The sequence below is a fragment of the Eublepharis macularius genome, chromosome 19, assembly GCF_028583425.1.
Source record: "Eublepharis macularius isolate TG4126 chromosome 19, MPM_Emac_v1.0, whole genome shotgun sequence".
NCBI lineage: Eukaryota > Metazoa > Chordata > Lepidosauria > Squamata > Eublepharidae > Eublepharis > Eublepharis macularius.
In genome coordinates, this window is record NC_072808.1 from 4,995,526 (window position 1) to 5,067,614 (window position 72,089).

Here is a 72,089-nt window from a genome sequence, read left to right on the forward strand (position 1 = left end):
CTGCTTTTAAAAAAAATCAAGTATGGAGTTGCTAGGCTGACTTTTAATTCACTGATGTGGTCTTATTTGTGGAAGAGCAAACCTATGTTTGCTCGTCTTACTTGTGTTGCTTGTTTGAAAGGTTGACCCCCTTTATGTCCTATGCAATTTGTGCCAGTGCTCTAGAGCATTTTTCAATGCTAGTACTTGGCTGCAAATATTTGTCTTGAGTGGTGGTAAACATGTGGAGGAAGACATGGCTATTGAAACATACCAGCAAACATCTTCTCACCTTTACCTAAATGTGGCGGCGTTGGTTTTTTTGCACAAGGCTCCCAGATTAATAACAAGTTAAATAGAGCTTTATGTTTAGCAGTGGCAAACCGTTGTATGAACTCGCCAAATGCCTGCATTGCAATAGCAGAATATGAGTCTAGTGGCCCCTTAGAGACCAACAAGATCTTCAGGGTACGAACTTTCGAGAGTCAGAACTCCCTTCTTATAAGTGCCACTGGACTCAAATCCTGTTCTACTGCAGACCAATACGGCTAATCACCTAAAACTACCCTAAAATAGTTTGCTCAAATTAGTTGCCTTGATAAGTCTCTCAAGCTTCTCAAGGAGCATACCACAATTCTAGATAGGTAGCCCTGTTAGCAAAATCAAACGGGAGACCCGCAGAATCTTTCAAAGAACAACTGATTCCAGCACTATCTTTTATGAGTCAGCTTGCTTGAATCCTGTGAAAACATTTTGTTAGCCTTCAAACAGGAGTTCAGACACCTTAAATGTCAGATTACGCTTTAGAATCTAAAAGTAGTTCTTGCCTTTGGCCTGCAGAAGCCTGGCTATGCTAGCTGCTGGGAAGCATTTTCTGACTAAGATGGGCTTGACCCTTACGGCCGGCCATGTGTATTTTGCCCAGATGGAATTTGGATCTGATGTATAAATAATTTGATATGGCTCCTGAATGGCAGTGTTGTTCAGAAGCATGGAACCTTGCTGTCTGTAAATCCCAGGGCCAAAATCTACAGATTCCTTTAGCAAGACCCGGGTGAGTGGAGCTTTTTACTGCAGAGTCCTACCCCTTTCTTAACTGCTGTCCAGACAACTAATAGCCACCTCATGCTTTTCTTCTGCAGCATTCCTCATTTCACATTGTCCTTGCCAAAAGTTCTGAAGTGTCGAGAAATAAGTGTTGCATGTGGGTTTTCTCCATGTTTTTGTCCAAGGCAAAGACTGAGTACCTGCGGCCTCATTGCTCATTTAGCAAATACAGAAACCACCTTTGTCTTGTAGGTTGCTGGTAAATTTAGATACATATTGAATAACAGAAAACAGATGCTTATCTGCACAATTACGGTGGTCCTTATTAGGGTAGTTCTCAACCGGTGTGATGCAGAGTGTTTGTAACAATGACCAAGAATGCATTCTTCCTCAAGCCATGTCTGCCAACTGTGAGCTGCTATCTCCTGCCAACCCCACCTCCCATGGATTATCCATCTGTGATTTTTTTTTGGTATACATTCAGTGTGTCTCCGAATCCCATGTTCCTCTTGCCCACCAACACACGTGCCTGCTTTACTGCTTTCCTACCTATGAAAGATGTTCCGCTAAAGCCACAGCAATAAAATTTATATCCAAGAGTACTACTGCAATTTTTATGACCTTAAAACGTACCATAAGTGATAAATGTAATAACAATGCTGGTAAACATAAATCTCTTTAGAAGAAGAGGGCTTTTTTTGTCTTTACCAGCATGGGACCCAAGTTCTTTGGTGGTGGGATGTAAGATACGAAATGTCGAGAACCTCTAGTAGGGAGTAGAGATGGGCACAAACCGGAAAACACATCAACCATGCGGTTCGTGGTTCATCACATTTCACGAACCACGAACTTTCATGAACCTGCCCTGGTTCGTGAACCGGTTCGTTTGGTTTGTGAAAACGTCACGTTCAGGTCAGCAAATTGTCACTTCCAGGCCAGCAGAAGGACACTTCCGGGTCAGCAGGAGGTCTGCAGGAAGTCCATCCCCTGTTGCCTAGGAAACTGATTGATCGGCGTCAGGCTGTCTGCAATGATGAACCAAAAAACAAACCAAATGAACCAGCCTATAGTTCGTGGTGGTTCGTCAGAAATGGGCTCTGATGAACCGCTGGTTCGTGAACCACGAACCAGCCTGGTTCGTCACAAACTTTGGTTCGTATTTTGGTTCTTGTCCATCTCTAGCAGGGAGCTATTCAAATACTTTTGCTACTCTCCCCGCATCCCACCACTTTCCCCTCTCCCCTAGCACACACAGTCCTGCTCTTTGGAGCTCTGAGCAAAGAATGTTTACAGGAAGAACATCCCAGTGTTCAATACAAAATGGTCTTTTAATTGAAATCTGCAGTGCCATGACTTAAATCTAGCAATGTTATTACCATACAGACATGATCTATCTTACAAGGATGGATGTTAAAACAAGTGTAGAGAATGCACAGATCCAAAGGGGTAGGAAGTATGGCTTCACCTAAGGGGCTGAGAACTTGCCTTCCACAGGAAGAATGACAAACTGAGCTGGGGGACGGTTGGGATGGGTCGTGGCTCACTGCACAGTGCAACCTTTTTGAAGGAGGCACGTTCTGTGAAAAGATGACCGCATGGAGAAGGTAATGGCTACAGCCAGCCAGAGGCCTGGAGCGAGACGTTGAAAGGCATGACGACGAGATCCAAATCAGCCCAAGCAGTTACAGGTCAGTATTAACAGGTGAGCTTCACCTGACCCACGCATCCTGGTTTTCAGCGAGGGAGGTGGGCTGCCCTCTTGGTCCCAATTTATGTCTTGAGCGCTATGCACAGCACAGAGATGTGGACTGACAGTTTGGATGGGCCAATGAGATGACCTACCTTTTAAAAAGTATTTTTGCTTTTTAAAGTATTGACTCGTTTTCTGGAGCCATAGAAAGCAGTACAAATAGAAAAGAGTCCAGTAGCACCTTAAAGACTAACCAACTTTACTGTAGCATAAGCTTTCGAGAATCACAGCTCTTCAGATGCATCTGAAGAAGAGAACTCTTGATTCTCGAAAGCTTATGCTACAGTAAAGTTGGTTAGTCTTAAAGGCGCTACTGGACTCTTCTGTTTTTGCTACAACAGACTAACACAGCTAACTCCTCTGGATCTAGAGAAAGCGGTATTGTACCACTGATCCATGTAGCCCAGTATTGACTCCCCGAATGGCAGCAGACCTCCAAACTCTTGGTTGTTACTTGAACGCCTTAAACTGTAAGTACAAGTGATTGAATCTAGGGATGTGCACATGAACAGCTTGTGTTCCACCTCTGCATTTCAGGGCTGAGTAGGCTGTCTTGGCTTGTATTAGCTTAATTACATGGGAGGGGTCTTTTTTTTTTTTTTTACCCTGGAGGAGTTTGAGAATTCTTCACCAGTTTCTAACATGGATTACAACTACACAAGACGCAGCGTGGAAGAAGGGTGGTGGTGTTTTTACGCATGGTCTTTTTGGTGCTGCTCTGTAGTCGATTGGGAACCCTGGTGCAGGGAATTTTTTTTTTAAATGGACGGCTCTCACAGCATTAAAAATTGAGAGACATAAAAACAATTGTATGGCTCTCAGATCCTGTGAAACAATTTTTCATGTGACAAGGTTTCTGAGTATGATTCGTAGTGTTTTATTCCAGCTAGAACTTGAATGCTTCATTGCTTGGGAGTTTAAGAATTGCCTTGCCTAGATCAAGCCAAAGGTCCATTTGATGGGGGCAGACTGGGGGGGGGGGAGTTCCCAAACAAGCCAGGCTAACTCACCCTTCGTGGTGCTGTTTTTTTAAATTCTCTCATGTATGCCCCACCTTTCTTCCAACGGGGACCCAAAGTGGCCGCCATCATTCTCCCCTCCATTTTATTCATGTTACAACATCCCTATGAGGTAGGTTAGGCTGAGAGCCTGCGACTAGCCCAAGGCCCCACCCAGCAAGCTTACATGTCAGAGGTGGGGGATTTGAACCTGAGAGATTTCCCAGATCCGAGTCCGACATGCTAACCACAATAGAAGACACAACGGAGGCCACCGAGTTCAAACTTGCCAGGGATGCTGACAACGTGTGTCCGCTCACCTGTTGCCTCTTCCTCCATTGTTGGTGTACTGTAACCACAGCTTAGAAAGCTGCTGTATCTATGTAGTCAGAAATACGTGCTGTCCCTTTAACAATTGGTACTCATGGGAATCGTAGTTTCCCCCTCCAGCATTAGGACAGCGGGACATTTGAGAAGTTTATTGTAGATCTTCCTGTTGGAGTGTTAGTTTTATGGCCCTCTTCCCCTCTTTGTTCTGTAAATTACTCCCTCGAGCAAGGATGAAACAGCCATCATGAATTCACCGCTTGTTTGCGACTAAATAGAGCAATAAAGATGTACCTAGCTTCTGATTGAACCATGTCTTGTTTACTGGCTCCAACTGTAAGTAAGGATCTCTTTAAAATCTGGGTTTAAAGAGACGGCGCGTTGAAGCTACCTGGGAGTCAGCCCCTCCTTTCAGCTGCTCCCAGAATACGGAGGCCACCGAGTTCAGCCTTGGCCAGTGATGCTGATAATGTGTGTCAGCTCACCTGTTGGCCTCACTGGACAAATATGATTTCAGTGGCTGGTCTCTGCTTGCTCCCAGTAGCCACTAGGAACTTTCCCCATAAGAGTCCAGTTCCCCCGCCCCTTGCATCTGATCCTGTATTCTGTCTTAACCCTGATTTGTCAACTTGTTCACATGTAGGTAGTCCTAAGCCCTGACCCTCTCCTACGTCTTATCATTATCTTGGAGACATGGTGCTACTTAGGGGGCAGTTTCTCCCCCTTTCTTTGTTCCAGACCATGTAATTACTCGCCAAGAGTACTTTAATATTTGTTCAATCGCTAATTCTATACCCTGAGAGACAATTGTTAAAAATAATTACACGGGTATAGGCATGAGGTATGCATATCAAAGGCACAAATCCTTTTGTTTCAAACTGTGGTTGTTTGATCGATGCTGTCAAGTTACTACAAAGCTTAGCAAGTATCCAAAAATGCACATTTTAAAATGGGTTTCCCTGATTTAGCCTTGAGTATGTTTGATAGTGGTCCCTAAAACAATAGCGAGGATCTTATTGCTTGCTTCCCTTCACCAAAATGTCTCCCCTAGACTCATGAAGAGTCTAAGTTGTCTAATCACCATGTTTGGACAGAGAGGCTTAAACGAAACACTGTCGTCTTTGCTTTGCCAAAACTGGAGCTTGAATGCTTTGGAGACTCCCTGTACGACTTTGTGGGCTTTTCGGGAGCGAAGATTAAGCTCAAGATTTAGGCTTTGCTAAAAGAAACCCCAAACTGGTCAAAGTTCTGGTCTTGGAGCCTTCAATTCTGCCCAAAGGACTACTGAACATAATACCCTGTCTTAATTATGCATATTTTAATAGCCAGAACTGGCCAGGAAGGAGGAGCAGGGAGTTAAGTAAGAGACTGGTTTTAATGGTTGGGTTTGGGGTTTTGGGGTGGTTTTTTTTTGCATTTTTAAAATCATTGTCACCTTGCCACAAGTTTTTCAGGATGTGGAGAGTCATACATTAAACAGTCTAAACACATGTAACTCTGAGGGACTTGGACGCGTTTTTGCCAAGTTTCCCATTGACACACAGGGGGTATGCCAATCGCCACTTTGAGTTCAGGAAGGAATTTTCCTCCATGCCAGACTGGCTGGGGAGCCTGGAGGTTTTTTGCTTTCCTTTGGGCATACAGCAGGGGTCACTGAGGGAGGTGAGAGGCGGGGAGGGGGGAGTAGCTGTGAATTTCCTGTGTTGCGCAGGGGGGTGGACTAGATGACCCTTGGGCTCCTCCAGCTCTGTGTTTCTATGTTTCTATATCCACCCCTTTTGCATTCCTGCAAAATCTTCCTTTCCTTGCTTAAAGGAGGTACAAGTCAGGCTGCCACCATCTCTGTGTGTCCTCTCTCTAGTCTGTGGCTGGTGCATCATTGCAGAATGCAGGCACGCTTCAGAGTGCCTCTCCATGCTAACCCTGTGGAAAATGCTAGCCGCTCAAGACTGGGTTGCTTCGGCTGGTGTACCTTCTGTAGAGCTGGCAGCTTTTATGCTCTTCCTACCTGCTGATGGAATTAATTGGAGGGGGGGGGGATTAACAGGATCCCTTGTCATTCGTGCTCAAACGGCCTGTAACTGAGTCCAGGCCTGGTTGGAGGAAGAGGGGAGACTCTGAAGCTGGAAGAAAGGCCGTGCCTGCCTTCAAAACTGCTATAGACATTCACTCCCTGCTTACACCATCTGCTGTGTGGATTACATGAACCACCTCAATGAGCTTATTAGCCTAGCTGGACCTTGGCTGCCTCCCTGATCATACAGGCTGCCAGGATAAAATGGGACTGGCCAGTTCTCTCCCCTCTTCCCCGGCTGCCTCCTCTTTTTTTTCTTTTCTTTAAAGCTCAGCAAATGTAAGTAACTCCACCTATTTCAGAATGTGAAAGCTTTTCTTGGCCTTCGGGAGAAGCAGAGACCCCAGAATTGCTTGTAATTTGTAATCACAAATGACGAGATCTTTGACTGATCGTGACATATCAATGCATGCAAAAAAAAGCATATATTCTGCCTCTTTGGAAAGATTGCATTTTACTGGAAAGGGTATGTCTGGTTCAGAAAGCATCAGGTTATTCTGAGAAGGCAGGTTTTTGGGTGCTTTGAGGGGCTCCCGCCCTCCCACCCCGAATTTTTTTGGAAGGAATAAGCACCACAGCCTCTCTGCCATGGGTCTGTGCAGTGCATATCACAGCGACAGGTTGGGGACACCACAGTTCCAGTAACAGGCCTCAAACCCTGGCAAAATGACTGGCGTAGAAAGATGAGAAGAACCCTGAATATCTGTGAAACATCCATCTCCACATTCACTAGTAACTTCAACCTACTCCATCCACCTGAAATGGAGGGAGGGGTGGAGTTCAGGCAGGAGTTTTGGTCAGACAGCCAGGCAGGCTGGAGGCCTATTCTAGTCCCAGATGAAGGCCCGTCTGCCCAAAAGATACTCTCTTGGCAGTACCTTTTCAAGGCTGTTCTGATAGAGAGCCGGCAAAAACCTTCTCAAGAGAGGTGGTGAAAGCATGTTGGAAGGCAAACCCCGGACCCACTGACAAGCACGCAGCTGGCACGAGGAGGGGGGGGGGCATACCTCATCCTGGCACGGGGCGCAGGAAGACATCTTAGCCAATTGCCATTCATGTTGGAAGTCGGGTTCCCAGGTGCCCACTGGTGATGGGCAAACTCCAAGAGGTTTGCCACCTTGCCCGCCAACCCGCTAGTGGTCAGCAGGAGATGGCAAGCTCACAGAGGTTGGCGGGGCACACCCCCAGATGATGCAGTGTACACCTATGTGTGGCACAGCAGCCCAATCTGGGCCCGAATTGGGCACTGTGGCTCGCAGCAGCACTCTTGCACTCCCCAGCGGCCTGATCCAGGCTGAATCGGGGCCGAATTGGCCCAGATTGGGCCTGAATCGGGGCCAAATCGGGCCACTGCAGAGCGCAGCAGCACTCTGGTGCTCTGCAACAGCCCAATCTGGGTGAATCAGCCCAATCCTGGCCCAAATCGGCCCCCTGTGGAACACAGGAGTGCTCCCAGGGTGGCACGTGCCCTGCGTGATGATGTCACTTCCTGGAAGTGACATCATCATGGAGGTTGGGAACGCGCGTGCAAGGAGACCACAATGGTAAACGCCAGACCTCTCACCTCTCGCCCAGGGGGTAGGGGGGCCTGGCAACTCTAGTTGGAAGTGGTTACCTTTCACAGTCCAAATGACTTCACCAGACCATGGGACCACAATTTAATTTGTCAGGTGATGAGGAGAAGGGATGCGCTAATCCCAAAACGTATGGCTCAGGCTCCTTCCTCCCTCCAGCCAAATTGCCTTATGCATCGGTGGGGGCTTTTCTGAGTCCTTTTTGACCCCATGCTGGCGCTTGACCTGCTGTACGATGCAATCCCAATCAGAACTTCTTGGAATGAAGTCCAGCTATGTGACTTACTCCAAGTGTGCATAGGATTGCAGCCTTAATGTTGCACATCTTAGAGATGGGGGGCGGGGGCGGGATTTATCAAACACAAAGAAGCAATGAAGTTAAAGGAACCAGCAACAAAACAGAATGTCTTTCTCCTAACCCGAGACCTTCACCTGAGAAACCAAGAGGAAAGGGGCTTTTCCTCATAAGTGTAAACTCAACAGACGTTCCTTTTCTCTTTTTAAGCATGACGGAAGTTTGCGAGAATCGGGGGGGGGGGTGTCGACGTCACGAACCTTGCTTCCTGCCCCTCGTGCTCACCCCCGCCCCCCGTTACACAGACCCTCCCTCCCCCGACAAGGACACACGTTAAGTGCAAATGTAAACATTCCTCGTTATAAATTAAAATATAAATAAATTAATTTAAAAAGTGCAGTGCACGCTGGTGCCAGCAGAAAGCAGAATGGAGTTGGGTTTTCCCGTCCCAAAGTCGGAACGGGTTGACACATCAAGGCTGTTGAGGGAAGTGAAGAAATGATACCCTTTCTGGGCTCTGAACGTAGATTCCCAGAACTGGAGTGCATGTGTGTGATGGGGAGGAAGGAGGTGTGTGGGTGGTGCGGGGGCGTTGTTGCACAGGCTTTGGTTGTTACTTGTGGAAAGGGCTATATTGGGAACGGGGGAAGAGGGAACGACTTCTTATCAAGCTGTGGGTTGGGGGAAGTTTCCGTGCTGACCGTGGCCCAAACATGCATTGAGTCCATCTCAGAGACAGTCTGGCGCCTGGGATGCGTGAGCCTTGCCGTAGAATCGAAAGCACCCTGCGGCTTCCCTTGGCAGTTGAAAGCACCACGTTCCAGCTCGAGTCTTCTCTGTGTCTCTCCGCCCCCTGGGCCCATCGGTGGCTCATCAGGCCAGGGTCGAGCGGGTTGGTCTCCTCCTGTATCCTGTAGTGTTCAGGATTCTCGAGGAAAGGGACATGTTCCTTCCCACGTATAGCCTTGGATCGGGTAAAAGCCCTTCTGCTGAGCTGCGGGGCAGGGTGCAGTCTTTTGTTCTACGTCTCCAGCGGCTCAAAGTGAAAACAGCGAGCCCTGATGGCGGGAAGTGACCCTTGACTCCCAACCAGTCCTAGGGAATGCAAAAGGAAGGAGGTGCGCTGGCTCTCCCTCCAGAGATTATGAGATATATAGATTTATATAGAGCTTTATAGATTATTTATATAAATATCTGGGGAGGAGGTGGCGGTTCAGGGAGGCAGAGAAGGGGCTGGGATCTGTACAACCGGGTGCGTGGGGCAGGGAAGGCTAAGCAGGTGGCATCACAAACTGGGCATGTCCGGCAATCTCTGCACCTCCCCGCTGCCGGAATGGTCCAATTCGGTACTGTCACAGTCCGAATCTTCGTAGGCAGCAGGATCCTATAAAGAGAAAGATCAACAAAGGAGTCAGGGATGGACAGAACTTTCCCATATACAAAATATTGTACCATGTTTATCGTAGCATACGCTTGCGAGAACCACAGCTCTCTTTGTCAGATGCATCCAGGAAGAGAGCTGCGGTTCTCGAAAGCTTATGCTACAATAAAGTTGGTTAGTCTTAAAGGTGCTACTGGACTCTTTACTGTTTTGCTACTACAGACTAACATGGCTAACTCCTCTGGATCTGTAACATGTTTTGCACAGAAATAGGGTTGGAAAGTAGAGTAGAGAAAATGGAACACATCATCTGTTGTGGATCTCTGGAAAGATGGTATATACATTTTCTAAATAAATATAGATGACACAAATTAAGCCAGTCTGCTCAAGTGATTCCAGCTGCTCTGGAAGGGCTAAGTTTTTATAGTGAAGCCAGAGGATTTAACTGACAACCTATTACATTTCAGCGCATGCGTATGCGCGGTCAAGTTGAAACCGACTTATAGCGACCCCAGCAAGGCAAGTGAGAAGCAGAGGTGGTTTGCTGTTGCCTTCCTCTGCAGAGTCTTCCTTGGTGGTCTCCCGTCCAAGTATTCGCCCTACTTATCTTCCAGTATCAGACAAGATCGGGCTATACCATGCTGCCTTCCTTCTCTTACATTTCAGTACTTTCTGGTTGTTTTTTGTAGCTCTTTGGATGTGACATAGAAATCACAACTCCTAGCTGTCGAGTGTGAAACCATCTCTGGACTAGTTAAATGGAATCACACTAGCAAGATTCCTCACGAATGTGGGCCCTATAAATTTTTCTGCCATCTCTCTCCTTTTCATTTAATTACCTTGCAATTGGTTTCTTACAGCATTCATTACACAATTGTCAGTTCTTGTTGAGCAGGAGAGAATGAGTTCTGTCTTTTGTAGACAGCCAAAGCCACTACTCATTTTTTTGAAAGTTGGTTTTATGATCATTATTTTGTAACCACGCTATTATAAGCAGAAGCAATAAAAAAAGGAGCAGTGATTTTTGGGAGGGCTCATTTCAAGGGGGAACGCACAGGAACACAGTTCCGGCCGTTCCCCAAAGAGGTCACATGTCAGGTGGCCCCACCCACCTGACTCTCAGCCATTTTGGGCAAATTTCAGCCTGGATTGGGGCCAGAACGGCCCAGATTGGGCCTCTGACGGGTGGTGGATCACTCTCCCACTCAGCAGCAGCCCAATCCTGACCATTTTGGGCCCCTTTTTGGCCATTTTTAGCCCCTTTTTGCCATTTTGTGCCCAATTTTGGCCCTGAATGGCCAGGATTGGGTCCAAAACTGCCAGGATAGGTGATGTCAGGGGGTGTGGCATATGCAAATCAGTTATGCTAATGACACACTTTCTGCATGGCAAGGGGCGTGACATATGCTAATGAGTTGCGCTAATGAGTTATGCTAATGAGTTCCTCCAGCTCTTTTTCTACTAAATGACCCCTGGATTTTGGCTGTTTATGAAGTGAAAAGTAGTTAATTAAGCTCCCCACCTACCCGAAGGAACAAAAATCAACAACTGATTTATGGATGGCATAAGAAACCCATCCAGTTGCAGAAAGAAGAGAAAGTAATTAATTAAAGTGACAGCAAACGCACAGAAGTGAAATTGCAGAGATACTGATAATCAGAACTTATTTTGGAGTAGGCATATAGTATAATTTTTAGGGGGGGGGCGGTATAGCATTCCATGAATTCTCAGCTTCCTCAGGACCTGTAGTTTTAAAAGAGCCGCTGGATCAGATCACTGTAGAGAGAGAAGGACTCACTCTTTTTGCAAAAGAAAGAGTTGGGAGGGAGGGGTGGAAAAGAAAGGAAGCTTTTGGCTAGCTCCCTTAACTCCTTACTTGCTGAACTACACAGTCTCCCCCACCCTCTTTATTTTAACATCTGGCAGCTTCCATCCAGAGGGAGCGGGGGGTGGGGCGGGGCGGGGAGAGACTGTGTAGTTCAGCTGCCAGATCTTAAAATAAAGAGGCACCTGCAGGGTCTCCTGAAGGTGCCACCCTGCACACAGGTCTTTCTCTGTGGTGGCCCCCTACCCTGTGGAACGGCCTGCCTGAGGAGGTCAGGAAAGCCCCCACTCTCCTAGCTTTCTGCAAACGATGCCAAACCGAATTATTCAAATACATACTGTCTGTTGTCTTACAGAAGCGCTCCCATGAGCTACTTGTGCTTCGTGTGGTCTAATGTCAGCCCTAGAATTGCTTCTGTTCTGTTTCAGCATTTCTTCAACTCTGTATTGGATTCTTACTAATGCCATGTCTATGTAAACTGGTGTTTATTTACTCTATGGCATTGTTTATGGAAATGTCCTTGAAACTGACTGTTCTAATCTCACACCGTGTAATCCACCTTGAGTCTCAGTGAGAAATGTGGAATAATAATAATAATAATAATAATAATAATAATAAACTGAAACCATAACAGTCATGGAAAATCGAGAAGTCTGGATAATTGATATTGCAATTCCTGGGGATGCCAGAGGCAAAGAAAAAGAACAAGAAAAAAATGATGAAATATAGAGATCGGGCAATAGAAACCACCCGACTATGGAAGAAGAATGCAACACTAGTCCCCATTGTCATCTGGGCACTTGGAACCATCTCGAAAAACTTTGCAATTCATATGGAAAAACTGCAGCTTTCTGACATAACACCTGCAGAACTGCAAAAGACGGCGCTACTTGGAACAGCGTACATATTACGCCGATATCTGGTTGATACTTAGGTCTCCGGCGGAAACTTGTATCAGCTTAGCAAGGCCAATCAATAATAACATGTGACCTCTGCTTATTTTTTATTGTGTTTTGGATAATTTGAATAGTAGTAGTAGTAGTAGTAGTAGTAATAATAATAATAATAATAAGGGTTGCCTTGGTGAGTAATTGGATGGGAGTCCTCCAAAGAAGACCAGGGCTGCAGAGGCAGGCAATGGCAAACCATCTCTGTTAGTCTCTTGCCTTGAAAACCCCAGCAGGGGTCGCCATAGGTCAGGTATGACTTGATGGCATTTTTCGCCACCAATATCAATCTATGCCGACTTTTCACACGCCCGGCATGTTCACCACCAGGAGGAATCCCGAGGCAAACACAGCAGGACCACAATGCCTGTGGTATTCAAGTCCCCCCGAGAGACTTACTTCCCCAGCATTCTGGTCAGCACTGAGCTGGTGTTTGACGAGCCGAATAGCTGCCTCTTTTTCGGACAGCCCGTCAGAGTGCCCCAGGATATCGTCATCGGAGCGTTCAGCGTCCAGGCGTTCGTCCGTGTTAGTGCTGGCCACATCGGGCGTGCCACCGCTGTGGGAGGCTGTCGTGCCCTCGCTGCCAGTACCCTCCTCGCCATCCCCGTCAGAGAAGTTCTCAGAGCTGAAGGTAGACAGCGACTGCCGCTTGCTCATTGCTTGAGGCCATCTGGGTACAGAAGGAAGAGAATGAGGCTTGCTGTCAGTATTGGGGGATTAACGGAGACCCTCATTCTATCTTTTGTGGCTATCCCTAGAGTGATACATTGTGCTATGCTCTTAGTTGGTGACATGACTTACAACAGAACTCAGAAATCTGGATTTCCTTCCGAAGAAGGGAAATTGAACTTCAGATCCAATCCACTACAAATAAGTAAATGAGTATCACTTGACTCTTCCACAGCACTGGATACAGTTAAAAGAAAGTATCTCTATAAAAAAGGATTCACATGATACAGCTAATAAAAGAGTAAAGACGGGTGGAATATGAATCATGGTCTGAGATGGACTGCAGAAAAGAGAAGTTTATTTCTTCATTCGTTTATACTCCATCTTTTCTCCCCAAATGTGGAGAAATCCTGTTTTACTTGGTTCAGTGTATTTTTTCAATGGCAGCTATCATTTAAATAAGTTTGGTCAGGTAGTTTTGCGCTGTGATCTTCAAATTCTGCAAACCTCATTAATTTTTTACACCTAAACAGGAGACAGCAAAGACCAAGAAAACTGATAGCTTATTCACTTTTCTAGATTTTCTTTTTTGTACCATGTCCTGATTTTAAACTGAAACTGCTTTCTTCTTTGTAAAGTGTAAATAACTCTAGCGATTATGAATTTAGTTCACCAAAGCAGATCACTTGGAGTGACCTTAAAAGAAAACTGGCACCAATTCCCAACCCCAGTGTGCTCGCACTCGCAACGAGCAGATACGTAACAATCTGCGCCGGAATATTCACCTTTGCCGGAGTGGCAGCTCAACCTCGCTGTCCACCTCTCCTTCCTCCTCCTCAGAGGACACCCCACGCTTCTGAGCCACAAAGGAGAAAAAAGGGAGTCACATTAGTAAAGCCTCAACAGAATTAGAATGAAAATAAATGGCAGAGCCCTAAAAAAAAGTGTTTAAAACAAGTTCTCCAAAGCTTGGTTTTTTCCTGCTCCAACATTTCTAGTTATTCGTGCAACTGAGTTTATTGGTCCTGATCCAAATCTATACATGTGCAGCAGCTGGGGGTGGTGGTGAATATACACAGCCCAAGTTTAAGAATTCTGAATGGCCATGATCAGTTCCAACATCAGTTCCCCGGCAATTAGAGTTACTAGCTAGGGCTACAATTACACAGCTCCAGCTGGTGGACGCTGGAGTTATTTACATGCTCAGTTCCCCAGTCCACTAGGTGTACATGCATGGAAGCCTGCTTTATTATCAGCATAACATCTTGCTAGATTGAGGAAAGTTGTGCAAGTATGAAATTTAGCAAACAGCTAGGCACCACTGCTACGTTAAAATTCATCTGCAAGCTTCAAGACATTCATTCCAGAGGTGTTAGTCCATTGTAGGACACATTAAACTGGAGTTCAGTGGAACCTTCAAGATGAACAAAATTTATGCCAGCATAAGGTGCTGTGTATCGGTGCTCACTTCATTAGATGCATCGAAGTATACATCCACTAGGCAAATGTCTAGTGGAAGGCTCTATCTGTTTCACCTAAGAGGCAAAGAGGAAATAAACAAACTCTCTGAGAAGATCTTTGCTGGCTCTGTAGAGAGGGGGAATTGACAAAGCCTTCCGATCTGTCTTTTAAAACTTGGCTTCCCGGCTACCGTTCTCTAAGTGGGCATTAAGTTGTCCTGAAGGGTGGTATATAAATCGAATGTTGTTGTTGTTGTTGTTGTTATTCTCAACTAAGAGAGAGGATACTAGACATTCTCTCCAAGACCCTGTTTCCCAGCCTACCTGACTCCGTGTGACAGCTGCCCGATACAACATGGCCGCTGGCGTGAGATGCTGAGATTGCTGTGTGGTCCCTGCCCGGCTACTCCTGCTGTGTTCTCGCTCGGCCTCCTCTCCTGGCTGCAGCCTCGCCTTTCCCGGTGGACCCACAGCACCCTGGCGGGAAGATGGCGACTCAGGGCTGCTGGAACAGGGCACAGAGGCAGTGTCCTCACTGGGGGTCTCGCTGCGGGGCTGCTCTGCTGGTGGCGATTCAGGGCCAGCTGCCCCTTTGCGGCCCTCAGCTCCCAGAGTTGTGGAGATGAGGTCGGGGCTGGAAGACGACATCTTGCGAAGCAGTAAGTCATGCTGAAGCCCCCTCAGGGCTGCACAAGGCTCCAGGCGCTTGGCTCCTGTGGGTTCGGCCAGTTCCCCACAACTCCCTCGGGTGCTAACTTTGCGGTAGCGGGACTTGGCCCGGCGACTGCGCCCAGGAGAGGGGGGCCCTTTCTGGCACACGGGGATGGCAAGCTGGGGCAATGTCGGGTCCATAATCACCTCAGTCTTCAGAATGTCGGGCCTGAAGGAGAGGCAACAAAAATAACTGTAATCAGAGCAGAGAATAGTATACTGGGAGCAGGGCTGGATTAAGGCACAGTGAGGCCCTAAACTATGTCAAGTTTAAGAGGCCCCACAGCATTACTCCCAAAATGTGCATTAATAAAAGGCAGGTTTTAAAAAAATATTGAGAGACCTGTCATAATCTGAGGCCCTCCATTGTAGCTTACTTAGCATGTGCCTAACAGTGAAATCCTAAACAGAGTTACACCAGTCTAAGCCCACTGAAATCGTTGGGCTTAGACTGGAGTAACTCTGCTTAGGAGAGCCAGTTTGGTGTAGTGGTTAAGAGCAGCAGGACTCTAATCTGGACAGCCAGGTTTGATTCCCCACTCCTCCGCTTGAAGCCAGCTGGGTGACCTTGGGTCCAAAGTTCCAAGAGTTTATTGTCTATAGCCATAGGCTGTCACAATTTACCAAACATCTACTAATAAACAGTTAAATCCGGTGACCTTGGGTCAATTACAGCTTCTAGGAGCTCTCTCAGCTCCACCCACCTCACAGAGTGATTGTTGTGGGGATAATAATAACACACTTTGTAAACCACTCTAAGTGGGCATTAAGTTGTCCTGATGGGTGGTATATAAATCAAATGTTGTTGCTGTTATTATTATTATTATTTCACTGTAAATCTGGTTCTGACTGGGAATTCCCAGCAAGACAGCTCTATATGTTCTCCTTCCTGTCTTTTCCTCCTAAAGGAGATGGTGTTTGGCAAAGGGGTAGTGCCAAAATCCGTGCCAGATCTTGTGTTGTGGTTCTTGTCTCTCTTCTTCTGCCGGAAACGTGCAAGATCTGAGTTGTGATATTTATTTATTTAGAAAAATTTCATGCTGCCTTTCCCGGGAACCTGCCCAAGGCATCTTACAGAATAAAACATCATAAAAACACAAAACATGAAAAGTTATAAATTAAAATCCAGCAATAGAAATCCAGTAGTAAAACCATAAAAGAAGAGATCACTAAGCAGCTTAAAATAATAGGTTTCAGACTAAAGGCACGCTTTAACATGGTGTTAAACTATCAGTTTCTTAATGAAAAGCCTGGGTGAACAGAAATGTTTTGGCCCGGAGCCTAAAAGAAGGCAAAGTAGGTGCCAGGCAAGCTTCAAGGGGAAGGGCATTGCATAAGTGAGGGGCCACTATTGAAAAAGCCCTGTCTCTGGTTGCCAACTGCCTCACCTCTGAAGACAGGGCACAGAGAACAGGGCATGTGAGCCAAGTCTCGAGGATCAGTCTATTCAAACTTGCGATTTCCGAGTTTGAATTTCTGCTCTGCCATGGAAGCTTGCTGGGTGACTTTAGGCCAGTCACATACTCTTACCCTAACCTACCTCACAGGTTTGTTGTGGAGGAGGGGAGAAGGAGGTAAGTTGCTTTGGGTCCCCCCAATAGGGAGAAAGGTGGGGTATAAATGAAGTAAATAAATACATAATGTGGGGAAAGCGGTTATCCTGTTCTAAAGCAGGAACCTGCATGCTTGTGTTTTTAAGAAAAGAGGAAAAATAATTTAGGAGTTTATTTATGGAACCTCCGATGCCCTGATTTTTCACCAGCATAGCTGCTGACACGCTTTTCAAGTATGTCTTTGCATACTTTGAGGGGTTGGAAACTTGATTCAGAGCTAAGCTACAAGAGACAAATTACACGAGGATGCTCACATGAAGGGAAGTCACAATGTTAGCTGGGAAGCTGAGTTTTAAAAGAGATCGGAAAGCTTTGTTAATGTCCCCTCTCTTACAGAGCCAAGGAAGATGGTTCCTCAGAGGGTTTGTTAATTTCCTCTTCGCCTCCTAGAAGGGGAGGTGAAACTGACAGAGCCTTCTGGAGGCGAAGAGGAAATTAACAAACCCTCTAAGCAGTGAGAGGGGAAATTGACAAAGCCTTCCGATCTGTCTTTTAAAACTCGGCTTCCCGGCTAACATTGCAACACCCTTCATGTGCTCCTCCTCGTGTAATTCGTCTCTTGTAGCTTAGCTCTCAGTGAAAGAAAAATGAAAGTGGAGGTTCTTAGAAAGGCAATTCAACACACATTAGTGCACAGAACCGTTCCCTGCAGTTCCATATGTTGCCTGCATTTAATCCTTCTTCTTGCCACAGCCCCCCCCCCGAACTCCTTTCTCACCTCTTGCTGTGCGGAGACAGCTTCTGGGGCACATTCCTCTTCTTGATCAGCTTCTCCATCGTGTTGCCGTGTAGGAGACTGCGCGATGGATGGTGCTTAAAGAGTCCTGGGTACTTCTTCTCCAGAGCCTGTTCTCGCCTGGGGGGGTGGATGGGAAGATTAAGAACATTTGAAGAAGGAGAGATGGAATATTCCTTGGGTTGCATTGGGTAGTACCCCATACAAATTCCTCTGGGAACTCAGTAGTTGGGTCTAACTGAATGCTGTGTTTGAGGTCAGAAAGGGCATTGCAGCCAGCGTGGTGTAGTGGTCTAAGTGCTGGACTAGAATCTGGGAGAGTCAGGTTCGAATCCCCACTCTGCCATGGAAGCTGGCTAGCTAGCCTAATGTACCTTATGGAGTTGTTGTGAAGATAAAATGGAGAAGTGGGAGAATAACATTCCAAGCCACTGTCTGTCTCCTTTGAGGAGAAAAGCATGATGTGTGTGTGTGTGTGTGTGTGTGTAAGGTGACAAAGAGAGGCAATCAGTACCCCACCCAGAAATCCCCAAGTGTCTTCCATTAACATCTAGAAAAAAATGCAAATTGTTTAAAGATGTAACCTTGTGGTTTTTGTTTTTAATTTTCTCCCTAAATAACAATAAGAGTAGTTTTGTTTCTTCATCTACAGGTCACGTTAAGGCCATTTAAGCAAGGTTTGTGAGGGTCCACTCCTTATGCAGTATGGGGAGTCCATAACATGGGGTGGGAGGGCACTGTTGCCACTTCTGTCTCTGCTCACACCAGAGAGGAGGGGATGAAGGAGAGTCTTGCCTGGTTTGTTGCTCCTATGGAGTAAGCACAGCAGTGGAGCAGAGCCAATGTTCCTCTCCCTTTAGCCCTTCCTTGTAAAAAAAAGGGGGGGATTTGCAAACAGAAGCAGCCCTTGCAATGGATCTCACCGGAGAAGTTCCTTCTCTTTAAGCTCCAGTTGCAACATGAGGGAGTTGAGCTCCATGTAGAGGTTGTTTGCTCTCTCCAACTTGCGCTCATAGTGCTCCCGGATGTCCAAAGCATGCCTGAGGACAGAGGAGGGAATGAAGAGACTGTCTGTCATCTGATCAAAGCAGGCCAGGAAATAACAAGGCACTGTCTTTTAATTCATCTCAGCCATGCCCGGGCCCCTGTTTCAGTTTCCAGGCAAGACCGCTGTCTTCACCCTTATTGCAGCACTCCTGTTAATTTATTTCATTTATAGTCCACCTTTCTCATGGAGACTCAAGGTGGAGTACACAATTAAAATTGGTGCCAGCGGAGCAGTATAATACAATCAACAGTGCAATAGAACGGGATTGCAGAACTGGAGAACAGTACACTAAAAATGGTACACTAGACAGTCAAAACAGAATCATACAGACAACAAACCATTAAACAAAAACAGTTTACTCAATAGTGCAACAGTATATTGTATTCAACTAGCAAACCAATGAAATCAACCTCAGATTTCACAGACGTTAGCTATGATCCTTATTAAAAAGGCCCTCCAGAAAAATTCTGTTTATACATTCTGCAGAAAAACAAAAGTATGGGGACCTTTCTGACATGTGCCAGTTAAATCTCAGTTCAGCCATGGATGAGCTGCGGTGTAACCCTAAACAGAATTACACCCTTCTATGCCCATTGACCTACATGGCCCCTACATGTGATGCTTGTTGGAATAAATCACTGTAGCCTAATTTGAATAGAAAGAGTGAAGAGTACTTGCAGATGGAAAGGGGGCTTGATACTTTGTATAGTGTCCATTTTGTTTATCTGTTGTGATTGAACTGGCCCCTCCCTGCTGTGAATGAACATTCCTTTTGTGTCAGCTAAAAAAAAGTCTGTTACTGTAACTGTCTCTCTTATGTACAAGTCATGAACAAGTTTGCTCTCATAGTTTTCTGTTTGCTTTACTATATATAGTTATTAAATGAAGTTCAATGTTATCTGAACAAACACATCTGCAGAATGACAGTCTCACTGGATTCAACTATTGACTCTGAGACACACACACACACACTGGCCATCTGTGTAGAGGCATAATGTGTAGATTTGGAGAAATCCAATACATTTAGGCTGTGTGTGAATGATTCATTCCCAGAACTGGAGAAGCCCCCACCACACATTTTCTCAGCAACCATGAGATCCAGAAGCTTGATTTTTTAAAAAAAGGCTGGGCAGCATCAGGATATTGTCACAATGGACACACAGAATATATGCAACTCTGTGTGTAAGCATTCATCCCAAACATTACGGAGGGAGGAACGAGCTGCTTGAAGGTTTTGTATCCTCCTTACCTGAGCTCCTCTCGCCGCCGGTGGATCAACTCCTCCTCCAAGCGGTGCAGACACGTCCCCTCCGACTTGATCTTTTCAAAATGCAGCTTCACTTCTTCCCGCCACTCAGCCTATGGAGGATAGCAGAGTGTCATGCGCTTTCTTCTCAGTCCTGAACCTTCACAATTATACCCCACCTGACACTGTTTTGTCAGCAAAACCATACAACGAATTTGACAATATTGTGAGTGTACTGAGAGAGCCAAAGTGGTAGAGGGTCTGACCTGAATCCAGTTCTCCACTCTACCATGGAAGTCAGTGGGATATCTTGGGCCAGCCACTCTTTCTCTGAGCCTGATCTACAACAGGGTCTTGTTAGGAACACAAAATGAGGGCTAACCATGCACGCTACCCAGAGCCCCTTGGAGGAAAGGTGAAAGAAAAAAAACGTGATAGATAGCATAGTTAAGGATTTCAGAGTGGTACCCAGACATCATTGGAAATTGCCTCTTGTTGTGCTATTGCAGCCATTTGCAACTGGCTCGGCTTATCTGCACAAAAATTCAAAAACGGAAGTACAATGTCCTGAGATGTAGGGATGCAGCCCAAGCTTGAAACAAACCTTGTTTCTCCAAAATGTACAAATGCAGGCACCTGGGTAAATTGGAGTTTGCTTACTCCCTACAAGCTATGCTTCTATGTCTGTATTAAACCACAGTTTAGAATCCTAATTTATGGGTAGTAATCAAACTCCAAATTGTCTGAATGTATTGATTTGTTTCCTTTATAATTCCACCTTCCTTGCAGAGACTTAAGGGTAACTGCAATTTGTTTTCAACCAGGAATCTTGAACGATGTTCTCTGCCGTGTGCTAGAGCATAGCTATAACCTCTGTTGGTGTGCAACCTTGGCTTAACTAGCTTGTTGCAACGTCTGAATTCAGCCAATATCTGTGGAGTCACATGAACATTTCCTTTCCCTACCATGGCACTACCCCTAATCTAGCACTGGTACCTTGACAACTGCAGAAATGTAATGGGAGGGCAAGCGAGCCTTGCTCCAGGAGAAACAGTGATTCACTTTGTTTTCCTAATTCCTAAATGCCGCTACTTCTGCCAGCCCTTAAACAAACCAATGGATTGATGAAATTGACTAAAATAGCTGGCAAAGTACTTTCTGGCCTAGTCAATTTCACTCTGCTGAGACCCGGTTATTGGCCGACCCATCAGTGCTTAGAGGCCACACTAGTCATTTTTGTTTTAGTTTTTAAGGGCTTAATTGGATCCGTATGTGGATATACCAATAAGCACCTGTCCTTTCATGCACTTCACGAACCATTTAAAAGTAAAAAACACTTAAATAAAAATTGCTCCGGGCATGAGATGTAAGTAGCCATCTGTATTAGGCCAATAGGTGCCTGTGAAAATCACACCAAAACAGTTTAATACAGCAATGCCCGATGTGCTTTAGGGGTAAAATTTGTTGTTTTCAGAGTACAGCTCAACGTTTGATGAATACATGCAAAACCAGTTTGGCTGGAGATCATGGCAGAATACAGAGATGTACAAATTCATACTATGGGCAATGACAGCTCTCCAATACCACCTCTCTGGGCATTTTCACACACAAATACTATTTATGTTAGTGATTAATCACACTTCATGCAGAAGAGAGGCATTTGTTATGCCAATGACCATTCTGACCAAAGTAGGGTTCCCATTTCACATTACAAGTTTGATGGAGGTAATTGCCTACTGTCTCTGAAATGCTAGCTAGCCTCTATCCACAATCTGAGGATTACGAAGCCCAAATTCTGTTACAGATCCATGCCAGCTCCTGACAGATAAAGCGAATGCAATCTGAAACTTGCATGCTCCAGTAAGAGAGCTGAAATCTGTTTTGGAAGATGTTAAATAGCTGTGGTGCCATCTGTAATTCATGTAATTGAGTGGGTGAACTGATTAGAGTATTTTTGGGAATGCACAAGATACAGCAACTTCGGTACATGTATGAGTTCCAAGATAGAAAAAAGGCTGGAGATATTGCTAATAAATATATTTTAAATGGTGGGGCTGAGAGTGTATTTCCTTATTTTTGAAGCTGTTTTTGATTCTGATTAGCCACTGTAGCTTTTCTTTATAAAGTTGAAAATTCTGTCCTATTTCCTTCACTATTCTGAAAAAGGCAATTATTTTGGCATTTTGTGATATTCAGATTTATTTGATCAGCTCATTTCTATATACTGATGTGAAAGTTGGACAGTGAAGAAAGCTGACAGGAAGAAAATGGATTCATTTGAAATGTGGTGCTGGAGGAGAGTTTTGCAGATACCTTGGACAGCCAAAAAGACAAATTAGTGGGTTCTAGATCAAATCAAGCCTGAATTCTCCCTAGAAGCTAAAATGACAAAACTGAGGCTGTTGTACTTTGGTCACATCATGAGAAGACAAGATTCTCTGGAAAAGTCAACAATGCTAGGAAAAGTGGATGGCAGTAGGAAAAGAGGAAGACCTAAAACGAGGTGGCTGGACTCAATAAAAGAAGCCACATCCTCCAGTTTGCAGGATCTGAGCAAGTCTGTTAATGATAGGCCGTTTTGGAGGTTTAGGGTCAACACAGGTCAGAGGAAACTTGATTGCACATACACACAAACATTAATCTATCAAGTATAAGGCAGAGAATTCATCAGCTACAGCATTTCATCTCTGAATAGTCCTAGAGTTTAGTTAGAAGACTTGCTGAAACCTGACTTGTAAACACAAGAGAACCTGAGCATGTCTTTTCTGTTTTGTACATACTTACTAAACAGACTAAGGCCTGGTTCACACATTTAAAAGAATGAGATGGTAGGCACCTGTGGTGGGAGAATATACCCCTTCAGATTGAAAGGAGTAGATTCAAGCATCAAATGTTTCTTCACATTAAAAAAAAACCCTACCATGCAAGCAGAAAACTAGCACAGCAGGGTCTAGCCTCTGTTTATGCAACAACACTCAATACATTATGCCGGTTTCTGCTTGCAGAGAGCTTTTGATATATTGGAGCATTTCAAAATGTGATCCTCCACTCGTAGTTCAAGTGGTATACTGCATTCTACCCCCTTTAGCAATGAAGTGGTATTTTCTTGCATGTCTGAATCAGGACTTAAAAGTGGGGGAGAAATGGAGACAGAAGCCCCGATTTAGGCTTTTATGAGAACACTGAGGATATCAGTTGTGAGGGCAGAAAAGGACACTGTGAGCGTACAAAGGTTGCCTAACGCAATTGGGGCGGGATCTGGGAGACTCGGGTTCTAATCTGTACTTGCCATGAATTTCACGGAGTGAACTTGGGTCAGTCACTCCCAGCCTCGCCTCCCTCACAGGGTTGTTCTGAGGATAAAATGGAGGAGAATGGTATACACTGCCTTCAGCTCCTTAGAGGAAAGGTAGGATAAAAGGGCTCGGTAGACAGATAGATAGCTATAGATACAGACAGACAGACAAACAGATATTGCGGAGCTGGGGGAAGCTGCAGCCCCAAAGAAGCCCACCTGGGATTTGAAGTAGGTCTCTTGAGGCGTCGAAAGCACATCCGCGGATGCAATGTCAAGGTGCAGTAGGATCTGTCGGAAGGATGGACGGTTCCGGGGTTTGCTATTCCTGACGAAGAAAGAAAAATGGTGGTGTTTTGGTGTTATGGACTCAGAAGAGAGCAAATGAGGCTTCCACACAAGTTCCCACAGAGTGCTCAGTTTTACGTGATGGCATTCAGAAAGTGTGGGAGACTAGATATTTTTTTTAAAAAAAACATGTGCATCTAAAAATGTTCTTCATAACAAGATGTACTCAGGAGTTCTGTATGATTTTTTTCACAGTTACATAAGCAGCGTTAGGGCAATTAAAATGCAAGCTGTGTCTATCGAGGGAAACAAAGAAATAGGAAGAGGAGAGGGCTGCAACTGGACAGATAAAGTCCAAGGTAACTTTTGAGAGAAGCCAATAACTAACTACCCATGACAAAGGCTTTCTACCAGATCCTGGCCACAGCATCCTACTAGAGATCTCTGCCATTCCTTTTGGAGCACTTCCCCCCCATCTCTACGGAGATCACATGCATCGAAACCCCTGAGCAGGCTCTGGATCATAGCTTCTTGGCATCCTTAAGCAATCCAAGGGCCAAAACAAGTGCTCAGTGTCCTCCAATATTTTTAAAAAGCTCAAAAAAAGCATCCCCGCACAAAAGCATCTTGTGGTCATCGAGGGAGAAAGGTTGATGTCTGAACCAGTTCCACAGCCTGTATAGCTCGATCCTCAACAGACTTACACCCTTCTAAGTACAGAAGAAGAAGCAGTATAAAAACGGAATAAATAAAATAAATAAATAAATGCGTGGTCTTAGAGGAAGGCGTAACTCTGCTTAGGACTGGAGTGTTAAATTTCTCGTGCCAAGAGGGGGGCAAGAGGGATTTTCTAACTGTGGGCCAAGCTACACATGACGAATGACACTTGAACGGCAAGTGTATTTCTCCCTGTTCACTTGCCCTCCACTCAATCCACTTGCCGTTCAAGTGTCATTCCTCACTTGTAGCTTGGCCCTAAGACTCACCAGCATTGTCTCAGCAGGATCTTGAAACCGTCGGGGCAACTGGTTGGCACCGGCAGATGGAGACTGTTACTGCCCACGCCCCAGATTATGGCTGAGGAATCCACGTCCTTGTAAGGGATCTCACCCGTCAGCAACTCCCAGAGAACAACTCCAAAGGACCTACAAGTGAGGAGCATAGATCCAGAGGAGTTAGCCGTGTTAGTCTGCAGTAGCCAAATAGTCAAGAGTCCAGTAGCACCTTTAAGACTAACCAACTTTACTGTAGCATCAGCTTTTGAGAATCACAGCTCTCTCCGTCAGATGCATCAGCTTTCGAGAACCACAGCTCTCTCCGTCAGATGCATCAGCTTTCGAGAACCACAGCTCTCTCCGTCAGATGCATCAGCTTTTGAGAACCACAGCTCTCTCCGTCAGATGCATCAGCTTTTGAGAACCACAGCTCTCTCCGTCAGATGCATCAGCTTTTGAGAACCACAGCTCTCTCCGTCAGATGCATCAGCTTTCGAGAACCACAGCTCTCTCCGTCAGATGCATCAGCTTTTGAGAACCACAGCTCTCTCCGTCAGATGCATCAGCTTTTGAGAACCACAGCTCTCTCCGTCAGATGCATCAGCTTTCAAGAACCACAGCTCTCTCCATCAGATGCATCAGCTTTCGAGAACCACAGCTCTCTTCGTCAGATGTTATTAGTGAAGGTGACATTACAAATGAGGCTGTTACTCTTTCTCTGGCAAAATATATAGGGGCAATAATTTAACGCCAGAGAAATGATATTAAGTAAGGTTCTTCCCCTTTTAATTTCTGCTTAAGGCAATAGCTGTATGAGCAGAGATAGATAGATAGATAGATAGATAGATAGATAGATAGATAGATAGATAGATAGATAGATAGATAGATAGATAGATAGATGGATGGATGGATGGATGGATGGATGGATGGATGGATGGATGGATGGATGGATGGATGGATGGATGGATGGATGGATGGATGGATGGAGGGGGAGGGGAGGGAGGGAGGAGGGGCCATGAAAAGTTATCTCCATCCTGCCTCTGCCCCTCTCTGCGCTCCTTTCTAGTACTTTCTCATCCTTTTCCTAAGGCAGGAGGGAATTTGGCAAGCCATGTTGGGATAGTTCTGCAAGTTTTGATGAGGTAGGGGAAAAAACTTCGCTTTCTGCCTAATTGTAAGAAAAACTCAATTCCCAGGGTTGTAAGATAGGTCAGAGTTGCCCAGAAATAGATGCTGGGGGTCTGGGACCAGATTCTTGGATACGTTGTTTTAACTGCCAAAAATAGTTCATAGGCAGATAGGTTGGGGTTGTCGTCCTGGGGATGGAAGGTTTCCCCCCCACGCTGTTTCCTGCATGGAAAATCCTTCCTCAACTGCTTTGAATTCTAGTAAGGGAGAAAAAGGCAGACAGAGCCACCAAGAGACACCACGGGCCCTAGAAATGACTCGCTCTGGTTCTCTTCATATCACATTTGGACCCCTCTTACATTCAGAAAATAAGCTCTCAGCACAGGTATGATCAGACCAGGTATGCTGCTGCTACTAGAACCATGTGTCACCTTGCTTGGCTCCCTAGGTCTCCATGGCAACCTGGGCCCCTGGAATTTTGTACCTACTCAGTAGCCTTGATGATTGGTACCTGTATCATACCTGTCTTTTTATTGGCCAGGAACCAGGGGCACGGTGGGCCAGGGTTGAGGTTAATCCCACCTATCCCAGCTTCATGCCTTCCGTCCATATTGTGGCTACTCTCATCCCCTGCAGGACGTGGACAAAATCGAGAGGGTGCAGAGGAGAGCGACGAGGATGATCAGGGGTCTGGAGACTGAGCCCTACGAGGAAAGGCTGAGGGCCTTGGGAATGTTTAGTTTGGAGAAGAGGAGGTTGAGGGGGGACATGATTGCTCTCTTTAAATGTTTGAAAGGCTGTCATTTGGAGGAGGGCAAGGAGCTGTTCCAGTTGGCAGCAGAGGATAGGACCCGAAACAATGGGCTTAAATTACACGCACAAAGGTACTGGCTGGATATTAGGAAGAACTTTTTCACCGTCAGAGTAGTTCAAAAGTGGAATCAGCTGCCTAGGGAGGTGGTGAGCTCCCCCTCACTGGCAGTTTTCAAGATGAGACTGGATGAATACTTGTCAGAGATGCTTTAGGCTGATCCTGCACTGGGCAGGGGGTTGGACTAGAAGGCCTCTATGGCCCCTTCCAGCTCTATGATTCTTTATGAAGCTAAGCTCAGTCTTGAGATCGAAGTTTATATCAACAAATGCCAATTGTCAGTGTGGGTATAAGAATTAATATTGCTTTTATATGCAATGGGGCAGGTCTTATGGAAAGTTTCCACTGATAAAGTGTGTGTGTGTGTGGGGGGGATTTCACCAATTCTCTCCTCCCCCTGCAGTCCTTCCCCTCATGCTGTTCCTGGGGGGGGGTGTCTCTGTCTCCCCCAGGAGCAACAGTGGGGTGCGTTGGGGCCTGTGGTAGGGAGAGGGAGAAAGTAAGGAAGTCCTACTCCATGGCCTGAAATTCCTTCATTCAGTATAAATTCACTGAGGGATTCAAGCCAAACTTTAGCTTGATCTGATTTTTTTATTTTAACAACGATGAAGTTTTGTCACACCCAAGCTGCTTAGATAATAACATCCTTGTGTCGACTCTTCCTTCTTGCTTCCCAGTTTTCTCAGTTTAATTGGGAGAGGTAAAGTCACCAAGTGGTGACATTTCCCTGTTATTTTTGTACGGCAAATCTCTCCCGCGATTGCTGCTGAAAGTAACACGATGCGGTATTTTTGTTTTTTACCAAAGCGGGGACAACTCTTGTTTTCTAAGGATAGCAGCAGCAGCTGCTGCTCTTGGTAATGAAGTGTCTATAATTTGTTAGGTGTTCAACCGAAATAAGAGTACAGCTCCTGCCCACAGGGATACGATCTAAATAAGACAGATATGAGGAGGAAGAGAGAACAGGCTGTCTACTGGGTGACTTAAAATATGAATAATAGAATAACATTAAGACGAGCAAGAGAGTGTAACAGACTATGGTGGTGCACTGCTAGGGTTTCTATCTAGCCTGGAGAAAAATGTCCTGTCCCTTTAAGAGAAATGTAAGAAAACAGGCAGCGGAATCTTTTCACAACATGGGGGTAAATAACATCTGTTAATGGGACAGGACATTTTTTCCGCTCCAGCCAGTTGGCAACCACCCTATGCACAGCCAATGTGTGCAGACGGGGGAATGATTTCATGCCTGTGAACCCCTCCCTCTCCCTCTACACATGTTCAACATAATGTTCCAAACAGCCTGTGCATCTTTCTGTATAAAAGGCAAGCCGTATTGGCGACGAGTCACTTTTTATCCTGGTGCGCCTGCACAGGAGCACCAGGCTAAAAATGGAGTTGTCACCAATGTGGCCACTGGAGGGCGCTGCTGTGGCAGGAAGGCCAGGCGAACTGTTCTGTCTCTCCAGAGGGCACCACCATGGAGGGAAGACCAGGTGAACCATCCCTCCAGAGGGTGCCGCTGCGGCGGGAAGCCCAGCATTCCTGCGCTCTGTTTTCTAGGGCCCTTTTTAAAAAACAGGCTCTGTGGCTAGTATAAAAAATATATGCCCACAGACTCTGTCTTCATGATTGGGAATCCTGTTCCCAAACAGCCTAGAGGGAAAAAATGACTATCCCTTTAATAGAAGCTTAATGGAATTAAACGGAGGGGCTGTAACTCAGTGGAAGCGCCTCTGCTTTGCATGCAAAAGGTCCCAGTTTCAATCACCTGCATCACCAGTCAAAAGGACCAGGCACTTTTTGCATCTGACGAAGAAAGGTGTGGTTCTCGAAAGCTTATGCAATCTGACGAAGAGAGCTGTGGTTCTCGAAAGCTTATGCTACAATAAAGTTGGTTAGTTTTAAAGGTGCTATTGGATTCTTTCCTATTTTGCAAGTACCAGGCAGTTGGTGAAGTGAAAGACTTCTGCCTGAGACCCTGGAGAGCAGCTGCCGGTCTGAGCAGAGAATACTGGCCTTGATGGACCAATTGTCTGATTCATGTGTGTGTCTGACTGTTATTTACCAGGTGATGTTGTTTAACCTTCATGGCATGAAAAGATTCAACTGCTCGGTTAAGAGCCTAGGGGTTATTACATACAAAGTTCTTCACAGCTTTGGTCCAGCTTACCTACGGGACCACCTCCCTCCCTATGTTCCTCCACGGCAGCTTCGCTCATCTGAACAGGGTCTCCTGCAGGTGCCAGGCTGCACAGGGGTGAAGTCAGCAGCAGCCCATACATGGGCTTTCTCTGTGGTGGCCCCTACCCTGTGGAATGACCTGCCTGAGGAAGTCAGAAGAGCCCCCACTCTCCTGGCTTTTTATAAACGATGCAAAACTGAACTATTCAAAAAGGCTTTTTACTCAAATGGGAGGGCTGCATTGTAGGGATGGGGTCTCAGGTGCTTCACTAACAAGTTGGGGATCATAGACTTCATCACTATTTTTGCCTTATATATTATCTGCTGCTTTAAATATGTACTCCTATGTACAACCAGTGCTCCATGTTGTCCAATGTTCATCCTACAACTGATTACGTTTTGCTCCAGTATTTTTTCTACTTTAGTCTTGGATCCTTGCGAACGCTATGTCTTTTAAACTAGTATCTGTTTACCTTATGGTATTGTATTGAAATGTACTTGATATTGATTGTATTAACCTCATACTGTGTAATCCGCCTGAGTCTCAGTGAGAAAGACGGACTATAAATGACGTAAACAAACAAACAAAGCTTCTGTTAAAGGGGCAGGACTTTTTTCCTTCATGCTGCAGGCAACCCCTAAGACTTATTCATGGACTCTATTTGTACAGGCAATTTCAGAAACACAGCATGTGCGCAGAGGGCAGGTGGGGCCAGTGGGTGTGAGCAGCGTGCTCCGATTTTCCTCTCTACGCACAATCTACGCTGCCGTAACCTGTACAGTCTGAAATTGAGAGATGAGTCTTTCACAGCCTCTGAAAAGTAGGAGCTCAACAAATCCCCGGTGGGAGAGAATCCCAAGCTCAAAGCAAGGGAGAGCAGGTCGCTTAAACGGTAGAATCGCATCAGCACAACAGAGAGTCTGAGAATATAGAGAAAGTGGAAGAAGACGAGAGAGAGACTGAGCAGTATGGCAAAAGTTGAAGCTTAACGTGCCAATGAGGAGGAGAGAGAGAAGGAGGAGAGACGGAGGAGCAAAAACTGATCAGACCCGCAAGCAAGATAAATCAGATGAGATCGAGAGAGAATCAAACGGAGCAAGGTGGAAAACAGGAAACAAAATACTGCAACGATCATTTCAGAGTGTAACTGTCTTATGCCAAGTAGGACTGAATGTTTTGAATGAGGTGCACCTAATTCTACCCTTCTATGGTCTTAGGAGGAAATTGAAATATTTCTCTTCAAGGTTCGTACCTGTATTCATTATTGGAAATGTTTTGTTTAACTCTCCCCCCCATGATTTTACTAACTTTCATTTTGATTTTATTGTCTCACTTTTTACATTTAATTTCTTTTTAAAATCGCAGTGAGGCAGGAACCAAATATCTTTGGATTCAACCACGGGGTTCCTCAAATGTGCGTGGGACAACGAGCCGTATCAGGCCTCTAGGGTCATCCCCGCCACTCACACCCTCCTTTCTGCCCACATCTTCTGGGCCATCCCCTCCTCACCAAATGTCAACTTTCTCAGAGACGGGCTCATTGCGAATGACTTCTGGTGCCATCCAAGCCACGGTGCCAGCGAAAGACATCTTGGTGCTCTTGTCACTAAGCTCTTTGGAGGTGCCGAAGTCGGAGATCTTCACCACGTCATCGTAAGTGATCAGCATGCTAGAGGGGAAAGGTGAGCAGAGAAAAAGCATGAAGGATGGGGACGCCAACACCCACTTGGAGATTTGGGGGTGGAGTCTGGAGAGGTTGGGAAGGGGAGGGACCACAGCAGGGTGTAATACCCTGCAGCCCACCCTCCAAAGCAGCCATTTCATCTAGGGGAACTGATTTCTTCAGTCTGGAAATTGGTCATAATTCCAGGAGATCTCCAGGCCTTACCTGGAGGTTGGTAACCCTAACCAGGGCAGGAGAAGGCATTAGAAGGGGATGTAATGCCCTTGTCAATCAGCAGGGGGAGCAGCTTCTAAAACGTGGTCTAAGCAACTTAATAAAATGTGCTGCCTTTTGAATATTTTTTTCCCCAAGGTGGTGGGGGGGGGGGAGGGAATGCTTTCTTCTCCAGGAGACAAATTCTTTAGTCCAATGAGAAAATGCCAATGTGTTTGAGGGTGGGTTATAAACTTTTTCAATGATTTGGAAAAAAATATCAATACTGGCACATTCTAGAGTACTTTCAGTGTATTAAGAATGGCTGGAGATTACAGCTTTCATTTTATCCACTGTTTTCATGCGAACACCGTATAGGCGCACTTATGTTCTGTGACAATCCCCTGATGAACAGTTAAATTACTCAAAACACCTTAGAAAGTCATCAGAATCAAGAATTTGGCCTGATCCACAAAGGCAAGAGAATGAGGTGGCCAGAACCCCAGGGTGGTAAAATCGACTGTACCACTTCAGAATGTAGGTAGAACATTACATTTCTGGAATCCTAAAAAAAAAATCCCCACAAATTAAAAAAAATACAGCATAGAGAGGGAATAATAAATATCCTCCTCCACAACACACTAGTAAAGAGTCCAGTGGCACCTTTAAGACTAACCAACTTTATTGTAGCATAAGCTTTCGAAAACCACAGCTCTCTTCGTCAGTTGCTGATGAAGAGAGCTGTGGCTCTCGAGAGCTTATGCTACAATGAAGTTGGTTAGTCTTAAAAGGTGCTACTGGATTCTTCACTATTTTGCAACTACAGACTAACACAGCTGACTCCTCTGGATTTAAAATGAGTGTCTTTTCCATGTCTTTCTGATTCACAACAGACGTATAGACTGCTGATTTTATACTGTTCCCTGTCAGCAGGGTGGGCAAGGGAGTAACCAAATTGTGACATTTTGAGAGTCCCTGTCCTATGGGAACTTCAAGAGATGTGTTGATTATTTTTCTTGGGGGAAAGGGATAACCCAACCCTATTGCAATCCTACATTGAGTTTCCTGCCCCAAATAAGCCTTGCCTAATGACCCCCACATTTCCCACCATATCTCCCCCCACCAAGCCCAGTTTCATTTCTTACTTGGGGGATTTGAGATCACGATGGATGATCTTATGTAGGTGCAAATAATTCATTCCACCGGCGATGCCCATGGACCAGTCGACCAAGAGCGAGGGAGTGACCTTGCGCCCGGCACGCAGCACCTCGTACAGTTGCCCCTGGGCACAGAATTCCATAATGATGCAATAACAGGGAGCCTGCGTGCACACACCCCTAAGATGAAGCAGAACACATGAGACACATTAGATGCCCACTGGAACACCATGCAATTAAAGCGGGCATGCTCAGACCTGAAGTACCAGCAAAAAAAAGAGAGAGTAAAGAGTGGTCTTTACAAAGTAGGTACAGCAGCAGTGACCACGTACTAGCCTTGCTAACAGTCACAATGTATTTACTAATACAATACATAAACTCAATACACAGTAAAATGCATGTACAATGGACTAGACGGGATCTAGACAACCCGTCGGATGACCAGACCTTTGTTTTTGGATTCCACACAGCAAGTATATACAACAAGGATTGAAGTTGTTTTATTGGACATTCTCACTCACTAATTGGACTTTTGCTATCCAGGACCTGTGGAATAGAAATATGCTGGCTTGTTACTATGCACTTGCACTTTAATAGTTATATGTGCAATGAATTTATGTAACAATTGGTAGCACCAGAACTTTATTATCTTGAGGTACCTGTATTTTAGCAATTGTATGAACGGTTTTCCACATGTGAAGTGTAGAATTAATTGTATCGTTAATCGTATTGATAATTGTTCATTGCACATGCATTTTACTGTGTATTGAGTTTATGTATTGTATTCGTAAATACATTGTAACTGTTAGCAAGGCTAGGACGTGGTCATTGCTGCTATACAGACCTGAAGTACCGGCCTAAAAATTTAGTAGCGACGCAGAAAAACCACTGCATAAGCTAGCGTGCTCTCACCAAGTTATCATAGGAGGTGTGTGCGGTCTTTAGTCTTGGAAAAGACAGAAGCTGAGAGGACTTACGGGAAGAGGACATGGGCTTACTGGTCGAGTCTTTGCTTGGCATGTACACGTTTCCTAGATTCAATCGCTGGCGTCTCCAGTTAAAAGGATCAAGTAGTAGGTGACATGAAAGAGTAGACAATACAGACCTTGAGAGACGAAAGATCTGGACAGTATATGGCAGCTTCTTGAGGCTAAATGGGAGCGCAGCCATGCGCTAGGGAATGAAGGCCTGAAAAATACGATGGCTGCTATGAAACAAAATGCTCTTGCTCAGTGGTGATGGAAACAAAGAGAAGAAAACGGCCATGTTAAATGGGCTCACATTCCAATAAATTATTCTTAAACAATCAATCAATAGGATGTGCTATAAAATTACAACATTTCTTTCTTTAGACCCATATATTCATCATTCTACACAAAGCAAATGATTGGAATAATGCAGCCTTTTCTATACATATATATAATGTTAACACTTCATAGTACCTTCATATATACCAATTATCACTTCATAGAACCTTCAGAGTCTTAGACCATAGAACCTTTTGGCACTAAACAATCGCTTAACAATACTCATTGTGTGTTACAAGGTTCTATGAAGTAGTAATTGGTATATATGAAGGTACTATGAAGTGTTAACATTATATATATGTATAGAAAAGGCTGCATTATTCCAATCATTTGCTTTGTGTAGAATGATGAATATATGGGTCTAAAGAAAGAAATGTAGTTTTATACATCCTACTGATTGATTGTTTAAGAATAATTTATTGGGACGTGAGCCCGTTTACACGGCGTTTTCACCTCCTTGTAACTTTAAACCGTGGTCCCTGTACACTTATTTCAGTGGTGAGATACACATTTGTTATATATTAACTTCATTACCTGCTTTTGGAAAGAAAAGGAGATGGGGAAGAAGATGGTTAAAGGAAGAAAGGCAAGGCTCCAAGTCTGAGGTGAAAAATACCTGCGCAAGATACTTCCTTTCTTATAAAAGTGGCATTCGATTGCCTATATACCACTGTGGCGAAGACGTGGGAGAAAGCAGCCCAACAGCCCCCTAGAAGGAAGAGAGGCGTGCTCTTCTCACCTTTGTGAATCTCCCAGGTTTCTCCACAAAGTTCACCCTGCCCCACACTCACTTGAAGGTGATGATGTTGGGGTGTTTCAGCTTCCTCAGATGTTTAATATCCGTCTCCTTGAGGTCTCGCACCTTCTTGACGGCTACTTCCTCTCCATGGAAGCGTCCCAGGAAGACGGCGCCTTGGGCTCCGCTCCCGACCCACTGCAGGTCCATGATCTCTTCGAAGGGCACCTCCCAAGGGTCTGCATTGGAAGGGAAAGGAAGCGGTGGTCAACAGCCACTTGGAGGGAAGGAAAAATGAAGTTCTGATAAGGGACAGGAAAAGCATCTCTTCCCTCAAGATATCAAGGCCTGAGACATATGTGTGTGTTCATGTGTAAGAGAATTAATCATACAGTTGGTTTTGAATAAAGGTATATTCTGTTGACCTAAGAAGACTCTCTGCATATTCCTGAGGGACTACACCTTACACATCCTGTGATACATTTTGCTTGTGTGGCCCTCCTCTTCCTCAAAGAATAACAACAACAACATTCAATTTATATACCGCCCTTCAGGACAACTTAATGCCCACTCAGAGTGGTTTACAAAGTTTGTTATTATTATCCCCACAACAATCAGCCTGTGAGGTGGGTGGAGCTGAGAGAGCTCGGAGAGAGCTGTGACTGACCCAAGGTCACCCAGCTGGCTTCAAGTGGAGGAGTGGGGAATCAAACCCGGCTCTCCAGATTAGAGTCCTGGGCTCTTAACCACTACACCAAACTGGCTCTTGGGGAGAAAAAGCAGGCTATTTGGGGAAGGAAGGGAGAGGTCTGTCCTCACCACGATCAACTCCTTCTGTGAATGTTCCCACTGGATCAAAGCCATAGTCAGAAAACTAGGTCAGGGAAGAGAGGTAACCAACTTTGTCTGAGGCAAGACCACTCACCTGTAATTCATTTTGAGCTGCTCCGGGTTTTATGCATGTTTATGCCCTTACTGTTTTGGAATGCTAGGTTTTAAATAACTTTTATGTTGTTATGTTATGTTTAATGTTTTCATTCTGTTTTGTAAGTCGCTTCAGGCAGGTTCCCTGGAGAAGCGGCATAGAAATTTTCCAAGTACCTAAATAATAACGACACAAGCGGGCAGTCCTGCTTCCCTCTGCTTTAGGGATATCTGGATTAGACTACTGCAATGTGCTCTTTGTGGGACTGCTCTTGAAGAGTGTTCAGAAGTGTGCTGGCCAGGTGTGTGGCTGCAAGGAGCAGAGGCCGGGAGTGGGGAATCCCCCTCTCAGACCGGGGGACTGGCAGCCCTTGCATCAGCAATCTTTAAGGACCACCTACTCCTATGTGCCCCTGCTTTCTGAGGCTAGACAGGTGGCCTTCTTGGTTGTGGTGCCAAAATTATGGAACTCCCTCCCCAGGGATATTCATCTATCCTCTTCTGTCCCTGTCTTCTACTGGCAGGTGAAAACCTTTTTGTTTTCTTTGGCATTCCCTCAAAGAGCCCACTTCCCTGCCTGCCTTATGTTTTATTTCCTGTTTAATGTGCTTTTAAGAAGTAGTTTGTTTTTGGTTTTAATTGTCTTTCTGAGTGGTTTTTATGACACGTTTTATGACGTTTTAACTGTTAGCTGCCTTGATGCTCTGATTAGGCAGAAAGGTTGTATACAAAAGGAAATACTTTTTTTACACAATGTGTGATTAAAATGTGGAATTCACTACCAAGCGATGTAGTGGTGGCCATAGCCGTAGAGAGCTTTAAAATGGCATTAGACAGATTCATGGAGGATTGCCTCCCTCCCTATGTTCCTCCACGGCAGGTTTGTTCATCTAAACAGAGTCTCTTGCAGGTGCCAGCCTGCACATGGGCGAAATCAACAGCAGCCCGTAGACTGGCTTTCTCTGTGGTGGCCCCTACCCTGTGGAACGGCCTGCCTGAGGAGGTCAGGAGAGCCCCCACTCTCCTAGCTTTCTGCAAATGATGCAAAACTGAATTATTAAAAAAGGCTTTTGTATTTTAGGGAGGGGCTCTTAGATGCTTCGCTAATGAGTTAAGGACCATAGACTTCACCACTATGTTGCCTTACATACTACCTGTTGTCTTAAATATGTGCTCCTATGAGCTACCTGTGCTTCTCGTGGTCTAATGTCAGCCCTAGAATTGCTTCTGTTCTGTTTCAGCATTTCTTCAACTCTGTATTGGATCATTCCTAATGCTATGTCTTTGTAAAATTGTGCTTATTTACTCTATGGCATTGTTTATGGAAATGTCTTTGATACTGACTGTACTAGTCTCACACTATGTAATCCACCCTGAGTCTCAGTGAGAAAGGCGGACTATAAATGACATAAACAAATAAAAATAAATAGAATGTTAGTGTCTAGTTGTGACATCAGCAGGCATTCAGCCAATCCCCGTCCCTGTCTCATTCCTATTTTGCTTAGCAACCAACACAAAGAGGCAAAGGCTGCCAAGTTCAAGAACACACAGAGCTACGCAGCCACGAGGAGATCTACAGAACTGTCTGGAAACATTTCCCCATAGGATTTCCTACAGAAGGACCAGATATTTTTGACCTGGAGACTTTGCACATCATAAACCAAAACTTTAATAGCTGGTGGGGGTAGATGCTGTTAAAGCATTCCCTCTTTCAGCAACTCAAGACGCGAGATCACATGTTAAGCGGAGCAACTCAGATTAAATAAGTAGCTATTTAAAACTGATAGAGGATCTAAAGGTCAGAAACAGCATTGTGAAGTGGGTTCAGGAAAAAAAACTGGCAACCAGCGCAGATCTGTAAGGACAGGTGTAATATCCTTTGGCTGGCACCCACTGAGACTCTAAGGGCCTGATTCCACGAGATGCTGGGAAAGCGATGATTAGATTTTCCCAGAGTTTTTAAAAATGGAAATAGCAGCTGTGCAGGAAGGGGAGGGGAGGTCTAATTATTTTCCCTCCATGGTTTTACAAGTGAAAACTAAAACACAAACAGACATAATCCAGGCTGTTCGTCCTAGAAAGAGAAGAAAAAGAAGAGGCATCTATCTTTGCCTGCCATTTTCCTTCCAGGGCTAATAACAACATGGCGCGGGGGGGGGGGGGGGATTGGTTATGCTTGGAGAATGGGGAAGGGGAAGGATTAAACCTCTTCTCCCCTCCTCATATGCCCCCTGGTCTAAATCAGGGCTCTGTGTGTCTTCTGTTTTCATTGCTGATAAACGCTGGGAAGGTCTAGGCTCATCTAGTTGGGACCTAATGGCCGTATCTAAAAACAACATCCACGTCACACCTTAGAGATGGAGAATGATGGCATCGATAACACATCTTTCCAGCCATGGTTGTAGCCGTGGCTGCTTTTACACATGTTGGATAATGCACTTCAGCGATGGTTTGCAACGGGACTTTCCTGTGAGCAACAGGAAAAGTCCACATGGAAATGATCACATTGAAAGTGCACTATCCAATGTGTGCAGAAGCAGCTTTGTCTGCATGGTGTAGGTAGGATGCTTACTTGACTTCAGTGATTTTTAGCATCCACTTCAATGGTTTTTAATATCTACAGAACTCAAAAGCTTGCATAATTAGCTTGCTTTCCGACTGACAAAAAGTTCTGGAGGTGACTCAGGGCCAAGCTACAAGTGACGAATGACACTTGAACGGCAAGTGTATTTCTCCCTGTTCACTTGCCCTCCACTCAATCCACTTGCCATTCAAGTGTCATTCGTCACTTGTAGCTTGGCCCTCAGGAAAGCTTAAAATAATAAACGAGTAAAACCAGGTACAATGACCAACACACTGACAACAACTTCAACTCTGTATTGGATCCTTGCTAATGCTATGTCTTTGAAAACTTGTATTTATTTACCCTATGGCATTGTTTATGGAAATGTCCTTGATATTGTATGGAAATGTCCTTGCTACGGATTGTACTAATCTCACACTGTATAATCCGCTTTGAGTCTCAGTGAGAAAGGTGGACTATAAATGAGATAAATAAATAAAAAAACAAAGGATCAGAGCATCTCAGGGCCAAGCTACACATGACGAATGACACTTGAACGGCAAGTGGATTGAGTGGAGGGCAAGTGAACAGGGAGAAATACACTTGCCCTTCAAGTGTCATTCGTCATGTGTAGCTTGGCCCACAGTATATCAGGAACCCAATCAGGGCCAGGTCCCTGTTCTTAAGGGTTCACCTAGTATACCAGATGATGCTGGTACTTCATTTATTTATATAATTTGTAGCTTGCCTTTCTTATCCACAGATCCAATGCAGCTTCCAAATAATATAATTAAAATCACCTCCTAAAAAAATTAACATTCTATACATGGAAATAAGTTTAAAATGACCGCAAGGTTAAAAACCCAGTTGCCAGACTCTTAAAAAGCCCCATGAAACCATTCTGCTTTACATAATTTCTAGAAGCGCAAAAAGGTGTGTGTGTGTATGGGGGAGTGTCCCCAGCATGCACAGGGAACCGTTCCACCATGCAGGTCCACCACAGGGGATACTCAGGAATTGCCAGGTAGCTGTCTTAACCTGCTAATGAGAAGCCCTTGGTCCAGAGAGCTTAGCTATCCCGCAGGAGTATACTAGGAAAGTCAGTGAATGGTATTCCTGGTTTCAGTTGCCGCCTGAAAATCAGTCACTTACTTCATTATTTGTTTGGAGATTTAGATTCTGCACTCTTAACAACATCAACAACAACAACAACAACAACAACATTCCATTTATATACCACCCTTCAGGACAACTTAATGCCACACTCCGAGCAGTTTACAAAAGAGTGTGTTATTATTATTCTCATGACAATCACCTTGTGATGTGGGTAGGAATGAGAGAGCTCTGAGAAAGCTGTGACTGACTCAAGGTCACCCAGCTGGCTTCAAGTGGAGGAGTGGGGAATCCAACCTGGTTCTCCAGATTAGAGTCACGCCGCTCTTAACCATTACACCAAACTGGCTTTTAAGGAATCCGAGGTGGGTTCCTTCTTTGTTATTATGCCCTTGGAGGTAGCAAGATGATAGTGCAAATAACTAAGAACACAAGACCTCTGCCAAGTACCTTCTCCTCCAGCCCATTTCCAATTTAACCCCAAAGTTGCTGTGGGGACCATTATTTGGCAACCTTCTGAGGCCATGGCTTGTTCCTACAACCATTGGATCCCTTTAATGCCCAACTGCCTTCCAATGTCATCTTGGGGACACCAGCTCTGTTTTAATTATATGGAGTTCTGGTGTAGTGGTTAGTGTAGTGGTTGCTCTAGGATCTGGAAGACCCAGGTTCAACCCTCCCTGCCATGAAACTAAATTTGTGACCTTGGGTCAGTCATACTCTCTCAGGGCCAAGCTACAAGTGACAAATGACACTTGAATGGCAAGTGTATTTCTCCCTGCTCACTTGCCCTCCACTCAATCCACTTGCCAGGCAAGTGTCTTTTGTCATGTGTAGCTTGGCCCTCAGGTTAACCTATACTGCAGGGTTATTTTGAGGTAGAAATGGGAGGGGATACCACAGCTTGGTGTAGTGGTTAAGAGCGGCAGGACTCTGATCTGGAGAACCGGGTTTGATTCCCCTCTCCTCCACTTGAAGCCAGCTGGGTGACCTTGGGTCAGTCACAGCTCTTTCAGAGCCCTCTGAGGGCCAAGCTACACATGACAAATGACACTTGAACGGCAAGTGCATTGAGTGGAGGGCAAGTGAACAGGGAGAAATACACTTGCTGTTCAAGTGTCATTCGTCATGTGTAGCTTGGCCCTCAGTCCCACCCACCTCACAGGGTGATTGTCGTGAGGATAATAACAACATACTTTGTGAACCACTCTCTGAGTGTGGCATTACATTGTCCTGAAGGGAGGTGTATATAAATCGAATGTTGTTGTTGTTATTATGCTGCTCTGAACTCCTTGGAGGGAGGGAAAGATAAAAAACGGATGGATGGGTAGATGGATCTCACCTTCTTGCTGTTGCTTGTGTTCGGTAGAATATGCTTTGCCAATCATGGTCCAAACAGGCTTGAGGCAACCAAACAGGCCTTCCAGAAAGCCACTCCCTGACTGGCAGTGGATCCGTACTTGATCGGCATGGTAACGGGTAGCCCGCACCTCAGAATTCCCAGCACCCGCTCCTGCACCAGCTCCGCCTCCCCCGCCACCGCCAGCTTCGTTCTCATGTAGCTGCAGCACGCTGTTGGCAAACTGGTCGTGTGTCTCCTCGCTGGGTGTGGGGCTATGCCCTCCGCCGCCCCCTCCGCCGCCATCAACGGGCAATACATCCCGCAGTACACACTGGGTAGGTGTCAGGTCCTTCTCAGGGGTACAGTCTGAGGCATCTGGGTCTAGTTTGCGGAGGGAGGTCTCTGTGAGGATAGTGTTGAAGCTGCCAAAGGATGGGGAAGGCGTGCGGGTTTCGTGCAGACACGCCATGATGATCTTTGGGTAATGTGCAACGAGTACCTGTGCGGAGGGCAACAAGAAGAAAAAGAAAACTTCAGAAATAGGATTACTAACAGTACGAGGCAGCCAGTGGGATCTACAGACCTAATTTTTAAAAAACATTTATTAAAATTTAACTTCTTATAAACAACAACATTAAAGATAACAATAAAATCAGCTGCTGCAAGGTACGATATTGACATTCCTATGTTATATGTTGAGTCAATAACTCAGTTAGGTTATCTGCGTGGATTCTTTCGATGTTACATGAGACTGAGAGCTTTATTTTGTTGTTGATTGCTCAGGAGGATAAGCTGTATCATGATGAACCAAACGACTGAATAAGTTGTTTGCATATGCCATTTGTTGTTCTGTGATGTCCGACTAAGGATGTATTCTTAGTGTTCATAGATTTGAAATACAGATCTAAATGTTGACATAATAACTACATAATCTCAAAAGGAAATTGAATCAAAGCATTCGTTATATTTCTAGACCATAATCTTGCCAGCGGCTGGCCCTTGCAGATATTCCTCACCTTGCCACTCAGCGCCCAGCCAATCGAGCATGGTGTAATAGAGAGCGAGTTGGACTAGGATCTGGGAGTCTCGGGTTTGAATCTCCACTTTACCATGAAAACTTGCTGTGTAATGGGCTGTGGCTCGGTGGAAGAGCCTCTGCTTTGTATGCAGAAGGTCCCAGGTTCGATCTCCGGCATCTCCAGTTAAAAGGAGTAGGTAGGAGGTGCTTGGAAAGACCTCTAGAGGAGAGCTTGGAGAGCCACTGCCAGTGTGAGTAGACAATAGCGACCTTGGTGGGCTGATGGTCTGTTTCAACTTCATGTGTGTTCGTATATGACTTCAGGGCAGTGACTCGCTCTCATTTTAACCTACCTCACAGGGTTATTGTTGTGAGGATAAAATGAAGGAGGGTAGAATGAGGTTGTAAACTGCTTTGGGTCTCTACTGGGAATAGAAGTGGGACATCATTAAATGTATATACACAGATGACTATTCCAGTGGTCACAGAACCTTCAGCCGGAGTCGGTCTGTTCATAAAATGTACAGTTCAGGCTGAGGCAGGCTCAATTTGCTTTGGGGCTGTGCAGGGAAGGGAGAGGAGGGTTAGCCCTTCAATACCCACTATTTAGGACCAGCTCCCCAACTCTGTTACCATCATTTTAAAGGAGAAAAGATGCATCATTTCAAAATGTGTGTTGCCTCTTGGAAATGCTGACAATAAAATGGAGAGTCAATACAATATTTGTTAATATGGTCAGGGACCTGCACAGAACATCCAAAACTGTTCCTTTGAATAAAAGGTATAAAACTACAGCACATAAAACATGATTTATACATAATTTACACATAACATTCTTTGGAAATAGATAATATTTGTTAAAAATCAGTCATAAGTCTTACTATTTCCTTACGAATCTTACACGCTGTAGCAAGAAATCTAGCATAGGGAGCAGTAATCAATGAGTTAACACTTAAAAGCCGTTTCCTGGTAAGTTCCAAGTCAGAACAGACTGAAAGCCTACCTAACAAAGGAGCAATAAACTTTGTTCGGATATCCGCATAGAATTTAGAGCGGAGCAAAACATGCTCATTTGTCTCCACCATGCCTTCTCCACTGGGGGAAACGGGGAGTCTGGTTTCAAAGGGCAAAATGAGAGGATGTTGAAGGGTTAAATCCTCTTTCCTTGTCCTGGATGGCCCAAGACAAACTGAGGCAGCATAAGCCAAAGGTGGAATCTTTGTCTTGACCATATGAGGACTCAATTATATGAAGGATGCATCTTATAGCAACCTCAGAAGGAAGCCATTTTCAGTGGAAAAGTGATAGTAAGGGGAAAGGAATGCTTTATTAATTCTCTATCCATTACTTTCCTACTGGGGCTTCATCTTAAAATGCTTCCTTCCATATATTTACAAGACCCTGGACCATTGGGAGAAGGAGATGCATCTGGGGTAGGGAAGTTGCAATAGAAATATAACCTACCCAATCCCAACTAACCACAGAAAACTCCCCTCTCCCGAAATTGCATTTTACTTCAAGATGTGTTCATCTATGGTCATAATAAATAATTTACTCAGTCGTTCGCTTCATGACCTGCTTTCACACGCACACTGGATAATGCACTTTCAATACAATTTCAAGGCACTTCAGTAATCATTTGCAAGTGGATTTTCCACAGGAATCCACTTGCAAACGATCGCTAGTGCACTGGAAGTGCATTATACAACATGTTTGAAAGCAGCCAATAACTAGTCCTTGGGGGTTTAAATAAATACATTTGCATATAGCATGTTGTTTGAGCCAATTATCACTCTTTTCTGTGTATCCCATTCCTATGCTACTATTGGATTCACTCATAATGAGTTTTTCACCTAATGGGAGGGGGAGGAGGGGTGAAAAAAGTGGCAGGGTGGGAAGTTTGAACTTTGCAAGCTACACTTTCCTTGCTGCTTGCGAGCAGCAAGAAAAGTGTTGCTTTAAGCTTCGGTTTAAACACCCGAATCCCGAATTGGCTTGCTGCTTCAGGATTCGGGTTATTTTGAATTTTTTTCCTGAAGTGGGAAACCCGAATCTTTTTCAGGTGCACACCCCTAGACTTGATCATAGAGACTATGGAAAATTCCTGGAGTGTCAGTAAAAGGAGACCATTTTCTCTCCTGCTCCTCAATTCCTCAGGGGAGGGAAATTGGAGATGGGAGTGGGTAAATCCTCCTTCCACTTGGGTAAATGAGAGGTGTACCCCGGAGGCCATTAAGTACAGAGTCCATAATTGCCAAACTGCACTATTGAATGGGTTTGCAGCCCAGTGTAGGATTCAACAGCAAACAGAAATAGGATAACAAAGCAATGACAATCTCATACAAATTAAAGATGGCCCAGCAGCTACGGAAACAACACAAGGTTCCTAAATTAGTTCCTCTGAAAGCCAGAACAACAAAAGTAAGTCTCTGAAAGGGACTTAAATATGGACAAATTAAAAAAGAAAATCTTACTCCCAAAAAAGAGATCAGGGGAAAGTAAAAGCAAGCCTGAGGGGGTAAGAAAAAAGCTCCCACAAAGGAATCTATCTGAGAGCTGGACAAATGGATTGATTAAGAAGATGGAACTCTTGGACTGGAACAAATGGGAAGCTTAGTGGAGAACCAAGAAGAAAATGCAAGATTTTTTAGAAAGGGTGCTAAGAAGCTTTAATGTAATATCTTGCATGAGAAGTCAACAAAGAATGTCTTAAAGTAGCAAGGAGATTATGTGATCAGAGCGGCATGCAAGAAAAAGAAGTTAAGCATTGTAGGTTGAAGAGAGGTGCAACAAAGAAAAGAGAACTTCCGACATTTCTCTTAGCCTCAGGGTGAGTCCCACTTTAAGAATACGATTGATTGAGATACGTACATTAAAAACCCCATTGAATGCTAGTCCAGCTGCCCTTCTCTCAGGTTTGAACCTAGTTATTTTAACAGTTTTCATTTTTTAAAAAAAAAATCTGAATTGGACTTTACATATTTAGCTACCTTGTAGGTTTTATTATGAGAGATAAAATATTTAAATAAGGAAAAATGCTCTGCCCGATTGTTATATTAAAAATAATAGTAACAACAAAAACAACAGCCATGTTTTAAAAAGTGCAACCGTAACGGAAGTTCACCTGGCATTGCACAAACTTGCTTAGCCTTAACGGAAAAAGGCGGGCGTGCTCCAGATATTGAACCGTGGCTGCAGTAGGGTTGCCAGCCTCCAGGCGGTAGCTGGAGATCTCCCAGAATTACAACTGACCTCCAGGCCACAAAGATCAGTTCCCCTGGAGAAAATGGCTGCTTTGAAGGGTGAACTCTCTGGCATTATACCCCAGTGAGGCCCCTCCCCTCCCCAAACCCCACCCTCTCCAGGCTCCACCCCCAAATCTCCAGGAATTTCTCAAGCTGGACTTGGCAACCCTAGGCTGCAGATGCATGCAGCCTTAAATATTATTGTGATATGATCAAAACCACAAAGTAAGAGCTTGGGAAGTTTTCCAAAAAGAGAAAGAGAGGATGACAGGCAGGGAGACGAGGATTCCAAGTGAATTGGAAGAGAAGAAAGGGATGAAGATAGAGGACAGCAGAGGGAGATTTTTTTTTAAAGGTCAGAGGACAGCAATCTTTTTTTATACCTTTTGCTTTTTATTTTCATATAATTGAACTTTATTTTGTTTGCATTATTCTATGCACTGCTTATCGCTTACTATTTATAACAACGTTAAATTGTGCACGTTTACTATCCTTACTGTTACTGTCATGCTGTCCATTCTCTATTGCTCCTTTTATTTTTTTAAATACTTTATTTTCAATAGTTTTTTAGGTTTATAACAAAAATGAGTACAACTTATAACAAGTAATATGATACAGGTACTTATTTAACACTTGCTTTATAACATTTCTACCAAATAGTAACTTTAATACAGACAGATAGGTTTAAAACTCTTGCAGTGATACTCTAAAAACAAAACGGTTCTGTTGGGTATTTTTTGTTAGGACTAAAGTCGTGGATAATCATGTGATCCAAAACTGGGAGCCAGTCTTCCCAAAAATCTGATTGTAACTCAGTTGTTTCAGCACATTGTAATTGGCATGTTATTTGGAACTGGAAGAGAAGAAAGGGATGAAAGTAGAGGACAGCAGAGGGAGATTTTTTTTTAAAGGTCAAAGGACAGCAATCTTTTAACTGAAACATCTGTGCACCAAGACTGCCTGATAAGGACCCACAGGGAGGTGTTTTTTGTTGGCAGTGGGACAACCTTTTGTGGGAGATCAAGGGCAGTCTTCTATGGTGCGTAGAGAACGCTCCATATCCAGACATGGCCTTCGACAGATTCAAAAACACCGTGTCCGTATTATACCTCAAGACTGTCATCGCCATTATTTTGAAATGAAAATCTCTTGCAGCAGAAAACCCAGATAAAATGTTCTTTGGTCTTTTGAAAAGAGCCACCAGCCTGTTGTAGAGCTAAAGGCCAACTAGGAACGGATTTATACCATCTTTTTAGCACCAGCGGTGCTATATAAAGAATTAGAAAAATAAAAACACAATAGCCCTGCAGGTACGTTATTTTCCTCTGCCTACATGTGTCATACAGAGATGCAAAGCTAGAAGATTGACCCCACAAGACTTTCTCTAAACAACAGGCCTGAACAGCTTTCATAAACGCTAAACGATTTTAATAATTATACTTATCATTTATACAGCACTTTCTCCCTCAGTGTTCAAATGGTTCATAAAGATTATCTCAGTAACCCTGACAGAAATCACCTTGGTATGCATTAAAGTAAGGCTAGCTGAATTTTTAAAATACATACATAAATACACCCTGTGGAAAGCAGACCAATTTTATTATCCATGAATTACAGAGTAGGGGGCAGAAGTAAAAGAATGGCTTGCTTATTTCAGGTTGAGCTGAGTATCTAACTAGGTCCCCAGTTTCTCAAACCCTGACATTCATGGGGTAGGGCCTACTAATATCATCTAAAAGGGGGTACTTCCACATATCTCTGATAATTGCACCACATGGCAGATACAAAATTTGGGTCCAGTAGCGCCTCCTTTTCAGGTTGGAGCTTGGAGTTCCCCTCAGAAGGACCTGGTAATTCTTCAGCACTTGCCTCTCCCTGGGCCTAGATGCCACTCCTGTGAGTTCACTGCAGGCACTGTAGAACTGAGCCTCCCCAGGCTCAAGCCCAGTGGCTGGGCATCACAGCAACAAGCCCCGCCAAGCCGCCCCGTGCACCACAGTGGCAAGCCAACTTTGGCACAGGCGCCATGACTGTGAGCCCAACCGAGCCTCTCTGGGCCCAGTGCCATGAATATAAGCCTCCTTGAGTTGGGGAGCAGCAGCTGCGAGTTCAGCCAAGCCACCCCAGGTGTCCCAGCGACAAGCCGCCCCTACGTTGTGTGCAGCAGCTGCAAGCCTATCTGGGCCTCCCTGGCCTGGATGCTGAAGAAGAGAGAACAGGGAGGGGAAGGTCTTTAGGATGGGGGAGGGGCAAAGATGAAGGGTATTTTGGAGGGGTTGCATAGAGGAAAGATGTTTGAAAGGGGGGAACAAAGGGGAAGGGTCTTTGCAAGGAAGGGAGGAAGAACTTTTGGGAAAGGGGGAGAAACAGAAAAAGGGAGCAAAGAAAGAATTATCAAAAAGAGTCCAGTAGCACCTTTAAGACTAACCAACTTTATTGTAGCATAAGCTTTCGAGAATCACAGTTCTCTTCGTCAGATGCATGGAGGGCAAGAAGAAACTGGTCAGATATAGAGGAGGAGAGGGGAGGGAGGAGGAGATGCAAACAGCTCCTTCTGATTTCCTTTACAGAAGCGAACTGATCTCCGTATCAGAAGCTACTGTTTGCATCTCCTCCTCCCTCCCCTCTCCTCCTCTATATCTGACCAGTTTCTTCTTGCCCTCCATGCATCTGACGAAGAGAACTGTGATTCTCGAAAGCTTATGCTACAATAAAGCTGGTTAGTCTTAAAGGTGCTACTGGATTTTGCTACTACAGGGAACATATCTTCCTTCAACCGCCCTGCCCCACCACCACAGTCATCCCCAGGTATGACCAACGTTGCCAGACCCAGTGCAGCTCCCGCCCCCCTCCGCAATGTCACCCCAGCGCCCTCTGCAACATTTTACTTCTGACCCCCACTAGTGTGATCTGGAATACGACGGGGTGGCCTTTTCCCTCCCTGATGGTTTCCTGATATTAACACTATAACTGTTTTGTCGCCAGCCATAACGGGACCAAAAAGCTGGTTTATTAAATTTCTCATGCAGTTAGTTCCCTGCCTTTCTATGGCCTAGGCTCTCTCCATGGTGCTGAACTGGTAAACCATCTGCCTCCTTTGTTACCGCAGTATTCCCTGTGGGTTTGCTGTGGGGCAGCTCCCCATATACTTTTTCTTCCTACTCACATCTTAAAGGAGCAAGCAGGAAATGTCCAAAGAGAATGCACGGGTTTGAAAGCACATATCCTCTTAAACATCCGCGGAAGGTCAGGAACATACACGTGTTTTGACCTGAAAAGGCACTTCAGACATTATGAAGCGTTTCAGGTGGGTAGTCGTGCTGGTCTACACTAGAAGAGCAAGGTTCGAGTCCAGTAGCACCTTAAGGACTAACAAGATTTCCAGGGTATCATCTTTTTTTAAAAAAATATTTTGTATTATTTTTCCACACATATATATACAGACATGAGACAGTTATCATTTTGCTTGTCGACATCTGTTGTCTATTTCTTTATCTCTTACATTTCATCTTGTTACATCTTTAATTGTGAGTTCTGTTATGTCATTATACAGTTAATCTTAGTATCATATTTATGTTTAAACATTGTAATTATTAGTCATCCATTTGTGGAAGGGATCTCATGGTACCGAGATGTCTTCTTCCATTTGCCCTTTCATTAACAATGTTAATTTATCCATTTCCACCGTCTCCATTACCTTTGTTATTAATTCTTCTTGCTGGGGGATTCTTTGTTGTTTCCAATAGGTTGCTAATAAGATTCTAGCCGCTGTTACCATATGGATTACCAAGTGTTCTTGCTCTCTCTTTATATCCGGCATACAGTTTAATAGAAAAATTTCTGGTTTCAAAGGAATTGATATCTGTAAGATACTTTGTAATAACTTATGCACCATTATCCAATATCTATGCACTTCTTTGCAGGACCACATGTGGAAAAATGTCCCTATACCTTCTTTACATTTCCAACACTTATTTGACATATTTTTAAACATTTTACCGGTCTAACTGGCGTTAGATACCATCTATGGAACATCTTATATAAATTCTCTTTAAACACAGCCGATTTAGTTATTTTAACATTTACTTTCCATATCTTATTCCACTGTGCTTGGTCAATATCATTACCTAAGTTCTGTATCCATAGTCTTTCACATTTCTCCACAAGGTGTCAGCTTTTGAGAGTCAAAGGTATATGACGCAGGGAGCTTTGACTCCCAAAAGCTCCACCCTTTTACCTTGTGTATGGTGGGCAGGGGAAGGGGGAAGGGTGCCCCATCTGGAATGCTGATATACATGTTTGCACTGAGATGTTATTTTATTGGTTTTATCTATTATAACTTATTTATGATTGTAACCCGCCCTGAGCCTGCTTGTGGGGAGGGCGGGCTAAAAATCTAATCAATCCATTAATCCATCCATCCATCCATCCATCCATCCATCCATCCATCCATCCATCCATCCATCCATCCATCCATCCATCCATCCATCCATCCATCCATCAATATACCCTGGAAATCTTGTTGGTCTTTAAAATGCTAGTGGACCTCGAATCTTGAGACATTACACATGCGTTGGTAATTTTTTCCTATATTTTTCTAAGCTTGTCTTTTAAGACACGAACAGGGAAAACTTATATTAGAAGGAGCCCTTATTTCCCTTTTTAGGTTTCAATCACTGCTCCCTTTTCTCCATGGTTGTGACAACAAGAAAAGAGGGAAAGCAGTAGGAAGACCTCCCTAAGTGAAGGAGAAGAACCGGCTACCTTTCTGTTCACTACGATGAAGAACCCTGTGCAGTCAACAAGTATGCAAACTTCTATACTGACAGGTGTTTGTCTAATAAAATGTTGCCTTTTCTTTTTTGCTTTTCAGGGAACTAGGAAAGAGGAAGTCTACACACCAGGAACCAACTCTCTGTTTTGTCTCGTTGCTGCATTGGTTCCTTCTGCCTGCCCCCTCCCTGTGCCTGGGACGCTGTTTGGGCTCAGCTGCCAGATAACAATGTATTCAAAGACATTCTTAAGGCTACGGGACTGTACAGTGTCACGAGGTGATGTGAGGGCATCGGCATAACCAGGGCTAGCCTAATGGTTTCCCTTGTTTTTCATTTTTATCTCTGTTTGGAAAGCTCCTTTCACCCATTGACATATAAAGCTTGTAATGAGAAATCTCGGCACGAAGAAGATCAGTCGGTCAGGTCCCCGGAAGGGTTAAATAGCAGCCTCAAGAAGGGAGGTGTGTTTCTGTGTGTCAGTATTTAACCTTCTCAGGTCTGGAGAAGATCCAGTAACGTCGAAGGCTTTCACAGCCCAGAAAACCCACAACAACCATAGATCCAGTAACCTTTGTGTTTGACACTCTTAAAGCTGGAGCTTCGAAGAGATAGGTTTATATAGCTACCCATGGCTTAAGACAGCTAAAAAACAGACAGCTTAGACAATAAACACAGACCATGGGAGACAGGCTAGGTCACTAAGACAGTAGTTATTTTTATCATTCTAATCCCAGCCCTGCCCATTTCTTTGCTTTCTTCAGGGTCCTAAACACAGAATATTCATTTTCAGTACAGGGAGGCAGAAGGTAGGGTGACATCATAAGATAGAACATTATTCCTCGTTAGTAGCTTCCTCTCACATTTGCAGCAAGAAAATAATGAACAATGGGGCAAAGTCTGTATTTTAAGAAAAATAATATATCTGCCAGATTAATAAACAGTTCTTTCCCTCTTTTAAATGCACCAAACTCGCAACAGTTGCTTCCCTTCACATTTTTGTCCCAACAAAATATGTTACCTTAACCTTAGCATATCTTTTGAAAACAAATAGAATTGATTCTCAGCTGTTTAGCCAGACTGTATGAATGCATTGATACATTATAGCTAAGGTTAATATGTTTTATTGGAACAAATACAAAGGAAAGTTTATGAGATGAACGGAGTTCTTATTAGAAAGAGAAATAGCTCATTGTCACCTTGACATACAGAGAATGCAGAATGGATTATTAATCTATTTTTGAAAGAAAATTCCTACACTGCATCAAGTACTTCTTTTCTTTAATAGGTCACTTGCAGTTGGTACAGTATGGAAGTTTTTAGGTCACACAGAACTCTTCAGTAGCTGGAAGGGATCTAGTATTTGCATTCTTTTCAACTGGAGTATAGGAACGAGCAGGGCTTATAAAACAGTTATTTTTGTGAGAGGGGTATATAAAAAGTGATCATTTTCTTGGATCAATATCTGTGGGCCCCCAAGTATGAAAATTTTTGAATTACACAGAAATGTTCATCACCTAAAGGTACGTAATTCCATGGTCTAGAGAGAATGACATTACTTACAAATGCTGTCATTTCTAATCAGTCCATGGGAACAGCTGCCTAACCACATTGAATTTAATTAAGTGAAAACACCTTTAATTGATTTCGATACGGGATGGGGAGAGAGTATCAACCGCATTAGCATTTAGGTTGCTTCCACGTGGAGGTTTTGCTACCATTTGGTGTCCAAAATGGAGCAAGTGTCTTTGGAGCAGCCACACCATGTCATTCCCCAATCTTCCACTTCCTAAATTTTCTCGTGCTTTGCTCTGATCTGTCCCAAACTTGGTGTGATAATGATGATATCTTGTGAAATATCACAGTCAAAACACGTTTGCATGTTGTGCAGATGAGAAGATGCACATTTTTGCAGGTCCCGCCCACCTGGGCGCCAATTTCCTTGCCTCAGATCCATGTGGCCACGACACTAGAGGGCTTTATCACGCTTGGAAAAAAACACTACAACAATATAAAAGTTATAGCTATAGTGATAGATAGATAGATAGATAGATGATAGATAGATAGATAGATAGATGATAGATAGATAGATAGATAGATAGATAGATAGATAGATAGATAGATAGATAGATAGATAGATAGATAGATAGATAGATAGATAGATAGATAGATAGATAGATAGATAGATAGATAGATAGATAGATAGATAGATAGATAGATAGATAGATAGATAGATAGATAGATAGATAGATAGATAGATAGATAGATAGATAGATAGATAGATAGATAGATAGATAGATAGATAGATAGATAGATAGATAGATAGATAGATAGATAGATAGATAGATAGATAGATAGATAGATAGATAGATAGATAGATAGATAGATAGATAGATAGATAGATAGATAGATAGATAGATAGATAGATAGATAGATAGATAGATAGATAGATAGATAGATAGATAGATAGATAGATAGATAGATAGATAGATAGATAGATAGATAGATAGATAGATAGATAGATAGATAGATAGATAGATAGATAGATAGATAGATAGATAGATAGATAGATAGATAGATAGATAGTGCCATCTAGTCACCTCCGACCTATGGTGACCCTAATCTCTTACCTTGAAAACCCTAGATTAGACAGACAGACAGACAAATAGATAGATGTGTTACGTGTGTGTTATGTGCCGTCAAGTCGCCTCCGACTTATGGTGACCCTAATCTCTTACCTTGAAAACCCTAGATAAATAGACAGACAGACAGAAAGACAGATAGATGCTATAGTGATATATAATTGATATATTGCTATAGTGTTATAATGCTATAGCAATTACCATTTTTTAAAAATAAAAGCCCTCTGGTGTTGTGAGGGGAATGGGGGCTGGGAGGAGCTGGGTGAACGCCTTTGCATTCACAGAGGCAATGAGGACTACACAGATAATCATTGCTGTGTGGAAGCAACCTTGTTTAACACTTTAGAATGTTTAAAGTGTTTCCCATACTTTATTTGGTTAGTCTTACAACAGCCCTGTAAGGCTGGCCAGTACTATTACCCCCATATAGTGGCTGTGGTGTAGCAATTGAGAGGATACTGGTTTTAACTTTACCTCTGTTATCGAAATAAATGGGATTCAAAAGTGCTGAATTCTGACACTATCCGTTGTTCAAACATGACTGCCAGCATGGAGCTTAGACTTTCTGTTGTGCTGCAATGTGCAGAACTCTCTTAGGACTCTTCCACTGCTTTTAAGTACAAGGCAAGAATCTCTCTCTCTCTCTCTAATATTCTTATACAGCACTTCATCTCCTTAGGGTCAGAGTGACTCATGGCTTTTAATGGATTTATCCTCACCGTCCTACGATCTTCAGCCACAGGGCCAGGGATGTTATCCTATCAGGGCGGAATGGAAGACCAGTTAGCCTCCATGCCCAAGGTCAGATGAGAAATCTGTGGCGAAGCCAGGTGAATGGCTCCAGGGGATAAGCTTTACATATCCTCTCCCTAGATCTCTGGCAGAGCCTCCAGCAATGGTGTGCGTATGCACACACATGAGAGTGTACTACCTCAATTCTGCTGAGAATGCACAAATCAGAGGGAGGCCCAATTCATATCTGTCCCTGGAGGGTGAGGAAAGCAAGTGTCATATCAGTCATAACAGAAAGCTCGAGTCCGTCCCAAGCTCCTGGCTATGCCAGTACGTCAAAATAGCAGTCCCTTGTAAACTAATCTTGGTACTCTCTTTGTGGAATGGGTTTTAGCACACGACCTCTCTTCTCGCTTACACACAGGCATATACACACCTGTTTGAAAGCATCTCAAACACGCCCTGCACACTGCCAATGAGGCTAGTGATTGGCTGGCAAGCTGAGAATATGCAAATTGGAAGTCCAATGCCCACGTGGGTCCCTCTTGTCTGCTGGTGTAGGGCCAAGCTACACATGACGAATGACACTTGAACGGCAAGTGGATTGAGTGGAGGGCAAGTGAACAGGGAGAAATACACTTGCCGTTCAAGTGTCATTCGTCATGTGTAGCTTGGCCCGTAGATGAAAGGGTATTACTACTTTGACTGTCTTTGGCCTGCCCACATTTCACAGTTCTCATCAAAGAAGCAAAAAAGGCAAGTGGACAAGGGTTTTTAAAGAATTCCAGATTTCATTTCTCCACAAGGCAATCAATGAGGGGCATGGGAGAAAAGATGCCTTTTCCCAGCCTAAGAAACCTCATTTGCCTGAGCGTAGACATAACCTCTTGTTTTTAAACAGCCACTTACTGGTGCCAATTTCAGTTTATCCCTCTTCCATCCCACTCTTTATGAGCGTCAACAGAACTGAGGGCATGGAGAAAGAATTCAGCTTGAGGTGGAAAGATGGGCACAGTTGTGGTTAGCAGGACATCAGCTACCATGAGAAAAACCAGAGAAGTGAAAGAGAGGAGATGGAAAGAGAGACAAACAGAACACAATCAAAAATAGTCCAGTAGCACCTTTAAGACTAACCAATTTTATTTTATTGTAGCATAAGCTTTCGAGAATCAAGTTCTCTTCATCAGATGCCTGAAGAGAACTTGATTCTCGAAAGCTTATGCTACAATAAAATAAAATTGGTTAGTCTTAAAGGTGCTACTGGACTATTTTTGATTTTGCTACTACAGACTAACACGGCTAACTCCTCTGAAACAGAACACAGTGGACAGAAAGATTTTTGCAGAGAAAGAGCAACAGATTGTAGGAAAGAAACTGCAGACAGATGGGTGCGTATCACTCTCACAGGAGCAGATGATATTCCAACACAGAGATAGAAAGAGAGTGGGTCTGAAGAATGGGTGGGGAGATATGGGCCACCAAGAGGGCTTTCTGCACCCAGTAACTCTGTTTGGCTAAGCAGAAAAAAAAATATCTGGCGATACACTCAAGAATCCCGAGGGCTTCTCAGAATTCTGGGGGCCTTTCTTGTCTGTGACTCTGGTGAAATACAGCATGGTAAGGGCTGCATTGAGGATGGGTGGTGATAACACAGGGCAGGACAGATGGATGGCTAGAAGGAGCAAGAGGAGGGATGGACAGAGAGAGCAAAGAGAAGGAATGATCAAACGGACCAAGGCAGAGGTCTCTGTTCCAGGTGCTCACTATGAGCTCCCTGTTTACCCACAAATCATCAGTACTTGCAGTAATAGGAGCCCTTGCTCATAGCCAAATAGTCCATAGACCTGTGGACTATCCTACATTGCTTCCACCATTGCTGGAAAGGCAGCGCCACATCTGACCAAATTCACCTCTCCAAAGTGCCAGAAAAGCCACATGATTTCCTCTGCCGACAGAGTCAATATCGCCTGTCAAGAGCATGTCCATATCCCATTATGGCTCAACAGATCCTCAGATAATGGTGATGCAGGGCATGTGTGCAAGAAGCTTATCACCCAGACGCCCATCTCTTCCATGCCGCGATCCTGGGCCCATTTGTCCACCCCCACAATTAATGCCTGGTTTCATTCGTTTAAATTCATAATGCACTCCATCCCAAATATGAGAGCAAGAGTTGAGTCCAGCGGTACCTTAAAGGCCAACAAAATTTCCAGATACAAATTTTCCCTTTGTCAGGCACAGTAGTTTTGACTCTCAAAAGTTTATACTTTGGAAATCTTGTTGGTCTTTAAGGGGCTACTGGACTCAACTCTTGCTCCTGTCCTGCAGGCCGACATAGCGAACCGCCTGAATGCATCCCAAATATGGATAACAAAACCTTTTAAAAACACACCAAAGGCATAAAGCAGCAATGAAAACCCTGCCCATGTAAGTCACATGCAAACATTTCCAAAAAGTATTCACACTCCAGCGAATCCCTCCACAAAGCGGGAATTATACATTTGTGGATCGGCTACAGAAAATGCTTTGCTACCTTTTTTCCATTTCATACATGATGCATGGAGAAGAGCCATAGCTTAAACTCAGCAGCGAAGTCCAGGCTTTGAATATGCAAGAACCTACTTTAATCCAGTATCAGAGCAAAGACGTATCCCTGCGGGAGACCTTGGAGAGCTACTGCCGGCCAGAATAGACTATACTAGGCTGGACACTCTAAGAATACAGTAACAACAACAACGACATTATATTTATATACCGCCCTTCAGGACAACTTAATGCCCACTCAGAGTGGTTTACAAAGAGTGCCATTATTATCCCCGCAACAAAACATGGGGCTGAGAGAGCTCTGAGAGAGCTGTGACTGACCCAAGATCACCCAGATGGTTTCAAGCGGAGTAGTTCTCTTTTTCCCCAGTCCAGCCATGTACACCAACCCCAGTAAATGTGGGCTTTCTACTATGTGGCTAGCTGTTTTTTTTCTCTCCTGTTGCTCCTTTATTGACACCTGGATCTGGTTCTGACTCATGTGGATTTCTGTGTAGTTTTTTTTTTTTTTAAAAAAGTTTATTTTCTCGGTATCTGGCAAATTAAAACATTTACTTGGTGGCCTTCTTTTAAAAGAAATGTCATGCCATTGTTTGAATTTTTTACTGTGGGGTAGGTGGGTGAGAGAAAAGGGCTTTGTGATTGTCAGAAGGGCCAGCCAATAAACACTGCACACAGACAGCTTCTCCTGAAAAACGGAAGCATCGTTGACTCCAAGGCCTGATTCATCTTGTAATTGCATAGCCCTGACCTGGATCTCATCAGATCTCAGAAGCTAAGCAGGGACGGCCTGGGTTAGTAATTGGATGGGAGACCTCCAATGAAGACCAGGCCTGCAGAAGCAGGCAATGGTGAACCACCTCCGTTAGTCTCTTGCTATGAAAACCCAACCAGGGGTTGCCATATGTCAACTCTGACTTGAGGGAACTTTCCGCCGCACCCCTGTGCATGTGGATCCACAGAGGGCTTGCCATTCAAGGTACACAAGTCTGCTTGTACTCTGGCCCATTTTGGACAAGGGAATTGTGTTGATGAGTCAAATCCTCGTGCCAAATCCCCAGCATGGTCTACTGCCAGGTCATGGCAGCTGCTCACCTGCACCCTCTTCTTCCTTTTAATTTGTGGGATGCCCTTAACAAGAGTCTGCAAATCCCTACCCTTGACAGTGTTCTCATGACCCTGCCTAAGAAGGTAAAAGCACACGCTTGACAAATTTAATCCCTTCTATGACCAATTTTAATAATTTCCAAGATGGTTCAGTGCATAGTTTATATTTATCACCAGGGCCACCTCAGAAGGGGCCGACTTGTCCAGAAGCCCTCACTCCCCCATCATGCACTTCTTCCCTAGGCAGTGCACGGCTGCTTCCACACACGTTGGATAATGCACTCCCAATGCGATTTAGCAATAGTTCGGAAATGGATTTTCCTGTGTGAAACAGGGAAATCCGCTTGCAAATGACTGCAAAAGTGCGTGAAAGCACATGTGAATTGGGCCCAGAACCTTGCCCCCACCCATCCCCCAGAGCCAGGTTACGCTACTCCCTGTCAGTTCCCATCAACCAATTACTAACCTTCTAAAACCAGAGGCAGTTTCCTGAAACAAGAGTTCAGATTCGCACCCCCCCCCCACTTAAGAGCAAGTAGAGACCAGTCCTCTAGTCTTGGGTTTTAATAGCAATAAGAGCCTGGGAATCTCTCTGTAACCCCTGTTGGGGAAAGCAAACCCAGGAAAAAGTGCCCCCAAGCCCATGTAGGTCTCTTCTGCAAAACCAGGCTCACCTGTAGCTTTCTCCAGTCAATCCAGCCCTCGGGTTATCCCCAGTTGTGGTCCTCTGCTGCCGCCGCTGTTAACCTCACTTGTAATCCTTGTGAGTCTCAGTCTCTGTTTAACTTTTGCCCTCTCTCTCCTCAGAAAAATCCCCTCCGAGTGCCCCCCCATGAGCTAACATGACAGAGCCATGTGGCTTTGTTTATTTCCCCTCCAGCATAATACCTGGCTGTGAGATTTCTCAGGGACACAACTTTGCGATGTGTCCCCCCCACCCCAAACCAGTCTCCCTAGGAAGATCTAGCTAACCCCTGCTATCTTCAGCAATCTGTCTTTAACACAATCTATTTGCCTATTCCTTGGATATCTAGCAATTGCCCATCCTCAGATATCTAGCAAGCCAATTATAACTTGCCCCCCCTATGAATATTTTACCCATTGAAACATTGTGGGACAAGTTTTCAGTAAACATGCCTGCAATCAGACAGCTTAACTACATAAGATGGTGAATCCCTCTCTCCGACAAGCATGCCATCTCTCTCCCCCTCTCTCTAGCTCTGCATCCTCACCAGGATTAACCCACAGTGCCACAGGGGTTCAACCCCTTTCCAAACACCTACCCACCCACACACCCCCTCCTGCCTGGCGGCTGCTCCTACCCATGTGCCAGTCGCCTGCTGCAGTCTGAGCTTCTCTCTCTGCCTGCCTCTTCCAACTCCTCTCCCCCCCCCACCTTCTCTCCAGTTAATCTTTCCCCTCCTTCCCCTCCTCGCACAACTGGTCTCTAGCCAATGGGCTGTGTTGGCGGCTGCCTCTGCTGCAGGTAGCTCAGTGGCTCAGCTGCTGATGTCATCGCAGTGGAATGCGAGAGGCAAGGTGAAGTGATGCCACGCGGGGAGCTACTGCAAGCCCGGGACTGGGCTCAAGGCGGGAGAAGGCATGGCAGAACAGACACCCGCCCCATTCCCTTCACTTGTCTTTGGAGTCTTTCGTTCTCTGTAGAGGTGCTGACGGGGGGGGGCATAACAAAGACCTGCTGCCTCCTCTACTTTTCAGCTGGAGCATTTTTTCTTGGAGAGGAATCTGAAACTGCAGAAAGGGAGGGCCAGTACAGGAAAGAGTTCTTGTGAAGGCAATTGGCTGTGTTTTCACAGCGCACAGGGCAAGACCTGTGAGACCTTTGTGTAGGGGGGAGAGAAGTCTACGGAGTCTAAAATAGTAGAGTCCAGGAGCACCTTTAAGACTAACCCACTTTATTGGAGCATAAGCTTTTGAGAACAACAGCTCTCTTTGTCAGATGCATGATAGTAAAGAGTCCAGTAGCACCTTTAAGACTAACCCACTTTATTATAGTATAAGCTTTCGAGAACCACAGCTCTCTTCGTCAGATGCATGGAGGGTATGAAGAAACCTACCTCACAACATCCTTGTGAGGTAGGTTAGACTGAAGGAGAACAACTAGTCCCCCAGTGAGCTTTGTGTCTGAGTGGCTACTTAAACCCGGCCCTCCCAGGTCTGAGCCTAGTGCTCTAACCACTACACCACACCGATTTCATAGACAAAGTATGAGCTGACACTATAACCACTACACCATAGTGGAAAAGAGCAAGAGTCCAGTAGCACTTCTAAGGGCCAAGCTACACATGACGAATGACACTTGAACGGCAAGTGTATTTCTCCCTGTTCACTTGCCCTCCACTCAATCCACGTGCCGTTCAAGTGTCATTCGTCATGTGTAGCTTGGCCCTGAGACTAACAAAATTGGTGGTAGGATAGTATAAGTTTTCGTGAGCCACAGCTCCCTTCTTCAGTTAGTCTGTCTGTAGCAGCAGAAAAGAGCAAGAGTCCAGGAGCACCTCAGAGGGCCAAGCTACAAGTGACGAATGACACTTGAACAGCAAGTGTATTTCTCCCAGTTCACTTACCCTCCACTCAATCCACTTGCCGTTCAAGTGTCATTCGTCACTTGTAGCTTGGCCCTAAGACTAACAAAATTTGTAGAAGGGTAGGAGCTTTTGTGAGCCGCAGCTCGTCTTATAGGTGTTACTGGACTCTTGCTCTTTTCTACTGCTACAGACAGGCTAGCACAGCTACCCATCTTGATCTACACCACAATGGTTTTCTATCTTTTGACAGAAACTTGGGTCCGTGCCTTTCCACTTCATGTGTTTTCCTCCTAGGATTTCTTTCCCCTCTTCCGAAACTGAACCCGAATCTTTCCTTCCTTTTGAGGAGCGCCCTTTGTACTTTGCTAAAATATCCCCTACTTTCTGGCAAGTAGCTCTTTAGTGGCTTGTCCGGGCACCCATCCCATCTGCTCCATAGATAGGTCAGCTGCACTCCTCTTTCTTTCACACCGACCCATATGCTAGCTTCAAGACTGCAGAGGACATGACTAACCCTTCTTGTTTATGGTACTTTTTTAATGTGCAAAGTATTTTATAACCTCTATCTTAGTCATCCCCATAATAACTCTTTAACAGCCCAAACAGATGTGCTGCCTGAAGCTGTAGGAACAAGCACCTTTTTTTTTCCATTTAAAAAAGCAACCAAATTCCTTTTAAGGGAAAAGCATTCCTCTTAAGATAAGACGTAGTGGTTAATATGTCAGCTGAGGACTTCGGAGATCCAGGTCTGCAAGGAAGCTTGCTGGGTGATCTTGGACCAGTCATTCGTTCTCAGGGCCAAGCTACACATGACGAATGACACTTGAACAGCAAGTGTATTTCTCCCTGTTCACATGCCCTCCACTAAATCCACTTGCCGTTCAAGTGTCATTCATCATGTGTAGCTTGGCCCACAGTCTAACCAACCTCATGGGGTTGTCTTGAGGAGAAGATGGTAGTGGGAAGAAACACATACATTGCTAGGGTTTCCCAGGGGTTTTTTTAACCATAGAGATCTGGGAAATTCCTGGAGTGTCACATGATGTTATGACATCACTTCCAGTTCCAAAAGAAGAATTGGCCTAGTTCCATTGCTGATGCCAAGTATTGCACATACCCTTTTTGCTTCCAATGCTCCATGGCGCAGCAGGTGGGCGAAAGACAGACCACCACAGCAGGCAACCTGGCTACCCTGAGCTCCCTGCAGGAAGGGAGAGACTGATATCCATCCCTCTTATTCTCATGACAGAGATGCAACCCTTCCAATGCCTTCCTGGATATCCACATTTGATGATATTTGAGTCTATATCTTCACTATACAAATCCAAATGGATCTTAAAACTTGCATGTATCCCATCAGTTCCAAGTTAAGTTTCTCCATCTGGGCCAAAGGCAGCTCCGGTGGCGGACCTATATTTTTGGGACCCTGAAGGCTGAACTGTTAGGGGGGGCCCTTCTCAACCAGCAACAACAGGAGTGTCACGTGATGTTGTGACATCACTTCCAGTTCCAAAAGAGGAACTGGCGCCACTCCATTGCTGAGGGCTTGGGTGCTGCAAGCCTCCGAGAAAATTTTGAAATTGAACCAGTTACAGGGACATTTTGGGGGCATAGGAAACGGGCATTAGAGCCTGTTCTAAGGTCAATATTAAGTACTTCAACCCATTGGCTTATAATTCTGTCATTAAAATAGCTTTATTTTAATAACAAACATTTTTTTAAAAAGCCATCCATTTTGTTGAAAAACGCACTCATTAAAAAGAAAAGTTGCTTCGGGGCCCCTCCAGGATTAGGGGGCCCCTGAAGCTTAAGCTTCATTAGTTTCATAGTAGATCCCACCCCCTGAGCAGCTCCCCAGGGCCTCTGTGCCGCCAAGCGGCGTGGAGGGCAATCTCAACTCCCCTCTGTCTGGAGATCAGGGGGCGGGGCCACCAGCCATGTGACCATTTTCTCCGAGGGCAACCCACTGAGTTCCACCACCTCTTTTCCCAGAAAAAAAGCCCTGGTTTTAGGTTATGAAAATGGCATGGGAAGAGGTTTAACCCCCCTCTCCCCAGACATGACCAGACTCAGGCCTCTGTGTGTTCGGCAATTAAGTCTTGCACATGGTGCTTCCAGTGCCTATGTGGTTGACAGGCTCCAAGGCAAAGCTGCAACGTTGACATCATTCACACCAGTGTGGTATAATGATGAGTGTTGGATGAGGAGCTGGGAGATGCCAATCACTCACTTGCAGCCTAACCTACCTCAAAAGATTGTTGTGAGGATAAAATAGAAGAGAGGAAAATGATGTGACTCATTTTGGGTCTCCATTGTGGGAGAAAGGTGGGGTATAAATGAAGTAAAATTTAAATTTTTATTGTATGGTTAGATTTTGAGGTAATTTGTTGGATCCAACCAGATTTTTCATTGGCGGATGAGGTCCGCTTTTCTTCATAAAATGGCCACATTGGGAATCAAGCATGACGCATGCATGGTGAGAGTTTTATTAGGGGGAGGAAGTTGTATTATGGGGAAGCTGAGCAAAAAATCTGGCTGGATCCAGTCCAATTAGGGTTGCCAGCCTCCAGGTAGTGGCTGGAGATCTCCCGGAATTACAACTCGTCTCCAAGCCACAGAGATCAGTTCACCTGGAGAAAATGGCTACTTTGGGGGGTGGACTCTATGGAATTTTGCCATGCCAAGGTCCTTTCCCTCCCCAAACCCCACTTTCTCCAGGTTTCTCCAGATTTCACTCCCCAGATCTCCAGGAATTTCCAAACTTGGAGCTGACGACCCTAAATCCAATGTATGTGAATTGCTTGAGAGGTGCTTGAAAAATGCCTCCTTATCTGAGACCTTATCTCCTCATTTGAGACCAAGATATGGCCTAACAAGTGGTAAACATAGTGGAGATTTCTTCCCAATGAGTTTCTATCTCTCCACTTCCTGCAATAAGTTGTTGCGGTCATCTGCTTGGTTGTTGATGCTGTATCTTCATATGCGTGTGTTTCCATTGTGTGTGTGTGTGTTTTAAAAACACGTTGCTAACTGCCTTGAGCTACCTGTGGAAATAAATACACCCTCACATTTGTCAATTCTTTGTGTTGGCATGGAAGCATTCAATGGCTGCGATTCTACCGTAGGCACTGGAATGAACTCTGGCAATTTACCAATTAAGATGGCACGAATGAAGCCGGAGGAAAAAATCTTCAGCAACCTCTCCAGCAAGCTGCCTTTCCCAGTGTGGCTGGAATTCCCCTTTGCAAAAGGAAATATAGAACAACTTGCCAGATTCAATCAGTTTCAGTGACAGAAAGGAGACAGTAAGGACCAGAGGCAAAGACTTCAGCTGTACAAAAATTCTGAAACGTTCAGACCTGTCTGCATTTGAACTCTTTGGAAGAGCTTCTTGCAGGAGTCTCTGCAGCCTTAGTGAAACACGACCGGTGCCTAGAAATTGGTATCCCCACTAGCTTTGGAGCCACTTCCCTCTGTCCTCGAACAGACTTCCAGTGATGTGTTGAGCATCTGATCTGGACTGTCCCATCCGCTGCATACTCTTGTTTCATGCATGCAGACATGTGAAGCCTGACATAACCTGCGCACCGAAGAAACAGGTACGTTCTAATACTAATCTTGCTTTTTTCAAATTTCAAAAAAGAAATCCTGAGATTATTTTTTTAAACACAATGAGGCAATACAGAGGCAGGAAGGATTCATCATAAATTTCCCCAGGGAATCAGCTCAAGAAAGGCAAAAAACAGTTACAACTAAATCCTCCCCGGGCCAATTAGTTCCAGGAAAAAGTGGACAGCTGAAAAATAGGAAAAAATGTATTACAGGTAGAAGAGAGCAGTTATGAACACAAAGGGACCCCTGGAGGATCAGACTAAAGACCTATCTAGTATTCTGTTTCAAAATTGGAAGCCTACATACCAAGTGCAAAGGCAGCCCTTCTGGCTGTTTCGCCCCAGTAGAGGAATAATTCCTCACAATGGAGTAGAAACTGTGGCAAAAAGAAGCCGGTTCCCTCTGATATCATAACTAGTAAGCCTTATCAACAACCGGTATTGGCAGAGGAAAACCCATTTAAAAATATTTATTTACTTACTCTGCATTTCTCACCGATACTCTAGGCGGATTACAGAATATGAAGCAATGCAATTAGACACAACGGCAATGAATAGTGCAATAGGTCTAGGATTACAGAAGACAATGCAAACAAGGAAGTGTCTAAGGCAAGGTGTATTATAAACAACGCAGAAAGTGGAATTACAAAGGTAAAAGATGAGGCCATGGAAGCAATAATGTGCTTCTATTTCACCGTAGTCATTCACCATCGTCTAAACAATCAAACCAGTACTAAGAAAATTGGTATATTACCAGTCAAATAGGCACAAGCGCTTCAATACAGAGATGGACAGACTCTGTCTGGTGGATATCAGCCATTGGCACCAACAACGAAAACGGAAGTAAAAACCCCAATGAGGTACAAACATCTCAGGTGCACATACATTGCTTAAAATGGTGAGGACTGGAAACCTGAGTCTCTTTTAATTAATCAATGCTAAGATTTCTCCAAAATCTGTGCCGGGTATCAGATGCTTTGCAAAAAAAAAATCACATGCGCATGGATTTGCTGAAACTGACCACCTTTGGCTATCATTTCAGTCGTCGTTTGCAACCACTGTGGCGCCTTGAGCAGCGACTGCCAGCGAGCTATCCAGAGCAAAACCTGTGCCTGCCTTGCCCGTATGGAACCTCTAAATAAAGCCAATGTAGAGCACAGCATTTGTAGACAGCCATTCAGGGCAACCCATGCCAGAAAGTTCTGTTCACCCCCAGGGAATCCTATTCCACATGCTCTCCCGTCCCCGTTATTCAACAGAGCCAACGTTGCTGTAATGTTCTTGTGGCTTAATGGCAAAGAGGAGGGTCAGATGGGTTGGAAGGTCAGCAGGCCACTTCTTTGAGGTCAGATATGGCCCAGGTCATAAGTTGTTTGTCCAGAGAGCTCCACGGAATTATAAGCATGGTTACACAGAAGTCAGGCTGGCTTTCTGATCTCAGTAGAAGCTGTCTGCTTGGGGCTGCAGTATTAGTTTTGTATTTTAACTAGGGCTTTGCTCTTTTCTTTCTCTCTCCTCTGTAAAGCCACCTGGGAAAGGATCCCGGGGGCTAAGGGACACACTTGAAATAGAATAGCTTTTCCTAGGCAGCGCTGTGAGCAATGACTCATTCCCTACCTTAGTCCCACCGCAAAATCCTCTCTCACCTATGCGCCCATCGGCAGACAGCGCTTTTATCCCTATACAAACCCCCTGGGCAGTGCCCCCAACTTTCCCCTGCTCTGTGCCCTCATTCCCCTCTCTTTCTTTTGCTGTGCAGCCTGCTTGCGCCCCCAGTTCAAAGTCATTCATCACACCCCTGTCTTTAAAGCTCAGAACTCTTCCCAGCATAATTTTAAGCTGTACCCACATATTGCGCCGTTGTTAATCGAATTCGGCCAAGGCTCCATAAGCCTGGTTAAACTGGGCCAGACGGTTTTTGCCCTAAACAGGAAGAATGTTGCAACCAAAAGGTTAAAAAAAATATTGAGTGTTCATTCTACACTACAATAAAGGATTTTGCAGTTAACAGCGGATGGAAGTAGAGATTGGCTGAGCTGCTGTGATGTCACAGAAGAGATGGATGAGTAGCCAGACCTAACCAAGGAGTAACAGAGGAAGTATGGAGCCTACCAAAGAGGGTACCCCCCTTATTACTCCAACAGAGGACCTCATTTATGTTGACCTCTGTTCTCCTTCATCTGTTCTATGCTCCTTCTCTCCCCTCTTTGAGTTGTGCCTGAATAAATAACCCAGTGGGTTGGATCCTGTGGAGGATTTCCCCCTCTTGCTGCAGACCTCCAATTCCTCTCTCATCCTATTCCTGGGAGTTCCCCATCCCCTGGGAGGAGCATTTTACGGATCAGCATAACACAGGAGTTGAGAAAGTCATGCTCTACTGATGGAAATCCCTTTGGTCAGCTGAAATGACTGCTGGATCCAAGCCATTCAAGCCACCCTCTACGAATAATTTCAAGTGGGCTGTACTAAGATCCAGAGGGAAGGAGGCATGGTATAGCCTGATGTTATTGGATCTTGGTACCTAAACAAGGGCGCCCCCAGTCAGAACTTGGATGGGACACCACTAGGGAAATCTGGGGTTCCTTGGCAGAGGAAAACATATTCAGTTCTGTTAAAAGGCAGGTATGATATTAAACTAAGCACTGATAAGGTACCTCAAAAAGAGTTAATGATATCTCAGGTTTTTAAAATCTGAATTTACGTAATCTATGCCACTCTTTCTAGTATATTTTACCTCTTTATTATATGCATGGTGTCCTAAGTCTTAATTCCGTTCTCGGCATTGTTTGACATAAATATGTTGGATACTTCTTTGCATTGTTTTAAATTTTTGTAATCCTAGCCCTATTGCGCTGTTTATGAGATATTTTATGCTATTGTGCTATTTGACTACATTGTTTTATACTTTGTAATCCACCTTGAGTGTCAGGGAGAAAGAGGGGCTATAAATAAACGAAACACATCAATCAATCAATCAATCAATCAATCAATCAATCAATCAATCAATCAATCAATCAATCAATCAATCAATCAATCAATCAATCAATCAATCAATCAATCAATCAATCAACTGATAAACCTCTCAGAAGGCACAACATCTCCTTCGAATTTCATGTTTAATAATTTGAATTTCAAAGACCTAGTTTTTTCCTTCCATTGTCCTATTGGTGGTGGGCTTCCCCCCACCCCACCACGAACGAACCTGAAATGTACAAATAGACTGCATGGACCATTTGTGTATGTTTTAAAGCATATGCATCAAATAGAAAGTACGAATGCATAAGGACATTCATCCCTGTGTATCATATTGGGGGATACTCAGTAGGGAGCTGTGATTGACAGCTGTTCTCTGAGTGTTCCCCTTAGAGGGCAACGTAGGGTGGCCTCTGCATAGCATAATCTTTATGCATGGGTCTGATTCCAGATCTGTCTCTCTTGCATGGGTGTGCATTGCATGTATACACTCACACGCCCCTTTGCAGAGATACCATTGGGGATCTGGCTTCCTTTTCGGCTTTAGCAACAGCCATCTACCCCATCGGGCCAATAAAGTCCCACCAAACGGAAATGAAATGAAATTGGCTCAAGCTGGCCAAGGGTAATTAATCAGGGGCGCTTCTACTTTCTTGGCAGACTCCAGGTCTGGCTATTCATCATGAAAGTGCCTGGAGATTTAAAAGGAAACACAACAGCCTGATGTAAAAGGACAAGCCTCTAAGAAACAGCCTCACAAAACGGGGCTGCCAGGTATGTGCACAGTTCTCCTGTCAAGGGCCGCCGGACAGAGAGGGAGACTTTTTTGCACTTTGGTGCACAAATATTCATGAATGTAGCCATGCTTGGTGCAACGCTCACTAGCAATTCTAATGATTGGATTGGCTCCCCTCCCTGCTCTTGTTAAGCAAAGCTTCACTGTGCAAAGAGAGAGTTCTGATCAGCGTCTCACCCCACCCCTCTGCCGCAGCTGTGGAACGTGGAGGCAGCGGCTCCCTTCCCTCTCTCCTCCTCCTCCTCCCTCTTTGCTAGGTGACTTGAAAGCTGCTTGCCTCTTCTGTCAACAAATTGCGGTGCAGTGCAAAAGGCTGAGCTTTTTGGCAACAGAGAAGATGGGGGAAGAGAGAAAGAGAACAGAACAGAGGAGGGCAAACTCTACACCCTTTTAAATGAATTTAGGAGTGAAGGGAGAATGTAGTGGATTAAGTTCAGGGAGAGCTTCAATTCCCACTTTGCCAAGAAGGTCTTTGTGTGACTCTGATGCTAACCTACCTCACAGGGATGTTGTGAGGGCAAACCACGTATCCTGCCTTGAGTTCCTGGAGGAAGGGTGAGATATATTTGTGATGGACAGATGGGGCAAATGATAGGCAGGATGTGAAGAGTGGGAGCAGCTGTTGGAAGCAGGGCGCAGGGTGAAAAATGTGGAGCAACTGTGTTGTCTCCAGGCACCGTCCTGAGGTGACGCATTTGGCAGTGCAGATGTGAGGGAAAAAGGAGGGGTGTAGGAGGAAGCTTAAGTTGGGGGCGGGTGGGATCCAAATAAGTTCTGAATAAAAACCAAGAATGTTGAGGCTATGAGTCCAGGATTCCAAACTGACAATACTGTCAAGAAAAAGTCTATAGGATGCAAATAAAGGTTGCTTCACAATAGAATGGACCCCCCCCCCAAAAAAAACCCTTGTGGACCTAATAGAACAAAATATCCAAGGAGAGACACTTACACAATATTTTTTATTAAAACCAGCTTTTAAAAAATGAAAAAGCAGTGAGCTAGCTTTTGAAGTGGGAGGGAAGGCGACATGGTATAGCCCAGTCTCGTCACATCTTGGAAGCCAAGCAGGGTCAGTTCTTGGATGGGAGACCACTGAGGAAGACTCTGCAGAGGAAGGCAATAGCAAACCACCTCTGCTTCTCACTTGCCCTGGCTGGGGTTGCCATAAATTGGTTGTAACTTGATGGCACTTTACTCACACAGCTTTAGAATTACACTGAGCTGTTCTTCAGGTTTTATTTTAAATAAGGAGAAAAAGTGCTGGGGCTGGAAGAATTCAGGGTTATTTCTCTTCTCCTCATCAGGTTTGGGGGGATTGTGAAACAAGATTTAAGGCACATTGACATATTTGCACCAGACTAAGACTAAAACTAATATAACATTTTAAAAGGTGATTTGAAATGATCAGTATTACCTGCAATAGACTTGTGCATTAAAAAACAGTTCTATGGCAAGCTCTGTACAAACATCACCAAAGCCAAGCAACAAGCACCCCCCACTCATCTTTGGAGTAATTTTGCAACTATCTTTAAAAGTTATTCTTCTTTTCACCAAGGTAAGGATACCCACTACCTTGGCCTGAGTGGTAAGCGGCAGTACTGCAGCCCAAGCTCTGCTCACGACCTGAGTTCGATCCTGGCAGAAGCTGGGTTCAGGCAGCCGGCTCAAGGTTGACTCTGAGCCAAGCTACAAGTGATTTTTTTCACGTGAAGAACACTTGATTGTTTTCGCAAGTTTTTGTGGGAACTGAAGTCCCTCTCCTCTGCCCCTTTTCTTTCTGTTCCTTCCCCTCTCTGTTACAATCGCTGCCTAAAGAGCCAGAGAAAGCCAGCGGCAGCAGCAGCTTTTGCAAATCGTTCCTCCAGTCACAAGCCTGCTCTCAATGATCTTTGGGGGCAGGCAGCTGCAACTTTCTCCCTGGGCGTCCTACTCTGCTTCACTGACATGTTGGCTTTCTCCAGAGCAGCTCCCCGGGAGCGAGACGCCCAGGGAGAAAGTTGCAGCTGCCTGCCCCCAATCCTTCCAAGGTCGGTAAAATGAGTACCCAGTTTCCTGGTGGTAAAGTGTAGATAACTGGGGAAGGCAATGGCAAACCACCCTCTAAAAAGTCTGCCAAGAAAACATCATGATGCGACGTCCCCCCATGGGTCAGTAATGACTCGGTGCTTGCACAGGGGACTACCTTTACCTTTTTAAGGATACACACTACCTTGGCCCGGATAGCCCAGGCAAGCCTGAGCTTGTCAGATCTTGGATGCAGGGTCAGCCTTGGTTAGTAACTAAATGGAAGGCCTCCAAGGAAGACGAGGGTCGCTATGCAGAGGCAGGGAATGGCAAACCACCTCTGTTAATCTCTTGCCTTGAAAGCCCTAGCAGGGGTCACCATAAGTCAGCTATTACTTGACGGCACTTTCCGCCACCAAGGATGCACAAGCATTAAAAACATTTCAAAATTATGCAAGCTAACTTGCTTGCCCCTGTATCATTGCCCTACAGTTGACTATTTTATAAAACTCATTTTCAGGGACCCCAATGCATTCCCACCTCTCCAGCACTGGAACTAACATCTCCTGGTATTCATCAGATGTTGTGAAGCTCAGGTTCCCCGCCAATCAGGCACGGGCTCCATGCTCTCTGCTGCCACCAAGGCTGCTGGTCAAAGGAAAGAACTACAAGCAATTCCGACTGGGATATTTACATCATAATCTTGTCCAGGAAGGCAGATTGACAGACTCTCAGACCGGCTGCCTTGTTTCACTCTGGGTAACTTGTTGCTAGTTAAGATCACTACTCTTTGCAAAATCTTGCTTTCAAGGTACCTGCCTGGCTCTTAGAAGAGATGTTATTTAAAGCCTTGCTTTTAGTAGCTGTCCAAGGTGCTGGTTATTAAGAAGGGGCAGTCAAGTTGAGTCCAAAATTCCTTTGTGCCACTGGGCTGCTGCAGGGGTCGCTACAACCACCAAGGCAACGTGTCAGAATGTTTGAAGTCGCACAGCGATGAAAATTTGCACTATTTAAAAATCCAACAATTCTGCCATATTAATGAACCGCTAAATTCCCAGCAGGAGACCTGTGTTGGACTAGTGCAACAGAAACAAAGATGAGTATTGAGGCATCTTAAAGACTAATCGTTTTACTGAAGCATAAGCTAGTGGGGGTCACCGCCCATTTCATTCAATGCAAATGTTGCCGTTTGTGGTTCTGTAATTTTTTTTTAAACAATACCGTGATGTTCAGTTTTGTAGATTCTGATGAGTTTTTTTAAAGGTCTTCAGGGATGTGTTGGCCCTGGCCTGGATAGCCCAGGTAAGCCTGATCTCATCAGATCTCAGAAGCTAAGCAGGGTCAGCCTTGGCTAGTAATTGGATGGGAGACCTCCAATGAAGGCCAGCGTTGCAGAGACAGGGAATGGCAAACCACCTCTGTGAGTAGCTTGCCAGGAAAGCTCCACAAGGGGTCGCCAAAACTCAGCTATGACTTGAGGGAACTTTCCTCCACCACCAGGTATGTGTTGATGCACTCAAACAGAATCCTCAAAGCCTAATAATACACACGAGACAGAATCCTAATTAAGGAGCAGCAGAGATCAAAACTCAAATGTGCTTTGTTTAGCATGTGCTCATGATGGACAACTGCATATACCAATCACACCTTGGTGACAGCAAAACTAAAAACTTTGTATAGATAGGCTGTGGCCTATTGACAATCTTGCATCTTACAATCTCCCTAAAATTCTTGATCACGGAGATGTAGCTTAGACCGTTTGTATGCACACAGGCACTGAATTTGCCTTCCAGCAAAACTGCATAGATAAGGGTGAAGCAAGTCACTCATTACCGCTCACCCTGTATATACATTAGGTTTTCCCTAAATAAGTCATCTGTACAATTCTGGTACCCTGACCTGGATAGCCCAGGTGAGCCTGATCTTATCAGAAGCAGGGTCGGCCTTAGTTAGTAATTGGATGGGAGACCTTCAACGAAGACCAAGATACCAAGTAGCCAGCTTTTGTGTGACAATAGGTTAAGAAAACTTTATGATATCTAGATGCAAACCCAATTTTAAACTGTTTTTAATCTTTTAATCTAAAATACGTTATGTTTCAGATATGTGTTTCTTTTCGTACGTTTGGTCTAAGGACCGTAATAATAAACAATGCAATACAATACAAAGACCAGGGTTGCAGAGGCAAGCAATGGCAAACCACCTCTGTTAGTCTCTTGACATGAAAACCCCACCAGGGGTCGCTGTAAGTCAACTCTGACTTGAGGGCACTTTCCACCACCACAGTTTTGGTGAAGACTGGAGAGTCTATGAGACAAGCCATTATGCCCGACCATCTTCTTGAACCTGGTCCAATTTGTCACTTAAGTCCGAAAGGGCACTGGCTCAGAGGTACAGCACACACTTTTGCAGAAGTCCCTAGATGCCCTAGCATTTCCAGTTAAAGGAATTTCAGTCCCAGAAATCAGAGAAGGCCTTTTATCTGCTGCAGGCCAGAAAGAGTCACTGCCAGTCAGACCAGACAAGATTTGGCCAGATGGAACAAAGGGAAAAGGCAGGTTCACATGAATCTTCCTTCAGAGTTTAATGCCAGTTTACTTCTAGAGCCTCTGGTAGAAGTATCCTTGGACTGGATCGTATGCTATTATTATCCCCACAACAACAATCACCCTGTGAGGTGGGTGGGGCTGAGAGAGCTCCTAGAAGCTGCGACTGATCCAAGGTCACCCAGCTAGCTACAAGTGGAGGAGTGGGGAATCAAACTCGGTTCTCCAGATTAGAGTCTTGCCACTCTTACCCACCACACCATTTATGTATGTATGTATGTATGTATGAAGGAATGAACGAAACTCAGTGCCAACAAGGTTACATTCAAAGTGCCTCTTTCAGTTTGATACACTCAAAAGTTATAGACTATTGGTTCCACATATGCATGTGCTGCAGAAAGGTATATGCCACACGAGGTTTTTTGATGTGCCATCTGCCTAGGGGGAAAAAAGTTCAAATGTTTGGGCCCAATTTTCAGTTGCTTGAGTTTCACCTTGTACCACTGATCATGTGAAAGAAATTCAGCAGCCTAGCTATGCTCAGGATTTCAGCCAAGGATGATCATGTAATAGAGACTGCAGCTGCGTTTTGCTTTAACAGCCCGAAAGATTAGGTGCAAGCAAATTCAAGGAGGTGATAGAATGCAGTTGACACAGTGACACCTCTGATGGTTGTTCTTGATTCACTGGAAATTGGGACTCCGTGTAAAGGGTTCCCCCCCTCCCTTTCCTGAGAATAATTCTGGTACTGTTTGGGGTAATATTGGCTGACTTGTTCTATTTTTTTTCATGTAATGATTTATAGACAGAGCTGTGTGTGCATTTAAGGCATACTAAGGCTTGCTCTATGGTAATCCAATCCATGTATCAAGAAAAGCTAAATTCTGCAGCTTTTTCTACAATTTTATTTCCTTGCAATGATTTTTTCCTCTTTAAAATTAATGCATTTTTACAGCAACTGCATACAAATGGAGTAAAATAAGTCTCAATGCCAGCCATGCAAATGAGACAACGGGGAACCAATGACCACAGCAACAATCAAAGTCCAAAAGAGATCTAAAAGTGGCTTTTATCAGCTTATCTGCATTGAGATCCCTGAAACGAAAATACCGGAAAAGAGGAAGAGTCCAGTAGCACCTATAAGACTAATAAAAATTATCTGAAGAAGTATCAGTATCTGAAGAAGTGAGCTGTGGCTCACAAAAGTTCCTACCCTACCACTAATTTTGTTAGTCTTATAGGTGCTACTGAACTCTTGCTCTTTTCTACTGCTACACACAGACTAACTGACGACGTAAGCTGTGGCTCATGAAAGCTCCTACCCTACCACCAATTTTGATAGTCTTAGAGTTGCTACTGGACTCTTGCTCTTTTTCACTGCTACACACAGACTAACTGAAAATGTGAACTGTGGCTCAAAGCTCCTAACCTACCACTAATTTTGTTAGTCTTATAGGTGCTACTGGACTCTTGCTCTTTTCCACTGCTACACACAGACTAACTGACGACGTGAGCTGTGGCTCATGAAAGCTCCTACCCTACCACCAATTTTGATAGTCTTAGAGGTGCTACTGGACTCTTGCTCTTTTCCACTGCTACACACAGACTAACTGACGATGTGAGCTGTGGCTCATGAAAGCTCCTACCCTACCACCAATTTTGCTAGTCTTAGAGGTGCTACTGGACTCTTGCTCTTTTCCACTGCTACAGACAAACACGGCTACCCATCTGGATCTATGAAAATACCAGGAATTGAACCTGGGACCTTCTGCTTAGAAATCATGTGCTGTACCACTAAGCTACAAGACACAAACTACTATTTCTGAATCCCTTCTCCTACATCCAATGAAGTCCATTGGTACTCACCCACCCAGTATGGGATGCCAGAGATGGGAAACTATTTTGATTGGTTGTCAGAGAAACACAGGATGAAACGAAGGAAGAGAATAAAGTTTCTACACCCTGATCCCCCATTAAAGAGACAGGACATTTCCCTCTAGGCCTATCTGCAGCTCTGCAAGGGGGGGGGGGAGAGAAGGTCCCCGACAATGCCTCCTTCCTGAGAGTCCCAAACATGATACTTCCCCTTT

General features: G+C 44.6%; 1 protein-coding gene across 1 annotated transcript; it reads right to left on the minus strand.

Moving 5' to 3' along the window:
* Positions 1-9,329: 9,329 nt before the first annotated feature.
* Positions 9,330-39,929, minus strand: MAP3K12 (mitogen-activated protein kinase kinase kinase 12). The gene is made up of 13 exons (XM_055003647.1): positions 39,461-39,929; positions 33,574-33,757; positions 31,464-31,655; positions 29,953-30,111; positions 24,253-24,411; positions 23,198-23,306; positions 19,687-19,796; positions 18,313-18,429; positions 17,372-17,509; positions 14,654-15,209; positions 13,655-13,725; positions 12,597-12,870; positions 9,330-9,428 (listed from the first exon to the last, which is right to left on the minus strand). Exons 1-13 carry the CDS (start codon positions 39,927-39,929, stop codon positions 9,330-9,332), a joined length of 2,637 nt encoding a protein of 878 aa, XP_054859622.1.
* Positions 39,930-72,089: the final 32,160 nt, after the last annotated feature.

What these genes read in the sequence shown, in the direction of transcription:
- MAP3K12 (XM_055003647.1), bottom strand. Translation starts at nt 39,929, where the DNA reads ATGGCGTGTCTGCACGAAACCCGCACGCCTTCCCCATCCTTTGGCAGC. An exon ending in ACACAAGCAACAGCAAGAAG is followed by an intron (nt 33,758 to 39,460) that starts GTGAGATCCATC and finishes CTTCCAATGCAG; the next exon opens with ACCCTTGGGAGGTGCCCTTC. An exon ending in CCCAACATCATCACCTTCAA is followed by an intron (nt 31,656 to 33,573) that starts GTGAGTGTGGGG and finishes GCTTCATCTTAG; the next exon opens with GGGTGTGTGCACGCAGGCTC.